The sequence below is a fragment of the Hipposideros armiger genome, unplaced genomic scaffold, assembly GCF_001890085.2.
Source record: "Hipposideros armiger isolate ML-2016 unplaced genomic scaffold, ASM189008v1 scaffold_53, whole genome shotgun sequence".
In the NCBI taxonomy this organism is placed as follows: domain Eukaryota; kingdom Metazoa; phylum Chordata; class Mammalia; order Chiroptera; family Hipposideridae; genus Hipposideros; species Hipposideros armiger.
This window is the reverse complement of record NW_017731403.1, coordinates 231,924-304,012: the sequence shown is the minus strand read 5'-3', so window position 1 is coordinate 304,012 and position 72,089 is coordinate 231,924. Positions and strand designations below refer to the sequence as shown.

Below are 72,089 nucleotides of genomic sequence, written 5' to 3'. Positions count from 1 at the left end.
CAAATAAAGCCCATGCATTGTATAACACCATCCAAAGCCCTCCATCATCTGGTCTCTTGCTCTACCTGTCCTGGATTACCAGGAATTCCCTAAATAAACTGTCACGTTCATCTGATGTTGTTGCCTGCCCATCAACATCCACTTTTCCTTCTTCTGCTAACACCACCTATTTTCCACAGGAAAGAACATCTAGTACACCCTTAGTTTATGTGTTTTGGTTGGGGCTGTCCCACCACATTCATATTCTGGGTTAAGTATATGATTCAAGTCAATCCAGTCAGAAGTTATCTAGAAACTTTAATTGGAACCCTTAGGGAAAACAGCTACCTTTCCACTGAGGCAGCTCAGAAACTAAATTGAAACCACGTGTTCGTGACCATCTGTGCCATCTCATGGGAAGATCCTGCCTAAATGCAGCCAACAGAGAAGAAAGCAGAGCCAGAGAAGGCAAGAATGCCAGGCCTGATGGCATCCACTGAACACCTGGATCCAGCTGATTCTGAAGCTAGCACTGCATGTCCCACCGCCTTAGACTTTTCAATTATGCAAGCCAATAAATCTGCTATTTATGCTCTAGCCCAGGGGTTGGCAAACTGCAGCTAGTGAGCCACACGCGGCTCTTTCAGTACGTTCCGTCTCAAAAGTTTGCCGACCCCTGGAAGAGCCAATCCTGTCCCTCACAACAATTGAAAAATTATTTGAGAGCCATAAATATATTTTTACCATTAGGTGAATAATATCCTTTAAAAATTTTATAAATGAAACTATGATAGTCTTATTTTCATTTTCAATTTTACTTCAGAGCCTGCAGCTTGCGAGCCACAGTTTGCTGAACCCTGGCAGCTCTTCCATCTCAAAATGTTGCCGACCCCTGCTGTAGCCCATTTGAATTGGTCTTCTCTTTTCATACAGCCATGGTTCAGTGTTTTTCTGTGCTTCATTCTGTTTCTCCTCCTCACCGCTTCTCAGTCTGATAAACACCTTCTCACTCTTCAAGATTCAATTCTAGCACCATCTCTATAAACTTTTCTGCACCAGTTCTCACCTCCACTTTAGTCAGAAAAGGCACCTCTGTCCATGAGCACCCACAATGCCCTGTGCTGACTTCCAGCAGAGTATACTATCTATTTTGCATGAACGGATTGATTTTAAAAGTATGTAGATGGGGCAATCTGATTTGGATACTGGGAAACCAACAAATCTCAAGTACTCATGAAACATACTGTTATAGTAGTTAAAAATAAAAAACACCCCCAACATCCAACAACAGGGGAATTGTCAAGTAAATTTGAATATACCCCCATGTTTAACATAATGTCATTAAACACATTAAACCATCAAAACTTAACATTTATAAGGATATGTAATAATATGGGAAATTACTACAATGAAAGGAGAAATAAGGCAGGATAAAAAAAATTGTAAACACAGTATGACCTCAAGTATAAAAAAGACTGGAATAAAAACAATGTCATGACAAAATACTACTATGTATTAAGCACTTACTACATGCCAAGCACTGACATGCATTTTCTCATTTAATCCCCAAGAACCCCATGATGTAAGTATAATTATTATTTCAATTTTATTAATGAGAAGACAGACTTGAGGAGACTAAGCAACTTTCCCAAAGTTTCACAGAACCCAAACTCAGGTATATCCGATAACAAAGGCCACGCTCATTATGCTATGCCACCAGCAAACTTATTCACAAAGTTTTTGATTGATTTTAAAAAATCTTTCTGCTTTTCTTTAGTTTCTAAATCTCCTGAAAATATTATCTTTCTAATTAAAACATACACACAAAATTTTTTTTTTTACAGAAGACATACCCAGACACAAACAAAATGTTTTGCTTTTGCTTAAAATGGAGTGTTACAGTGACACAGCAGAGCCCCTAAGAAGAGCCAGTGGAAGTGAGCTGAGAGCTGAGTGGTGTCAGAATTCTCGTCTCTTCATTCACCTTTCCACAAAGTCCTATCACCAGAAACTCTGTGAGCCTAAAGTACTTAACCTTTGGTGAGTCCTGATTCCCTTGAAAATCCATTGAAAGCCATGGATCGTCTTCCCAGGACAAGGCAAGAAGCACGTGCATGCAACCACACGCGCGCACATTCCACACACAATTTCAGAAGACTGACAGATGCAACCATACCTATGGATGTGTCCAGGTAAAGGATCTCTGATATAAGGTAGCATAAGAAGTCAACTTCTGTCTGATTTGTTGAAACTCAGCTCCATCTCTGGCATCATCATCTACATAATAAACCACAGATGGCAGTTTTTGCCAAGACGCCTTACCGTCAGAATGAATGTGCTCTTAGGTCTTTGTTTGTGGGAAGACAGGTTTCAGCAGATTCTATCAACATTCTTGACTGATTCCCTGATAAGCATCTGAGGATGACACAGAGGAAAACTAACAGGCCTACATAGATATGAACTCATGAGGCAAGTCATGAAAACACAAAGGGAACTCCCAGGAGTATATTACTTTACAGCTGGAAAGTATTGCATACTCTTGATCTCAATTGACACCCCTCACCCCCACCCCGCCAAGAGCCCTATGAAGAAATAGTCATTAGTCCTACTCTACATATAACCCAGGTCTCTCAACTTCATCTACAAAAGTTGACTATATTTTGGCAAAACCCCAAGCTTGATGCAAGATCACCCCCTTCACCATTCCAGTGAGAAATCCAACTGATTTAATTAATTATGTGATAATTTTTTTAGTATTACTGAAGATTCATGGAGCCCCTGGAAGAATCAGCTCACACAGTACACAGCTCTACAAAATCCCAGTTAGACCTCTCCTGTGTCTCTTCCTGCTCCACTCCCCAGATCCTCCCTACACCCCCCATAATCCTCCTTCCCCTCCTGTAAAACACAGAGTAGATTCCTTTTTTTACATGAATAAGGGGCACATTAAAGCATCTTATCAATAAAGCTAATGTATTAGACATTTGTGGGGATTTTTTTCAATTTGTTTTGTTTCTTTATCCTGCCACCCAGCACCCACTTCCCTTTCTTGTGGTAATAGCCCTCATTTTTCTTTAGGGAGACATTCCTCTCCAATTTCCAGTCCATGGAAGAGTTAATACCATGACTCAGGCCAGCCAATCAGAGCCTCACATTGCCCTGGTCACAGTGTTTGTTTTGAGAACAGATGAGTGACTCCTCAGATGCAAGGAAGCCCATGACACTTCCAGCTGAGGCCTCTAGGAGAGGGGATTTGATTTGGGCAGAGATGAAGCTGAGAGGATATCAAATCTAGAGCTGCTGCCACCATCTTGCAATAAATGGAGCCTGAGACCAAAACCACATGCTAAAGACAGCTGAAAGATGGTATGGAACCAAATCCTGATGATATAACTTGGGCCGGATGTCAGCAATTCTGAAGTCAACTGTATAAATGGTGGCCACAAAGATATATCCAAATCCTATTTCCTGGAACGTGTAAATTGTTACTTTATATGGGTTACGCGGAAAAAAAAACGTGTTAAGGATCTTGCAAGGAGGGGCTTATCATGGATTAACCAGCCCTAAATGCAACCAGATGCATCACTATGAGAGAGAGGGAGGTTAGAATCAGACAGAAAACAGACACGCAGAGGAGAAGCCGATACGAAGATGAAGTCACAGTGGCCATAAGCACTCCAATTGTGGTTCCAAGGAGCCAAGACATGCCAGATAGCCACCAGAAACTGGAAGAGGCAAGGTCCCCCAAAGCCTCTGAAGGGATTGCGGCTCTGCCAGCACCCATTTCAGACTTTGGGCCTCCAGACCTGTGAGGGAATAAATTTCTGTTATTTTATGCCACTAAGGTCATAGCAATTAGGAAAGTAATACACCAACCCTTAGGCCATTTTAAGTTGAGCTTTTTTTTGTCACTTGCGGCTGAAAGACTTTTAAATGACACAGCCGGTCTATCCTTTAAAATGAATTTTCATACAGCCTGTAAAATGATAAAATTTTTTCTCCATCAAGTTAAATATAAATGAGGAAACTTTTCAAAGGGATGAAATGATTTTCTCAAGGTGATATCACAAGTACATTCAAGACAAACATCACAAGTATAAAATCCAAGATTTTATAACTTGACTCAAACCTAGTTCTTCTGACTCCGTATGTCACGTTCTGCAGGGTGCCTGTTGTTCATACTTAGTGAGCATAGTATTGATTACACATACGGGTCCATCCTCAAACAGTGTTACAGACAACAGCATTATCACCAGTATAATTACCTTAAACTGTTAGCTCTCCTACTCTTATCATTCAATGTACCAGCCAAAAAGCGAAGTACAGGAGGCCATTTGAAGAGTTCTAGTCCATCCATTCTGTTAGAGCCTCTAAAACTCCAGGCTTTGATTAAGCCAAACCCACAGAATGTTTCTTATTTGGACCACATAACCTTAGGCCCTTTCACAATTGCCTTCACTGTATTATGTTTTAAGGTCATGACCTTGACTTTTATAAAGAAATATCTATTACTACTTTTATCACAAAAATATTGGTAGGGTCATTATGTACTGCCTATTTGAGTATTCCCTATGTAAATCTCATTTGAAGAATTTATTACATGAGTAAGTACTAGAAAACACTTTTCCCCCTTAAAAAATTGGTATGCTCTCACCATTTTGATAATGAGGTATATGTCACTAATAGATGGTATTTCCCATTTCGCTGTGGCTGCCAGAAAGCTCACAAATTTCAAGTCCTACCCCAGCATCTATGTTAATCCTTACAGTAAGTATGCATATTCTTTTCCTTAGATATGATTTTCATTTTCTATTTAGAGTGGAATCCTAAGTGGAATATGTGATGGTTAATTTTATATGTCAACTTGACTGGCCACAAGGTGCCCAGATATTTAGTTAAACATTATTTCTGGGTGTATCTGGGAAGGTGTTTCTGGATGAGATTAATATTTGAATTGGCAGACTGAGTAAAGTGTATTCCTCTGCCTAATGTGATTGGGCCTCATGCAACTCATTCTATATTCAAGGAATAGAATATAGAGCTGAGTGAGAAAGAATTCTCTCTCTCTGCCTCACTGGCTTCAGAGCTGGGACATCAGTTTTCTCCTAACCTTCAGATCTCCTGGGTCTAGACCACTCAGCCTCCATAAGCCAATTCCTTATAACATATCTCTTGATTTTATACACACACACACACACACACACACACATATATATATAATACATATACTATTGGTCCTGTTTCTCTGGAGAAATCTAATATAGGGTATAAAGGATAAATCAGATAAGGTAAAAATTACCTGAAAAATACCTTATATTGCCCTAACGTGCAATATATAATAAAATATATATGCAAAATATAATTTTACAATATAGTTACAATTTAATTCATATCCTTGAATTTCCATATACATATTTATAGTCACTTCCATATATCATATATGTGTATACTCGTATGTACAGATGTTTGTATGTGTATGTGTGTGTCTGTGTGTATATATATATATATATATATATATAGGTATATATATATATATATATATATATATATATATATATGTTGTATATATCTCCATATAGTTTTGAGTATAGGGCAGTCTGCTGCTAACAATATCTCTTTAAAGATATGACTTCTGAGCCAGTTGAGTGGCGCGTTGGTTAAGAGTTGGCTTGGGACGCCAGCTCTGAGCAGCAGGGCCCCACATGATCCCACATGAGGGCCAGTGACACTGCCCTCTACAGCTAAGGTGGTGAACAACAGCTGGACCTGGAGCTGGGCTGCCGTGAGTCGCCAGCGATGGCGTAGGCTGCAGTGGGACTGGCGGGCAGCTGGCATGAGCTTTTGTGAGCTGCTGTGAGCCACAGTGAGTGGCCATCCAATGGCCAGAGAGCGACTGCCTCACCCAGGAAGAGCGCAATGATAATACCAACATGGGCCAATGAAGCGACGTCCTCCACAACTAGACTGAAGAACCAAAGGACAGCTACTTGTCTGTTCCCCTTCCCTGATTCCCCAATGCTGTTCTCCTCCCCCATTCCCCAATAACATCTTTTTTTAAAAAAAAGATATCATTTCTTTCAGAAGAATTAATATTTACATAGCACTGTGCAGTGTACAAAGTGCTGCCATGCTCTCAAACTTTACTTCTCACATTTTCCATTTCCAGGTGAGGAGAATGAGACTCAGAAAAGTGTAAGGAACTCATACAGCCCTCACTACTAGAAAACATCAGTGCTGGCGTCTGAACCAAAATATTCTGGAGCCAGAAGTGTCTTGGACTGGTTGAAAGGAAGCGTCGACCCAAGGGAACAGAATGTGACACTTACTACCTTTTTTAAAGGGTCCCCTTGATAGCACCTCAAGTATAATAACAACCTTCAATGTGAGTGTTACACAGACTTGCATAACTGCCTATAAGAGAAAAAAGTAAGATCCTCTGTGAGTATTTTGGTCACTCTCCGGCTCCACAAAGGAGCTCAGCAGTGAAGCCAAGAATGGTCTGGTTTCAAGGGCCTTCATTGCTCACCCATTTGTACTAGTATAAATGGCACTTTCCTGAGAATTAGAAAAGCTCTCTGGGGATTGAAGTAGCTCTGTGTCTTAATGAGTTAGTGAGTGAAAAACAGGGTGAACTCGGGGCCCATTTGCTAGTGTTAGGCAGTCACTGACATTGAACTTCACCACCGTTAGACCTTTTTTTTTCTTCCTCCTCCCTTTCAGATTACTTCCCCCTTGTCCCCTCTCATTGTTTTTCCCCTTACACCTCCATCTGCTTTAGGGAGGCCCTTCTGAGGCCACGGTTAGGCATGACATCTAGTTGGCTGGCTGACCCTTATCCTACCATGCTGACCCCTAGAATTTAGAGCTCTCTTCTGAGGGCTCGATGAATCCAGCACAAGCGTCTTAGTCTAAAACATTGAGCCCTCCCTTGAGAATATTGCCAAAATTTTTACAGGCAAAATAAGAATCTTCAGCAGCTCTCCCAAAAGCTAGTCACTGTACAACCAACCTACATTCTTGAGGTACTGGTTGGGTCTGCCTCAGCCAGGGAACCACTACTTTTAGCCAATCAAGCCAAAGACATAATGACATTTGTGAACAACAACCAATATTTGGAACTAAGTCTTTATCGTTAAAATAATTCCTGCCAGGAATCACAGGCCCAGCTCATCAAGTAGGGGATTTCAGAAAGCATATATATAATATCTTCCTATATAATACTATAAAACCATCTGTTCTGAAGCAAACCATTTCAATCACCACTTAATGTTGAGTCAATTAAACAAACTGTGGATCAAGAAAGGAAATAAGTAGCAGCCAACAAATAATTTTCACAATAGAACTGAAATGAATCAGACCATTTAATTCTACATTCCTTCTAACAAACTGTGAAAAATGATGCAACCGCATGCATTTATTTAGCCATATAAAGAATATTCTTTTGTGCTTATGAACGAAAAACTCTCTCCAAGAATTTGGTGTGCAGCAAATTTACCAGCCAATTGACTCTCCTTTTGGCTGCCCTGGAGAGTGAGAAGTAAGAAGGTTTCTTTGTCTCCCCAGCTGGCACAATCTAGGAGGTCAGTAAAAGAGCTAGGACACTGGGCAGGCACAGGCTCATATGAAACTCAGAGCCACTGCTCTCCTCCACTCAATCTGGCCCACTCAGCTAGACTTCCTCCAGGCAGCTTGGGCCTCTCCTTAGGCCTATGTTTTCTGACACCAGTTGTGGAGAGGGTTTGAGTTCTTGCCAGTCGGCGTTTGGGCCTTGTGTAAATTAGGGGTGTTCTGAGCATACTGTGAGACAGTTAAGAAGTTACCCTATCATTCCAGGGTAATTTTTTGTTTGGGGGGGATTTGGGGTTTGTTTGTTTCTTTTAATATTAAATTCAAAAAATTTCAGATGTAGCAATTATATTAAGTACTTTAATACAAATATTAAAACTTTCTAGGGCCGGCCGAGTGGCTCAGTTGATTAAGAGCTCGCTCAAGAGTTTGAGCTCTGGGCCGGCCGAGTGGCGCGATGGTTAAGAACTGGCTTGGGATGCCAGAGGGCCCCGGTTCGGATCCCACATATGAGGGCCAGTGACACTGCCCTCCACAGCTAAGATGCTGAACAAAAGCTCAACCTGGAGCTGGGCTGCCGTGAGTCACCTGTGATGGCGTAGGCTGCAGCCCCTGTGGCAGTGGGTTGCCATGGGCTACTGTGTGTAGCCAGCAGCCAGCGTGAGCGGCCAGAAGCCACAGTGAGCGGCCAGAAGCCACAGTGAGCGGCCGTCCAGAAGCCCGTGACTGATCTGCCTCGCCCAGGAAGAGCGCAATGATGGTGCCAACTTGGGCCAGTGAAGCAACGTCCTCCACAACTAGACTGAAGAACAAAACAACAGCAACTTGTCTGTTCCCATCCCCCCAATTCCCCCCCCCCAAAAAAAAATCTTTAAAAAAAAAAAAAAAGAGTTTGAGCTCTGTGCAACAGCAGTTCAATGCCCGGCCTGAGCTGAGTTGCCGCTGAGCTGCCAACAGGTAGCAGGGTGGCTCAGCTAAAAAAAACAAAAAATTTTCTACATGTTTATGCCATCTGCTAATTATAAGACGTGTGCTCTACTCAGGTTAGTTTAAGAGGCTTGTCTACCCCAAGGATACGCAGCACCTCACTGTCTGAGTTTCCATGCAGCCAAGAGAGCCTTATAGATTAATGAGCTTTTAGTAGACATGAGAGAGAAGTGGCCATCTCAGACTAGGTTTAAATGATAAGACAAGTATAAAGATATATTATATTCCAAATGAGCAATGCATGAACACACTCGTAAACAAAATAATAGAGAAAATAAAGAGAAAATGAGCTCTCTGGGTGGCTAAAAAAAATTAGTATAGCAGACATTTGTAAAATCTGGATAGAAGATAAATATGCTTGAATCTGAAAATTAATTTTCTTCAAAACATATTTTCATTTTATTAATAATGGTTGCCTCTAACTGGAGGATAGTTTTCTACTTCAACACTTTTTCAAGTTTTAAATAATGCACATGTACTCTTTTCATATTCAGAAAACATATACATACTATTAAAATTCCACACTGTAGGTCCTCATATTTAAAAGTAATTGACATATTAGGAATAAAACACAACACCTACAATAGGGAAACAAACAAGAGGAAAGTGAGCAGGGGATCATTTACAGCATCCCTGAAGAACTCCTAAACAAGGCCTAATATTGCATAGACAGATAGTGGATTGGGATGCTATGAGAATATCCAATATAGGACCCAGAGCCCTGGAGAGGGAGGTTGCGTGTGGAACTTGGGACCTTATCACTCTTCCAGGCATTTCCTCCAGCCTGTATCTGGGATGCTGTGATGGAGCAGATCGGGAGAAAAAATGCCCCACTGCTTAATGAGGACATAAGAACCCCGCAAGGAGGACATTTCTGCCATCAGAAAAAAATTGGGGTAAAAACACAAATTAAAACAACAGTGAAATGTCATTTCCCCCACTCCACCATACTGGCAAAATGTTTAATGCTTGAAAATAACCAGTGGTGGTGAGGATTTGAGGAAATGGGTTTTCTTGCACTGTGCTGGCTGGGGCGTAAGTTATATAACCAAATCAGAGGGCAATTTGGATTACTACACTATTGATCCATTAACACACATACACACATATATATCTCAATCATATCAAGTGTACCATTGATTATTGCAAGAGTAATGCAAACAATATTTCTCAGTGAATCTTTAATATCACAAAAGCACAAAAATAAAGATCATGAAGATTAATATTGTTCAAAACTGATAACCTACTAGAATGAGAGAATCCCAAGTGATCATGGCAAGAGATCTTTAGCTAACTGCCTTTTGAGAACAGGGGCTAGGTGGAGAATTGAAGCCAATCAACCAATTTAGTTATATACAGACTCACAATACTATAGCATCTTCCCTAGAGAAACACTCACATGTAAGTATAAGATTGCTCATTGCAGCACTGATTGCAATAGAATGGAAACCACCTAAAAGTCCTTCAGCAGGAGAGTGCTTAAATTGCAGAGGCTTCATACTATGAAGCAGTAAAAGAATGAGGCAGATGTGTACGTCCAGCATGGGAATATCTCCAAGATATGTTATTAAATAAAAAATTTAAAAACAAGCTACAGAATGTTAAGTACATCTGATACCACACATGTAATAATTAAATATATTACTTATATCAATAAATGTATATAAATTAAATTTTAAAGTTTTATAAAAACAGTGGCACGAGTTCCTTGATGGGGATACATTTTGAGAAATGCATCGTTTTGTCATTGTGGGAACATCACAGAGTGTACTTACACAAACCTAGATGGTACAGCCCACTGACCACCTAGGCTCTATGGTGTACCTCATTGCTCCTAGGCTACAAGACTATACAGCATGTTACTGTACAAAACAACACAAGACTAAATCAAGCACAAGAGAAAATGATGCAATCCAGAGACCAGGTAAACACGAGATGTATGAGGCTGCTGCCGTCGTAACACAGCATACAGTTTTACAGCAAACTTTTTTATATAAATAGAAAGAGTACCATCTAAAATAACTATAAAAAGTGTAGCAAATACAGAATCCAGTAACATAGTGTTTATTATCATTATCAAGTATCATGTACTACCTAATTGTATGTGCTATACCTTTATACAACTGGCAGAATAGTAGGTTTGTTTATACCAGCATCACCACAAACACGTGAGTAATGCATTGCTTTACAACATTACGACTTTATAAGGCATATGACATCATTAGGCAATAGAAATTTTTCAAGTCCATTATAATGTTATGGGACCACCGTAGTACACGCATGTCCATCATTGACAAAAATGAAGTCGTGCCGCACATGACTGTATACACTAAAATGACAGCAGTGGTTACATCTGAGGTATGGAATGGGATAAAGGGGGTCAAAAGAGACTAAGTTAACTTGTAATGTTCAGTTTTTAGAATTTACAATGAAAATGTATTCATGAACAGCAAGTCCTTAAATAATGTCGTGTCACTTAATGTTGTTTCATTATAATGTTCATAAGAAAAAGAAAATCAATTCCCAGCCAGTGCCACTGTGTGTGTGGAGTTTGCACATTCTCCCATGTTGGTGTGGGTTTTCTCAGGGCTGACTTTTATAGGTCCTGATCTGGATGCATCGGTTTCCAACCCCCTTCCCAGAGATGTGCGCATTAGGTGAATTGCTGTGTCTACATTGTCCCCGTCTGAGTGTGGGTGTGTATGTGAGCCGCCCTGTGGTGGAAGGGCATTCTCTGTCCAGGGTGGGTTCCCACCTTGCACCCTGAACTGCTAGGAGAGGCTCCGGCCACCATAAACCTGAACTGGAATGAACAGGTTCGGAGGATAATTATCTTACTTGTTTTTATTAATCTTTTTTAAATGTATGTATAGCTCACATTTATTTCAATGTTTAATATTAGAAGTGTTTCGGATCTTTATAAAAGTTTGGTGATTGTTTTGGGACCAGAAATATGCCATAGGAACTTAACTCTTGTTTATATCAATTAGTCTATGGTAAAACTGGTTTCATTATATGTCATTTCAATTAGAATCGCAGTTTCCAAGAACCTATAGATGGCATTAGTGAGGCCTTACTGTAGTTCCTGTGCAATTAACATAAACAATATTTTTTTAAAGAAAGAAGCTCTTAGAGAGGCAAGAACAAACCCACAAGGGCTACACCCACCAAGGAATACAACTCCATGTATTCATGGGTCTTGGTGCTTTCCCAGAGGACTCTGAAAGAAGCCACATTTAGCAAAGAGTTCCAACTCTTGCTCACCTGTGTTTTAATTCCTTATACGTTTTCCCTGGTTATTTAGTAAAGAACGCTTCATACCCCAAGAAAAAGAAGAAGGGGGGAAGAGGAAGAGAGGGAGCAGGAGAGAAGAGGATGAGGTGGAGGTGGAGGTGGAGGTGGAGGAGGAGGAGGAGGAGGAGGACCTCAGTGGTAGTGGAGGTGGAGGAGGTGGAGGAGGAGGAGGAGGAGGAGGGGGAGGAGGAGGAAGGTAAGACAGGGAAAGCTAGGCAGAACCATACTCACCCTATATACACCCTGTGAGTAAAAGGGCTCCTGCCTTAGAATCCTGGCCCTCCCACTTAACAGCTCAGTGGACTTGATCAAGTGTCTTCATTTTGGGACCCTCAGTTTTCTCTTCTGCCGATGAGAGTGTTAGTCAGAAAGCCTAGGGAAGCTGTCTAGCTTGGCATCTGGTGCATAGCAGGGAGTGAGGAGATGCTGCTTCTGACAGGGCTATGGGGAGTTGAGGCCACCGAAGGGCAAGGTGCTGGCACTTCTGCTTTAAAATACGATTAATTCCATCTGATGGAGGCTGACCAAGTCCTCCCATCTGTTAATCGACGAAGAGGAGGGAAGAAGATGGCATCAGCGAACCTGAACCTTAGATCTGCAGAAATTCAGACATAAGATTCATCCGCTCCTTAGGTGATCATTATCATTGGACTTTACATTTGCAGCGCTCTCTTGCGCTTGATTTAATCTCGATCATTTACAATGCACTTTCCTTTCCATTACCTAATGTGATTTTTCACAACTTGGTTAGGTTATCAGGGCAGATAATATTTGCATTTCCAGAGGAGGAAATTAAGGCTCAGAGAAGCTAAGTGACTTGCCAGGGTCACTTAGGAGATAGAGCAGGGATTTAAACTCAGTTTCATGTGGTTACAAAACCTGCACTATTGTACAACACCCATGATGGAGGAGGAGGCTGTCTCTTATAATGATAAGTCATAATGTGTTTAAAACAAGGTCAGAGAGCCAAAAGCTCAGGTACCTTTGGTCTGAGTTCTCATTTGGCTAGTGATGTCCTAAGCCAAGTAAACTAAACTCCATTTTATATATCTATAAAACATAGGGAAAAGAGAATCTTTCATGGATGCATAGATTAAATTCATGACATGATTTCATGACAATTCACATCACAAATATAAATTCCTCGCACATAACCATTGTAAAAGTATACTCATTATATTGCATCACACATGGGTTTCCCGGCAAGTGCTCCCTTTTGGATGCATACAATACAAAATGGTGTGTGTGTGTGTGTGTGTGTGTGTGTGTGTGTGTGTGTGTGTGTTAGAAATGAGTGCATATCCTTTTTGTACCACCACTGGCTCTATTATTTTGGGCAGTTTAGTAAATCTCTCTTGGAACAGAGTTTTCTCAAATGAAAATAAGGGTAATTTTTTTTTCCTGATGGTGTCATGAGAATTAAATCAGATAATGTATGTAAAGTCTCTAGTATATAGTTAATACTCTGTTTTGTAGAACAATGAACTAGAAATATCAGTAAGCTACATCCCTACCTACTTATACTTTACTTTGTAAAGGAACTTGATATCCAGTGACAAATGGAACAGAAAAGTGAGGCTACTCCCCAGGCAAAGAAAGTCTATTTCTCCCAACTCCCCAAATTCTCAATTTTTTTATGAAAATGGTCCAAGTTTATCTAATTTATGCAGCAAACTGCTTTAGTTCTTTGCCTTGGCAGTGAAAACCAGTCTCTTAAGTAATCTTGTTGAAGGGCTTATGAAGACATTATGGTATTTGGCTCTCTTGTCCAAGTCTCCTGGATGAAAAATTTGTCTTTCCTTCCCCTCTTTCAGACAAAGGATTTATAACTACTTTAGCATATTATTGAAGCAAAAAGACATTACGGAAACGTGACTCTGGGCTGACTTTTATAGGTCTTGATTTGGATGCGTTGTTCTGGCGGAAAAAATACATTGTTTTTAAAATGTCAACATTTCCTAATTTAAAAGGGATTCTTTCCTTTTTCTTTTTTTTTCCTTTCCTTTTCCTTTCTTTTCTGTCTTCTCTTTCTCTCTTCCCTTCACCTTCCTCCTCCTCCTTTTCATCTTCAATGGCGTGCGACTGCATCTAAAAACATACAAATCTTGAAACTTTTCACCAGAGTCTTGAAAACCAGCCCAAATGATTTTTGCTCAGCACATTCCCACTTTTGTTGCTGGCCAAGAACAAAGCCACCTAAGCCAAGTGGTCACAGTTCACTTCACACATAGGGAGAAGGAAACTATTTTAATCCCCCAAAGATTAAGGAACAATCTGCTTCTGACACTAGAAGGGGATCGTGGATAAAACGATTCATGGATAGAACACAGTCTCAGAATAATCTCCAGGGACTCAGAAGGCGTCCACACAAATATGGAATATAAAAACTTCCCTGTGTCATGTGTTTGGAAAAGAAGGGAAGAGTTGCAGAAAGAGGGAAAACCATATCAAGGAGAAAGACAGACAATGCCCTGACATGAATTATATCTCAAAGCAGATAAGGGATTCAAGCATGATGGGCTTTGTATTATACACAAGGTTGAATTGAGAGGGAAGTTTCCTACAAAGGAAGCTGGTATCAACTGTCCTTTCTATGCAGTAGCTACAAACTAGATAGTGATGTGTGGTAAACTGCTAGGAGACAATCCAGAAATGATTGTGCTTTGGCCCCCTCCCCGACAGCCTCATGCTCTTCCTTGCCCATTCCACTTGCATTCATTGCTCATATTATGGAGTGACAAGAGGTGAGGTACAGAGGTGCGGTGGAAATATTGTAGACTTGGATATTGTAGATTGTAGTTTTTGTTAACTATTCTGTCCACTGATCAGCAAATTCAACGTAAGACAGAGAAAGAGAGCTTCCTCAATGTAGTAGTTAAGGGAGTGAACTTAAGAGTCCAACAGACTGGATGTGAATTCACACTCTACCTCTTAATGACGGTGTGCCCAGGACAAGTTATTTAATTTCTAGAGCATCCGTTTCCTCACTTGAAATGTTAGGATAATAAAAGTATCTACCTCATTGGTTTCAATGTGAGGATAAGTGAACACATTTAAACCACTCAATCATGACACCTGACATAAGTTAGTTATCATTAGAGGCACATTCTGACAAAAGAAATAATATCAACCTTTTTTAAAAAATTGGTCATTGCACATACCTTCTTAAAAATAAGCTTGAGTATTAAAATTATTCTTTCAGAAAACACAATCTCTCAGGAATAGTATGCCTGGAGTAGAGACAAAATTACAGAGTTGAAACAGGTTAATTTTTATATTCATCATTTCCCTTTCAAAGAATTCAACACATCAACTACAGATATAAAGTACCAGTCATAAAGAAATTGTGTCACAAAGTTATTATTTAAATCTGATATATACTGGTCAGCAATTTTCCTGTTTCTACTTTTGCTCTATTAAATAGCTGGTCCGGTGTCTATAAATATAATATAATCAGAAATTAATCTTATATAGCTCCCCTGTCCAAGAATGGATAATAATTTTATTCCTTCTATAATTTACTTTGACATAATAATTGGGGGAGGGGGGCCTTAGTTATTGGACAAAGCTACAGAAAATGTAATATCCCAGGGGTGCCAACAAATGTATACTCATGACTTATATTCATCTTTTGTTATCGATATATATTGAGTATTACAATTTTAATACAGTTTTTTCCTTTCTTAAAATGTGTATACACTTTTTGGCACCCTCTGTATTTATCATTAATACATCCTGTATAAAAATTATGGAAGGAATGAGTTAAAATAAGGGACTAAACGAGTTAAAAATTGTGTTAAGTGGCCTTTTGTAGGGCTCTCACCCAAGGAAAAACAAAATTTCAAGGACGAAACAAAGAACATTAGCGCCACCTGGAGGCAGGAGTTTATGAATTGTGGGAGAAGGTTAGCCCTGAAATGAGCTGCAGAGATAGTCCAAAATGGCAGGTAGCACACATGTGGCTGGCTATCCAGCACTTGAAATGTGGCTAGTCCAAATTGAAATGTGATGTAAGTGTAAAATAGAAACCAGATTTCAAACACTTAATATGGAAAAAATAAGGTAAACTATCTCATTCATAATTTTTATATTGATGCCATGTTAAAATATTTCTATCATGCAGTTAAATAAAATATTTTATTACAATTAATTTTACCTTTTTAGTTTTACCTTTTTAATGTGGCTTCTAGAAATTTAAAATTACATGTGCAGCTCACAGAATCTTTCTATTTGACAATGCTGATCTCCCCACTACCACTCAGAATGTGGGCTTCGGACCAGCAGGTTGCCTGAGAGCTTGTTTGAAATGAGAATCTCATGCCCCATCCCCAACCTGCTGAATAAGAATCTGCATTTTATCAAAATCCCCAGGTGACTGGTATGTATGTTGTTTGAGACTTGCTGATGTAATTTAACCACCTTGTTTAACAAATGGGAAAACTGAGACCCAGAGTGGTATCATGGCTTGTTCATGGTTATCTAGCTAGTTGCCCTACAGCCTGGTTCCCCAGTGGTCTTGAAAATGCCAAATACCCACCCTACACTGCTTCATCCTGCAGACCCTTCCATTCTCTTAGAGTAAAAATAAAACAGACTGCTGCTTCACCAACAAAAAACAAAACATTATTGTAAATATCTAAGAAAACCCTGTGTCCTCAGGGGTATTCTTTAGCACTGTGGAAGTAAGTCACTCCATGGGAATGTAGAATGCTTGTGCTTTCTAAATTATTCCTACGAATAACAACCTTTGACCATTAAAAAATGTCAAGGAGTTTGGAATCAATAATGTGCATTGCAACCACTGAGTCACTAAAAACAACTTTAAAAGAGGCTGATTCCTTTAGGATAAGTAATAAGTTGAAAGAAGGAATTTCAGTTTTGTAATTCAGCTCCTTGAGGAAGAGTCTTATTCATGCTTTGAATGTCCAGCTCCTCACAATGTGTTTGGCACATAGAAGGTTTTGAATAAATATGTGTTGAATGAACAGATCAGCTTCCATTGATTAGGTTGTATGCCTTAGGAAATGGTCCCTTCTTTACATTGTAAAGAAATTCAGGAAAACACTTAAGTAGGAACCATAGCTAAAACTAGTACTGCTTTTATATTAAAATCCCTTTGTTATTAAGCAGCATATAATTAAGAGAAAATTCAAATAGAAACTAACTTTGGCCATGAAAATACAATCATTACATAGCAAAAGGAGATTCCAGGTTAAAAAAAAAAAACTGGCAAGTAATTCCAAGGAGCAAAAGTTAAAATACTTTCACCCATTTTTGTAAATATTTTTACTAAGATTAATCAAGCCTAATCAATACTGTGTGTATGGCCCAAACATTTTCTCTCATAAAAAATCACTTTTTTGTATGCCAACTGGAAAATGTAGATTTAACTTAGGAAATGAATTTCTGTGTTATATGACCTGAATATACTAAGTAGACTAGGAAGGACATCAATGAAATAATTTTTTTTAAATGATGTAAGTCATATAGGAAGGAAAGTTTAACTCCCACTCTCTTCCTTTCAATTGTCCTATTTCCTCATGTTTTATCCATTACTCATGTCAGGTTTTGTTATTAACCTAAATAAAATAATAAGACATCAGTCCTGCTTGTTACATATAATAATGAACAGATGGTTGCTGCATATAACTGTTTGAATGGCAATAATAATAAAAATAATATGCCAAAATATTAATTTATATATCATTAATTTGGCTATTTTGCTATTGGGTTGTCATTTTTGTTTTATTTATTAACTTGCAAGATATTATACTTTATTGGCTATATGTGTAGCAAATACCTTTACTATTCTACGTCTTGTATTTCACTCTATGGTGTCTTTTGATGAAGAAAAGTTTTGAATTTTAATGTTACCTTTTATATCTTCACAAAGAAAATCTTCCCTACCCTGAAGTCAGACGGCTTCCTATGTTACCTACTAGAAGATTATAGTTCTGCCTCTCACATTGGGGCTTTAATCTACCTGGAATTGACTTTTATGAAGGGAGTAAAGAAAGGGTCCCATTTCTTTCCACCTTTTCCCCTCCCCAACTCCATCTCTGTCTCTCAGGTTTACTCAGTTGTCCTTGTCCCATTTATGGTAAAGTTCATCCTTTCCCCACTGATGTATCACGTAACCTCAACCATATATCAAGTGGTTGTTTACACGGGGGTCTCTTTCTAGACTCTCCATTATATTCCATTGTTCATTTGTCTATCACTGCTTCTGTACCACACTGACATAATTACTACAGTTCTGTATTAGTCCTTCATTCCATTTTTTAAATGTATTTTTAATTGTAGTCAACATACATTACATTAGTTTCAGGTGTACAGTCTAACACCTCATGAAGTGATCACCACATTAAGTCTAGTACTATGTGTCTTGAAATCTCATAGAGCAAGTCCTCCAACCTTTTTTTCATCTTCAGGATTGCTTTGAATGTCAACTATAATTGGAAAATTTAAAAAAAAATTTTTAAGAGTGTCTTGGCCCTCTTTAGCCCTTCCTACTTCCATACAAATTTTAGAATACGCTTAAGTTTCACAAAAGGTTTGGGTTTGATTGGAATTTTATTTATTCCATAAATCAGTTTGGGGAGAATTGTCACCTTAACCATATTAAGTCTTCCTATCTGTGAGCTTAGTATCTCTCTCCTTTAAAATACGTCTTGTTTAGTATCAGTAATATTTTCTTTTCTTTGAAGAAGACTTATATATCTTATATTATATTTATTCTTACACACATAATATCTTATGCAACTGAAAATGGTATCTTTAAAACATTTACTTTCTGTGTTCCTGGGAAATAGAAATAATCACCATTTATAAATTGATTTTTGTATCCAGCAACCTTACCAATTTTCCTATTAGTTCTAATAACTTATCTATACTCTATTCAAGTTTCATATCATCTTCAAATAATGAGTTTGTTTCTTGCTTTGCAGTCCTTAGGTGTTTTATTTCTTTTTCTTATTTATTGAACTGGCTAGTGCTTTCAGTAAAGCGCTGACTCTAGAGGTGACTGTATTTGGGATTCATATTTTAAAGGTAGAGCCAAAAGGATTTGCTGACAATTGTATTTAGGCTGTGAGAGGAATTAAGGTTGAGTTTGAGGTTTTTAGCCTGAACAACTGAAGAGCAGTATTGTCATTTACTTCAGACAAGGCCAGAGGTCTGCTGATCATATAGTATAGGTAATTAAATTAAGAAAGACAAAGTGATACTTATTAGCAATGAATGCTCTCTCTAGCAGATTTTAGCCTGGTTTTCCGCTTTTGAAATAACTCACTGCAGGAAGGATTTAACATTTACCAGTGACCTCAGTTGGGTTTGGCTTGTGAGGGCAGTAGCTGAACAGGAAGTCACAAGCCAAACCCTCTATAGGGGTCTTGTCTGAGTATAAGCTGTGAACTCTGATTAAAATGCAACCAAAAAATATGGGATAATTTTTCCCTCCAGCCTCAAGCTTTCCTGTTTCCACTACACACACACACACACACACACACACACACACACACACACACACACACACACACACACACACACACCTATTTATCTTGTTTAGCAATCTTTCCCCAGGTCAGATATTTAGACTCTCCCACTCAGGAAACTTGATCCCTGCAATGCACTGACAAGCAGCTCGTCTGAAAGGATGTCCTAGAGAGCCCAGCTGCATTTCTGTGGGGTTAACATAAAAACAATGAAAAAACAATGAAGGGTGATCCCTACAGAAGAGATCCTTGATCATATAAAAAGGCCTCATTTTCCTAACTGGAACTCAATTTGACCATCCTTTATCACATGTCTCACAAGGCATTGGTAAGCCTTAGGAGTCGTCCTTGTACAAAGAAGCAAGACTAAAAAGCTGGCACATTCAACAATCCAAACCACTCACTTCTCTGGTGTTTATTCAATACACCTGTATGTTATCTCATTGGGGTAAGGGTGATAGTCCACTACCTTTCACCTTTTCCACCCCTTACCTGCCAACCAATTTCAAAAACATAAGCTCCAGAGAAGAAACTGAAGACAGGTCCAAGATGGCAGATTACGTAAACACTATGCCTGCTACATCCCAAGATCGCACCGAAATTACAAATAAATTATAGATCAATTAACCTCAAGAACACCTGAAAACTATCTGAGCAGAACTCCTATAACTAAGGATATAAAGAAGAAGCCACATTGAGACTTGTAGGAGGGGTGGAAATGCTAAATGGGCTGGCCCCAAAACCACAGATAGTGGTTGAACACCGGGAGGGACACCTCAGTGGTGGAGGTCCCCATGGAAGAGGAGGGGGTCCCAGCCTCATGCTGTTCTGGGAAGAGGAGATCCTACAACACCTGGCAGTGAAAATCAGTGAGGACTCTATCTGCCTGTCTCAGTGAGATGGAAGGTGGCTGGGTTTCTGCCAACCTCTTAAAGGGCTTGCACACAGACTCACTGGCTTGAAAACTCACCTGGACACCAGTGGAGGGGAGACAACTCAAGAGGTGCCAGAGGCATACGGGGAGATACTGACTTGTGTGGCTTGAGGATAAGGGCTTAAGGGACAGCAGCCATTATCCCTGTGCGGAGCCTGCCTCGTGTGTGGCCTACAGGAAGGTGCCATCTTTTCTACATTGAACCCTCCCACAAAGGACCAAATATGAGACTGCATTGGTCTGGTAAAATCTGCACATGTGCACCACTTTGGTGACACCTTGGGTCCCTGCCCTGCACAGCTAGTACTGCATCGCCTGGGACACTCTGGCTACTGAATGGCCATCCCCACCTTACAAGCTGGGGAGCCTTTTACAGCAGTGGATGGCCCTAACTAATGCTGCATTACTGAGGGCACTCTTAACACCGGGTCAACCAACCTGGCCTGTGCACCGAAGGAGGCTCTTTCAATGGTTGGGCCTTACGGGCAACCAGCATGTGGCAACGGGCCTCCGGAGCCCTGGGCCTTTTGCTAAGCTTCCCCAGGCCCAATACTGGTGGCAGCCAGCTTCAGTTCACAGCAAGGCCACCCACATATGCCTCCAGGTCCAGCCCAGGCAGCAAGTCACCACATATAGCTTTGTGGCTCCTACCAGGTAGCTGTGGGCCGGTAAGAGGAAAGGCTGAAATTGGCATGTATGGGAGACCCTCCAAAGAGACAACAGAAACCACACACCCAGAGGCCAGCTTCAGACCACACCAGAGCATTACCTAGCTGGCCCCACAAGTGGCACACCCGACGGGGGTTTCAACAGGTATAAGAGTCAAGGGGGCAAATCCCCCTCTGAGGGGCCAGCCCCCCACATAGTAGCTCATACACTGTGAGTGTAGTCAATCCTCACAGTCAGTCAGTCTGGGAGTCAGTCCTGGCCACTGATGCACCGAAAACAATCAAGGGTCAATCAACTATAATATGAGAACACACACAACACGCTCAAAGGACACTTCTAGAGCACATGCACAGGAGATCAGGGAGACTGCACCACTAGACCACACGGGACACACACTACATAAGGCCACCCAGCAAAGACTGAGAGATATAGGAGATCTATCTAATACATAGAAGTAAACACAGAGAGACAGCCAGAATGAGGAAACAAAAAAATTTGTCCCAAATAAAAGAACAAGAGAAACTTCCAGAAATAGAACTAAATGAAATGGAAGCAACCAACCTGCCAGAGACAGAGTTTAAAACATTGGTTGTGGAGTGGCTGAGTAACTCAGTTGGTTAGAGTGTGAGCTCTGAGCAACAGGGTTGCTGGTTCGATTCCCACATGGGCCAGTGAGCTGCACCCTCTGCAACTAGATTGAAGACATCGACTTGAGCTGAGCTGCCACTGAACTGCCAGTGGGTGGCCGGATGGCTCAGTGGTTAGGGTGTATGCTCATAACAACAAGGTTGCTGGTTCAACTCCCACATGGGGTGGTGGGCTGCACCCTCCTCCCACCCAACTAGATTGAAAACGGCAACTGGACTTGGAGCTGAGCTGTGCCCTCCACAACTAAGATTGAAGGGCAACAACTTGACTTGAAGCTGATGGGTCCTGGGAAAAACATACTGTTCCCCAATAAAGTTAAAAAAAAAACACTGGTTGTAAGAATGCTTAAAGAACTTAGTGAGAATTTCAACAGAGAGATAGTAAGCATAAAGAAGGACATATAAACCATAAAAAAGAACCAGTCAGAAATAAAGAATACAACTAAAATGAAAAATACACTAGAAGGAATCAACAGCAGATTAGATAAGGCAGAGGATCAAATCAGCAATTTAGAAGGCAAGGTAGCAGAAAATACCCAATTGGAGCAACAACAACAAAAAGAATTAAAAAAAAAAAAAGGTAGTTTAAGGGACCTGTGGGACAACATCAAACATAACAACATTCACATCCTAGGGGTACCAAAAGGAGAAGAGAGGGAGCAAGAGATTGAGAACATATTTGAAGAAATAATTATAAAAAAGTTTCGTAATCTGGCAAAGTATTGGGTTGTGGGAAAAGTCATGACATATTTTTCTATGTTTTTCATTGCAAAAATGCGTCATGACTTTTCTGACAACCCAATAAATAGACACACAAGTGCAGGGAGCACAGAGAGTCCCAAACAAGAGGAACCCAAACAGGCCCACACCAAGACACATTATAATTAAAATGGCAAAGATTAAAGACAAAGAGAGAATCCTAAAAGCAGCAAGAAAAAGACAACTAGTTACCTACAGGGGGGCTTCCATAAGACTGTCAGCCGATTCCTCAACAGAAAATTTGCAGGCCAGAGGGTGTGGCAGGGAATATTCAAAGTAATAGAAAACAAGGGCCTATAACCAAAAATTACCCAGCAAGGCTATCATTTAAAATTGAAGGAGAGATAAAGAGCTTCTCAGACAAGAAAAAACTAAAGGAATTCATTACCACTAAGCCAGTATTATAAGAAATCTTAAAAGGACTTCTTTAAGCAGAAGAAGAAATCAAACAAAAATTAAAAATATGAATCATAAAATGGCAATAATTATGTACCTATCAATAACCACTTTAAATGTAAATGGATTAAATGCTCCAATCAAAAGACACAGGGTAGCTGAATGGATGAGAAAACAAGACTTATGCATACGCTAACTACAAAAGACCCATCTCGGGTAATGGGATGGAAAAAGATATTTCACACAAATGAAAACGAGAAAAAAGCTGGAGTAGCAATACATACATCAGACGAAATAGACTTTAAAACAAAGACTATAATAAGAGACAAAGAAAAATATTACATAATAATAAAGAGATCAATCCAACAAGAGGACATAACCTTAGTAAACATTTATGCACCCAACATAAGAGCACCTAAATATATAAAACAAATATTGACTGACATAAAGACAGAGATCAACAGTAACACAATCATAGTAGGGAACTTTAACACCACATTGACATCAATGGACAGATCTTCTACACAGAAAATCAACACAGAAACAGCAGCCTTAAACAACACACTAGACCAGATGGATTTATTTGGATATTTTTAGAGCACTTTCCCCCAAAGCAATAGAATATACATCCTTTTCAAGTACACATGGAACATTTTCCAAAATAGACCACATGTTAGGCCACAAAACAAGTCTCAACAAATTTAAGAAGATTGAAGTCATATCAAGCGTCTTTTCTGACCACAATAGTACAAAACCAGAAATCAATTACAAGAAAAAAACTAAAAAACACACAAACACGTAGACGCTAAATAACACGTTACTAAATAGTGAGTGGGTCAACAATAAGATCAAGGAGAAAGAAATCAAAAGATACCTTGAGACAAACAAAAATGAAAAAACACAATGACCCAAAATCTATGGGACATAGCAAAAGCAGTCCTAAAAGAGAAATTCATAGCAATGCAAGCCTATGTAAAGTACAGAAAACTCTCAAAAAAAAAGTCTTACTTTACACTTAAAGGAACTGAAAAAAAGAAAGCAAACAACACCCAAAGTGAGTACAAGAAAGGAAATAATAAAGATCAGAGTGGAAATAAACAAAATAGAGGCTAAAAAAAACCCCAAAAGATCAATGAAACCAAGAGCTATTTTTTTGAAAAGATAAACAAAATTGGCAAACCTTTAAACAGACTCATCAAGTAAAAAAGAGAGAACACTCAAATAAAATCAGAAATAAAAGAGAAGTGACCATAAACACCACAGAAACACAAAAACTTTTTAAAGAAAATACTGCGAGCAATAACACGCCAATAAATTGGACAATCTGGAAGAACTGGATAAATTCCTAGAAACATACAATCTTCCAAGGCCGAATCAAGAAGAAACAGAAAATCTGAACAGACTGATTACTACCAATGAAATTGAATCAGTAATCAACAAGCTCCCAAAAAACAAAAGTCCTGGACCAGATGGCCTCACAGGTGAATTTTACCAAACATTCAAAAAAGAATTAACACCTATGTTGCCTTACAGCTTCATCCTCGACTGCCCCTGACCTAATGAGGTCACGAGGAAGTGTCTCGGAATGCTGAGACCCAGTGAATGATATTGGTAAAGCTTCCTCAAGGGAGTGTCTCGGAACGCTGAGACCCAACGAAATGATGTCGGTTATCTCCCTTATTTTCATAGCTGTACCACCCTGGGGGTTGTGTGTGTGGGAGTATGAAGGCACAGCAGTTGATGGCATACAGTGGGGCTGGTTGATAGAAATTAGCCATAAGGCACTTACTACATGGACTTTAGAAAAAACAAGTTTCACTTCTTTGAAGTTTCTTAATAAAAGCTACGCATTGGCCCGATTCGGAGCTCAGTTCCAGAGACAGACTGCAGCCCCCTGGCCTCACTTTAACTCTATAATTGACTCTTGTGTTTCTTTAACCCTGTGTCGCCCTTCTCATTCCCCATCACTTCTGCTGCACAGGATACAGCACACCTATTCTCCTCAAACGATTCCAAAAAATCCAAGAGGAGCAAAGGCTCCCAAGCCCATTTTACAAGGCGTCATTACACTGACTACAAAACCAATGACATTACAAAAAAAGACAACTATGGGCCAATATCCCTAATGAACATAAATGTAAAAATCCTTAACAAAATATGAGCAAACTGAATTCAGCTATACATTAAATAGATCAGGGGCCGGCCAAGTGGCTCAGTTGGTTAAGAGCTCGCTCAAGAGTTTGAGCTCTGAGCAACAGCGGTTCAAGTCCTGGCCCGAGCTGAGATGTCGCTGAGCTGCCAACAGGTGGCAGGATGGCTCAGCTAAAAAAAGAAAAAACAAAAAACAACAACAACAAAAAGATCATACACCACAATCAAGTGGGATTCATTCCTGGTATGCAAGGTCGGTTCAGTAACCCCAAATCAATTCATGGGATACATCACATAAACAAAATGAAAGGTAAAAATCATATGGTCATAGCAATAGATGCAGAAAAGGCATTTGACAAAATCCAGTATCCATTTAGGATAAAAACTCTCAGCAAAGTGAGAATAGAGGGAACATAACCCAACATAAAAAAGGCCATATATGACAAACCCACAGCTATTATCATACTCAATGGGGAAAAACTAAAAGCATTCCTCCTTAAGATCATGAACAAGACAAGGACGTTCACTTTCACCACTTTTATTTCAACATAGTACTGGATGTTCTAGCCACAGCAATCAGACAAGAAAATAAATAAAAGGCATCCAAATGGGAAAGGAAGAAGAAAAATTATCATTATTTGCAGATGACATGATACTGTATATAGGGAACACCAAATATTTCACCAAAAAACTATTAGAACTGATAAATAAATTTACTAAAGTAACCAGGTACAAAATTAATACAGAAATTGGTTGCATTTTTATATACCAATAACAATCTATCAGAAAAAGAAAATAAGAAAACAGTTCCATCTACAATTGCATCAAAAAAATAAAAAATACTTAGGGATAAATTTAACCTAGGAAGTAAAAGACAAGAAATGCAGGAGGTTCAAAGTTCTAGAAGTGGAAGAGGAGGCAACTTTGGTTTTGGAGATTCTCAAGGTGGTGGTGGAAATTTTGGGCCAGGACCAGGAAGTTTTAGAGGAGGATCAGATGGCTATGGAAGTGGTCGCGGATTTGGGAATGGCTATAATGGGTAGGGAAGAGGACCTGGAGGTGGCAATTTTAGAGGTAGCTCTGCTTATGGAGCAGGAAGAGGAGGCTCTGGTGGTGGAGGAGGACCTGGTTATGGCAACCAGGGTGGGGGCTACGGAGGTGGTTATGACAACTACGGAGTAGGAAATTATGGAAGTGTAAATGAAGATGATTTTGGAAATTATAACCAGCAACCTTCTAACTATGGTCCAATGAAGAGTGGAAATTTTGGTGGTAGCAGGAGCATGGGGGGACCATATGGTGGAGAAAACTATGATCCTGGAGGAAGTGGAGAAAGTGGGGGTTATAGAAGGGGAAGCCAATATTGAGCTTCTTCCTATTTGCCATGGGCTTCACTGTATACATAGGAGAGGATGAGAGCCCAGAGGTAACAGAACAGCTTCAGGTTATCGAAATAACAATGTTAAGGAAACTCTTATCTCAGTCATGCATAAGTATGCAGTGATATGGCAGAAGACACCACAGCAGATGCAGAGAGCCATTTTGTGAATGGATTGGATTATTTAATAACACTACCTTACTGTGGAGAAAGGATTGTAAAAAAAAAATTCCTTTGAGACAGTTTCTTAACTTTTTAATTGTTTCTTTCTAGTGGTCTTTGTGAGTGTAGAAGCTTTCCTTCTTTGATAATGTTAAATTTGTAAGTTTCAGGTGACACGTGAAACCTCTTTTAAGATTTTTCTCAAAGTTTTGAAAAGCTATTAGCCAGGATCATGGTGTAATAAGACATAAAGTTTTTCCTTTAAAAAATTTAAGTGCTGGTGTAGAGTTAAGAAGCTGTTGTACATTTATGAATTAATAAAATAATTTTAAAGGAAAAAAAAAGCTCCAAAAAGATTGTGACATTGTCCTGTAAACCTCTCTCTCCTCAGTGTCCAAAAGAGTGCCTCTCATGTAATAGGTATACAACAATAGTTTTGAGAATTACCTGGAGTTACATTTTTATTTATTGTAAGTGAAAATCAATATTATTCCAAGTAGATGAGTCAAGAAATAGCACTGAGGTAAATAACAGAAAAAACAGCTCATGGTGTTAAAAAACTTTGCTCTAGGGAATGGAACTCTAGTAAGGAGAGGACTGATGTTTTTTTAAATACAATTTTTACCACTTTCATTTTTGTTGTTTGAAATTGTCTCGATGATTTTCTACTTTACAAGTTATACATATTCGCAACATCATATTCATTTTGGGTATGCCCTGCTTTTGTTATCCATATATACACACATGTAGTAATATAGTTGCTTGCCATTATAGCTATGTATTTTATAATGGGCTTTCTTTTCCCCACTAAACTTGTTTCAGTTATTATAAACAGCTTTCCGTGTTTCTACAGTCTTCATATTTAATGTGTTAATAGCTGCATGCTATTGCAACGTTTTATTGTACCATAATTTAAATAGCTAACGTGGAACATTCAGGATTGTTACCATTTTTACATTGAAAATAGGCGGCAATGAAGACTTGCAGGCACGCTGTCTTTGAATCATATCGCTTCTTTGAATCATATCGTCGAATCATATTCTGGGGTCCTATCTAAGAACCTCTAAATCAGGGACTAGGGACAGACAGCCTCCAGCGATGGGCAGCGTGACCGCTTCCCGGGATCTGGCGCGGCCAGCCGGGCCGCTCCTGGGCGGGGCGGAGCCCGTCCCCGCCCAGTGTCGCGTCACCTACGTGCCGTCCTCCTAAGCGGCGCGCATTGCACTAGAGGCCGCTCCAGCGCCTGCTCGCAGTGCGGATCCTGGTAATGCGGAAGCGGGCAAGCTGGCCATGGGGCTCCGGGCGAGTTCCGAGCTTGTGGCGCTGAGCCCGCTGAACGCTTGGTGGCTCACGCTGGCCGCCGCCTTCCTGCTGAGCCTGATGCTGCAGCTTCTGCCGCCTGGCTTGCTCCCCAGCAACGCGCTCTTCCAGGACCTGATCCGCTATGGGAAAACCAAGCTTGAGGCCCCTCTGCGCCCGGCCTACTTCCAGAGTTTTGATGTTCCCAAGAGGTAACCGCGCCGGGGCGCGAGTCCCGGTTTGCTAAGGCGCGCAGAGCCCGGGATCCCCGGCTCGGGCAGCCGGCAGCAGAGGCGGGCGCCAGCAGGGCCGCTGCCCCGGCGGGGCCGCCAAGCACTGTCCTCAACCGCTTCGTGGCCCTGGGGGCGGAATGTCCCGAGTGTCCGCCGACACCGACGTGCATTAAAAGGACCGTCAACTTGTGGCCCCACGGAGTCCTTCCCCCGGGGAAAGTGGCAGCGCTTCCGAATTTAGGGCTGGTCAGCAGGCGGCAAATTAGTCTCCTTTATCACCCAATTCTCTTTCCCCTTCCCTGCACACTAGGGGCTCACAATCTAATTTGAGGTGGCCAGAACTCACTAGAAATGAAGGCACTCCTGTCCTTCGCTGTATTTCCCCTATTCGTCTCCCCGACCCTCCCAGCCAGAGGGCGATATGCTGGTCCCCACACTTGGCTACACCTCCTTCCGCTGCACTGACCCTCCTAACCCGCACCTCAGCAGGTGCCCCTGAGAGAATTGCCCGTGATGGCACGGCTTGAGACTTTGACTTCTAACAGATTTCATAACCAAAATCAACAAAAGAGGAAATCGTTAGGGCTTAAATAGAACTTTTTCAAAAATTGTAAGATTTGTTATAGTTTGGTTTTTTGGGTTTTTTTACTTTGAATTTAGAAGATAGCTGGTAAGAGTCAATCAAACACTTCTAGATGGTAAGAATATAGCCGTGGCCTTTCTCTTTTAATTTGTCTATGAAAAAACATCCAGCCTAAGAGAAAGCTTGTAAGAGTTTATTTGAGCCAAACTCACGACAGTTGCCAGGAAGCAACATCTCAACGGATTGAGAAAATGCTCCAGGAAATGGCCGTTTTGCAATTTATTTTATACATTAGAATCAAAGGAGGAGGGTTAACAAGGAATCCATTGGCTGTAGATTAAGCGGGTGGGAGAAATCCCTGGGGAATAAAAGCCAGGAAATCTCTGGAACTGGATAAAAAGTAAAATGGAGAGACACACACTTCTTTTACATTGGTGGGTACAGGATAGTTAATAGCGTTTTACAGCACATAGAAGATGGTATTTCAGGAACAAGATAACAATGAGGGATTTTGTAGATGGTGCTCTGGTGTAGTGGGTTTTGTCTGGAAGAAGAGATGACTCTGATATTGCAAGTGTATGTTGTCTTAGATGCAAAAAGATGCCATAAGCTCACTTAAGGTAAAGATTGACCTTTGTCAAGGAAGCTACAGGCCAAGAATGTGACTACTGGCCATAACTCACTTTTAGTTAGGAATTTTTATGTTCAGACCACCTTATGTGGTTATTTTTCAGTCTCCTGAGCTTGTCAGGTTTAATATGTGGCCCCTTTTCCGTCCACAAAGATGAACCTTAAGTTGGCATTTAGGCAGGAAGCTGGAATAATGTTTTGCAGTTTCTGATGTATTGAAACACCTGAGTTATCCCTTAAACCTCACATAGGCAGAGTGCCCAGGCCCACAGACGAAAAAAGGGGCTAAGTATAACTTGGCTTCTGAAATGTGGATAATCCCCCAATTTTGAGTGTTGGAGCAAGATTCATCAGGTGTTACACTGAGAACAGAGAACTAAAGCCTCATTTCATTTAGCATTCTGAGGAAAGGTAAATGGAATGAGGCCCTGGGGGAAAAAGTGGAAGTATTCAAGACTAATTGGTTAAAAACCTAGTCTTTAGAGGCTCTTTTTAAGTGAAAATTATCTGACCTATTTTTTTATCAAGTTTCATTGCAGCATGTCCTTTTCTATTTTATAGCAGGGGCATTCCAAGGTTGTCACTTTTTAATGTTATCAAGTGAAGGAAAAAAAATGTTTCTTAGAGAGTGAATTATAACATTTCTTTTATGAATTTTGAAAAACGTATTAGTGTCCGTTGATTAAAGGACACATTTTAAGTCATTCTGTGCACTTACCTAGTTCTCTGGCTTCCATATTCCAGCTGTTACTACTTAAGTCTGTCATATGACAGCCAAGAAACGGACTTGCTACTTTTCCCTTATTTATTACAACAATTGGTATTCTTTGTGCTTCTTTTAATTTCTATTATACTATGAAATAATTTATGCCTTTTTCTTCTTCCAGAATTCTAGAGTGGAAACACCCATGGTATTTTGTTTTGCTTTTTTTCTAAACTTAAATATTTCTTTTTCTTTTTTTTTTTTTTTTTTTTTTTAAGCTGAGCCATCCTGCTACCTGTTGGCAGCTCAGGGGCTGCTCAGCTCGGGCTGGACTCGAACCGCTGTTGCTCAGAGCTTAAACTCTTGAGCGAGCTCTTAACCAACTGAGCCACTTGGCCAGCCCTCTAAACTTAAATATTTCTTTTAACACTGGAGATGGTACAGCAAATCCAGGACAATAATGAAAGGCAAAAATGCCTCGATGTTTATTTAAATATTTTTCCTTGTGCAAAATTCAGTAGTACTATTGAAAGTGAAAATAAACCTAGAATTTTTTAATATTATACGAGGTCTTACAACTAAGTTCAATTAAGTTCGCAAACTTGTTGCAAAATATTGCTAACCGTTTTTTGATATCAGAGGGATTATTTATGAATTTGTACCAATTGGGCAAACATTTAACCAACTTTACTATTTGGAAGTGCTGAAAAGGCTGCATGAAAAAGGTAAGATGACCTGAACTTTTCACCAATAATTGATGGCTCTTGCATCATAACAATGCACCAGCTCACACAGCACTGTCTGTGAGGGAGTTTTTAGCCAGTAAACAAAGAACTGTATTGGAACACACTCCCAACTCACCTGATCTGGCCCCCAATGACTTCTTTCTTTACCCGAAGTTAAAGGAAATATTGAAATGAAGACATTTTGATGACATTCAGGACATCAAGAGTAATATGATGACAGCTCTGATGGCCATTCTAGAAAAAGAGTTACAGAATTGCTTTGAAGGGTGGGGTAGACATTGGCATTGGTGCATAGCTTCCCAAGGGGAGTGCTTCGAAGGTGACTGTAGTGATATTCAGCAATGAGGTATGTAGCACTTTTTCTAGGATGAGTTCGTGAACTTATTTGTCCAACCTCGTACACTTAGAAGTAGGCAGCTATAAATCCTGTTTCTGCACCTAAAAACAGTGCTTAATTTTGTTTGGGATTTTTTTTTTCCTAAGGAGGCAAGAATAAAACCTTAGTTCGTGGAGTGTATGTTTGATTCCATTATCCCTATCTGGTAGATTTTTTTTTTTAATTAAGATGATGGTTGGTTTTCTTGTTTCTTTTTGTTTCCCAGAGTTTTAATATCCCAGAAAGTCTGAATAAATATATGACTTCCAACAAGAGTCACAATGGTCTTGACTTGCATAGTGTATATGGAAGTACTTCTCCTGTTTCTAAAATTTCAAAATGGTATGGAAACATTGCAACTGAATGGAGCTCTACAGGCAAAGAGAGCAGCCGTCCAGAGTTTCCCCCCTGGGGTCCAGGGGTCCTAACTAGAGGTGTAGGAGATCCATGGATAGCATCCTGGGCAAACTTTGATTGGAAAAAAAATTACATCTCTCTTTCACAAACCTCTGGCTGAATTCAGCATTTCCTTAATGATGAGTGTAATCAACAAACCACAGTAGAATTAGCAATGCCTACAATTTTGTGACAGTTTTTTTATATTACATTAAAAATACTGAAGAGACCTCAAAACATTTTCATCACTAGAAGAATACTGTAGTTATTCCCCCACTAGATCCTGTAATTTGACATTAAGCACACATATTAATATATTACAGATTTGTTAGTAGTTGTGTTATCTATATTTCAATACAGTTGGTTTCCTTTGAAACCCTATGTATTTTATGCTTGTAGTAACATTTTGAGAAGAGGCCTATAGCCTTAACCATACAAGGAATCCATGGAAGATAAATATTAAGAACCTCTGCTCTAGACTATACAATTTCCATACATTTACATTTGTCTTGTTTGTTACCATATCCCTGGCTCAATGCCTAACAAATAGTAAGGTCTTTGATTAATATGTTTTGAAAGAATTTTTTAATCGGTTTCTGGGTTAACTTGACGCTTACTCTGAGAGTAACTTTAGGTAAAATACCTTCTCTTTCATTCATTTTTAACTAGTGTTTATAGAGTAGTACTGACTAGGTTTCAGGAGCTATTCTAGACTCCTTGGAGCTTTTGTTCTTGTAAAACAGTAAATGTGTAAACAAATCTTGTAAAACAAGTAAAATAATTTCAGGTGTAATAAGTGCTTCAGAGGAAATCCATTAGGGTCACTTGATCAAGAGCAAAACTGGTGGGGGTGGCAGTGGCAGTGACAAAGCTAGAAAGGATGGTCAGGTTGGGGTAGGGCAGCAGATGAGTTCACTGCTCATCCGGGCCTTACAGATCATGGTGGAGATCGGATTTTATTCTGAGTGTATGGAAAGCCATTGATGGCTTTTGGCTGGAATGGAACATAGCATTGTATGATTTATGTTTTGCAAGGATGACTAGCCATTGTGTGGAGAAGGCGGGATTAAAAGGCTGTTATGGGGCCGGCCAAGTGTCGCGTTGGTTAAGAGCTGGCTTGGGACGTCAGCTCTGAGCAGCAGGGCCCTGGTTCAGATCTCACATTAGGGCCAGTGACCCTGCGCCCTCTACAGCTAAGATGGTGAACAACAGCTCAACCTGGAGCTGGGCTGCTCTGACTCACCGGCGTCGGCATAGGCTGCAGTGAGGCTGCAGTGGGCTGCCATGAGCCACGGTGAGTGACTGGCAGCCAGCGTGAGTGGCCAGCAGCTGGAGTGAGCTGCCAATAGCTGCCGTGAGTAGCCGTCCAGAAGCCAGTGACTGATCTGCCTCACCGGGGAAGAGCGCAATGATGGTGCCAACTTGGGCCAGTGAAGCCACGTCCTCCACAACTAGACTAAAGAACAAAAGGACAGCAACTTGTCTGTTCCCCTTCCCCAATTCCCCAATAAAAATCTTTAAAAGAAAAAGAAAAATAGCCTTCCCATGAATCAAAAACACTTTGGCACAAGTTGGGCACAGCAGGATGTGGCTTATGCCAACATACTTGAGTGATTTAGTGGGCTTTAGGCTTGGTATAAATGGGTACATGTAACATAGGGCCAGAAAAGCAGGTTCGGGCCGTCTAGGTTGTGTGAACAGTAGGAGCGCAGCTGTGTGATCTTAACTTCAAAGTCATCAGGGCTGAGTCTGGAGCCAAACACGGCCACTTAGTACATGACCTTGAGTAATTTAACCTTTCTGAGCTTTAGTTTTCTCATCTGCCACGTGAATATAACCACATAAACTTTATGGGATTGTGAAGATGAAACGAATGAATCTTTCAGTAACTGGATTCCCCACAACTAGACTATTCTCTACCTAGTTACCAGGGGGATTGTTTTTTTAACTTAAAAAATAGTAAAATGAATGAGCAATGCTCTTTTTTTGTGTGTGGTAAAATATACATGACATGACATTTACCATTTTAACCCATTTTGAGTGCACAGCCCAGTGGCTTTAAGTACACTGACATTTTTGTGCAACCATCACCACCATCAGTTTCCACAACTTTCCTATCAGGCAGAAGGAGTTCTAAAACATAAATTGTTACTCTGCTCACATGGCTTTCCTTCACACTTAATAAAAGTCAATGTCCTTACGTGACCCTAAAGCATCTGCCCCTCCCGCCTTACTACCTAGCCCTCTCCACAGAGCTGTTCTTTATTGATCCTCCAGGCCTCTGTGGTTGTCCTTTTCTCTGCCTAGGAAATTCTTCCCTGCAAATTCACAAGGGTTTCTAGCCAAATATCACTTGGAGAGAGGCCATTCTTGACCACCCATCCAGAATGGCCTCCCCTGTGCACCCCCTTTGCCCCTTCACCCAGCATTAGCTAGAGGTCTACAGGTTCATTTGCTGTCTGCAGAAAGATAAACATCAAGGCAGGGACCTGGTCTGTTTGCTCCCTGCTGAGTCCCTGGCTTCAAGAATGTTGTCTGGCATGTTTTAAGTGCTCAATAAATATTTGTGCAAAAATGAAATAGGTAAAGTGACTGGCTCAGAAGCTGCTCTTTGGAAGCTGGCCCCTTCCCTTTCTGTGGGAGCCGGCAGAGCAGTTGCTACTGATGTTCAGCTCTGCTCCTGCTACTCAGACCAGACCTGGGCTCAGTTCTCAGAAGTGTGTCTTAAGACCCTGGAAGGCAACCGAAGACCAAAGGAGGGTGGATGGGGGGGCCATGGAATTGACACTGACATGAATTTTTGAGGAAACTAAGCTCTTGAGCCTGAGGAAGATCAGAATCAGGAATAACAGGATGGCTCAGAGAGGGCAGATCCAGTGATAGAATTTGTAACTGTAGTTGGGAGAATTAAGTGGGTTACTATGGAATGATCAGATTAGATCAGTGTTTGTCAGATTGGGTTGTGGGCATGGTCTTGTGGGGAGGGGGAGCGGTGAGTTCTGATACAAGAATATTCTGGGTTATCTGGAAAGGGAGTCCCTGAGTTTCTGTTTACTTCTCCTGACTCCAGGTCATCTTACTTTGTCACAGTCTAATGAGACAAGAGGGAGAGGTCTTAATTTATTCAGGATGTACTGAAGACCAAGGAAGGCCAAATGACCTCCAGGTACCCTGCAGAGTGAGAATGGTTTTGAACTGGTTTGAATGGGGAAAAATAGTAAACGGGCCTCAAAAAAACCCGTTCGGCTCTAGTGCCATATTAGGTAATCTCAGCAAAACGTCATCTTTTACATCAAATTAACATTGCTAGTTGAAATTTTTTTTTTTTTTAAGATTTTTATTGGGAAATTGGGGGAAGGGGAACAGACAAGTTGCTGTCGTTTTGTTCTTCAGTCTAGTTGTGGAGGACGTTGCTTTACTGGCCCAAGTTGGCACCAACATTGCACTCTTTCCGGGTGAGGCAGATCAGTTGCCGGCTTCGGCCGCTCACCCTGGCTGCTGGTTACATACAGTAGCCCATGGCAACCCACCTGCAGTCACCGTGGACTCACGGCAGCCCAGCTCCAGGTTGAGCTGTTGTTCACCATCTTAGCTGTAGAGGGCAGTGTCACTGGCCCTCATATGTGGGATCCAAACCAGGGCCCTCTGGCGTCCCAAGCCAGCTCTTAACCAGTGCGCCACTTGGCCGGCCCGCTAATTGAAATTTTTATTGGTTTGGTGGTTTTATTTGTATTTCATTTGTAACGGTTGATTGCAGAATAGGCATTGTAGTTGTAACTATGAGAGCTGTAACTATCAGGAGTTGATACCTAGTTTTATGAGTTAATATTTGTCATCTAAGCCATTTAGATTAGCACAATTTAGAAAATCACTGAATCGGAAGAACTCTAAAGTTTCTTACAGACCTGAGAGCCTATAATTGTGCAAATGTTGTGTAACAGATGTATGGCTATTGCAGCAGTATTGCTTGGGATTTAGAAATCTTTCACAGATTTGGCTTGTGTTAGCACAATCTAGGGGTTCTCTGTCCCAGGGTCTGGGCTCCCCCTATTTTGGAACTTGAGCCCAATCCAGTTACCCAGCGATAAGAGCAATTGTTAATTGACCCTCAATCTAAGTTTAACAGAGTCCACTGTATTCTTGTTAACCTCAGGAGTCCTCTTTTTTTCCTGTGAGTTAACCGGTCCCATCATTTGAAAGGAAATTTTAAAAATCTGAACACCTGTAGGATTCAGGATCTATTAAAAAGCAAAAGTATACTTTGGGAATGGGGGAAAGAAGAAAAAGAACCTAAAAATAGTCTTCCTGCATATAAAGTGGCTCTACTTCGATTACTGCCTAACCTGTTTTCCCTTTGCAGGTATTTTGTTCACTTCTATGTCATCTCAGTGCTGTGGAATGGCTTCCTGCTTTGGTGCCTTACTCAATCTCTGTTCCTGGGAGCACCTTTTCCATACTGGCTTCACACTGTACTCAGAATTCTTGGGGCTGCGCACTTCCAAGGTAATCAGTGCCTTGGCTAATCACAGCCAGCCATCGCGTCCTGTTCGTGTCCTTCCTGCCTGCAGGAAGCTGTTCTGGGTATTTCATAGCCACTCTCAGGCTCCACCTCAGCAGGAACTGAGAAGTGGAAAGTGAGGGCAAAAGAGTTCTGCATGGTTCACAGCCATCTCAAGACGATGTCCCCACATCCTTCGTTGAGATCATGACAGAGTTAAGAGTTAGCTCTTCGTCCCTGACTTCCCAGCGAGTGTTGGCTAAGTACAGGACTGGCTGTTCTCCCTCTGATATTTCTCGAACTGTTGATAAATTTACACAGAAGTCTTTATAGACTTAGGGGAAAAGCTTTTAGGATCCCTTGGGTTTGCCTTGAAACACTCATCACTTATGTAGTCCAACCAAAATCGTGTCTCAGAACTCCAGAAATTTGTTAGAAAATTTTCAATCATTGGTTAAAAATGTTCGTTATGCTATAAAACTTTGGTTATATAATAAAATTGCCTAAATAGTTGTTGACCAGATGATTATAAAGTAGCCATTACATTTTCCTCAGATAAAGAACAATTTTAAAATAAGGTATTGAAGGTGAAAACAATAAAGTGGCTTCAATTAATGTCAGGCAGCGGGTGAGGGGCAGAATTAGAAATAGAGCATTCTGATGACTATCTCTGTCCTGTTCCAGCAGCCACACCACTAGCTCCCTAGGAACAATCCTTTTCTTTGTAACCAGAGAAACTTGTTGCAAAAGATCAGAGTCAGAAGGGAAACTGTATGCAAATCCTATTTGGGAGGGGAGGATACCTCAGTGAATCCCACTTCAGGCATTGAAACCATCTCTTCATTTGGATTCATGTGGGACTGGGTTTTCAGGGTTGGTTGTGAGGACTTTTATTTGGATATTTGTTCTAACCTATTCCTAAAGAGTGTAAATTAGGTTTTACTATATTTAAAATACAAATACAGGCTAAACTAATTTACAGCTGACAAAAGTCAGGGCAGGGCTTACCCTTTGGAGAGTGGGTTGGGAGGGGGCAGGTACCTATAAAGGAAACAGGGGTGCTGGTCATGTTCTGTTTCTGGATGGGGTGCTGGTTAAACGGATGGGGTGGGTTGATTTAGTTTGTAAAAATCCATTAAATTGTTTACTTATTGTGTGTGTGTGTGTGTGTGTGTGTGTGTGTGTGTGTGCGCGCGCGATATTCACTTTTAAAAATGTAGGTTTTATGTCATTTTAAAAAGCATTTCTTCTAACTTCCATTTGGGCAGAGGGGTGAAAGGCAAGTAGGAAGATAGATCGATCTCAAGGCTCACAGTCCCCTAAATGTATAATTTCTTTTTTTTTTAATATGGAAAGGAATGAATAATTCTCCCTGTCTGTTCCTATCCCCCTTTCTGCCTCTGTGTGTGTGTGTGTGTGTCTTTTCTCCCCTGACCTCAGGGATCCTACCAGGTGGGGTTGCTCAGAGGTCATCTGGGAACTCTTCCTGACCATCTTCATTATTATTAGCGCCATGGACCAGAGACCCACAGACCCTGGGTTCTGAGTGCACAGACCCCTCACAATGATGTCCATGCAACCTGGAAGGCTCTCACATGGCGAACAAGAGTCAACAGACCTGAGCTTGTCCTAGCTCTGTCACTAGCTTACTGTGTAACCTGGAGCAAACTTCCTTGACTTACTTGGCCTACTTCCTCATTGCTAAAAAAAGGAAGGTGTTAGACTGGATGATTTCTAGGGCTCTTTCCTAGCTCTAACTTTGTTTAATACTATGTGTAGCAGTGGGGGGAAAATATAACTTTGGATTAATCACCAAAAGAGAAATGCTGAACGTGTTGCTTTCTGAATTGTAGGGGGTGAACTGGCGCTGTCTGCATTCTTAGTATTAGTGTTTCTGTGGCTACACAGTTTGCGAAGACTCTTCGAGTGCCTCTATGTCAGTGTCTTCTCCAATGCCATGATTCACGTCGTGCATTACTGTTTTGGAATCATCTACTATATCCTTATCGGCTTAACTGTGCTGAGCCAATTGCCAATGGACGGCAGGAATGGTGAGTGGTCCTTGGGGTCTGTTGGCTGAGTCACTGGATGCATGAGGTATTCATGCTCCGCCAAGCATTATGGAAGTTTCAAAATAGGAGACCTGCCGAATCCACTTTGCATTTGAGGAGTCTGGACTCTAATAGTATCTTTAAAACATCAACATGACCAGAGGTATATATTATACATTAACCGTAACTGCTAAAACCTGAAAGACACCAACATAAGCAGTAATGCCTTCAGTAAAGATAGTAAAGTGAAAAGTATTCAGGAGGTTCAATTTAAGGATGACGAAATGGGATATGAGGTTTTCCTCAGTGGGAGTGAAATCAATGAACTCATGTGGAGTAAGTCTGAAGAGAAAGAGGAAGTGTGGTCAAGAGTTGAGCAGGAAGCAGGTGACACCCAAGAACAGGAGAAAGAGTCAGCAAAGAAAGTTGCTTCACCAAAGCCTCAGTCATCCTGGGGTGGTTGTGTAAAAGGGTGAGGGGTGAGGCTGGGAAAGGGGAAATTGTGGTGCAGGATTTAATCATAGAAAACTAGAGAAGGAGCAGGTAGCTTGGACTCGTGATGAATAGTTGTAATTTGAAGAGGGCGTAGGAAGCCATTTTGTTGCCATTACAACAAAACGTTTCTTCAAGTCAGGCAGCCTGAGAGGAGAGGCCGAGTACTGTGCTAAATCAAAATTGTGTCTTGACGTTTCTGAGCTCTTACTAACCAGGAAGAGGGAACCAAAATCATGACCTTTGTTTATAAGGAGGACATGAAGGGGGTTTTTTTGGGGGGTGGAGGGATATCTAACATACATGACTAGCATTTAGGTAAAAACACATGCTTATGAAAAAGAATCAAGCCTTTGGGGTGACTGAAATGAATTTTTAGTGCTGAGGTTAACTTCACCTAGCAGTCGTGGTATCTCTCTGCCCTGACACTGTAGGGTAGATTTTTTTATTGGTATCTCTCTGCTCTGACACTGTAGGGTAGATTTTTTTATTGGTATCTCTCTGCTCTGACACTGTAGGGTAGATTTTTTATTTCTCTTAAGTCCAAGGCCTCCGTGCTTCCTGAAGCTGCCCTATCCATCCTCATAAACTGAGACCAAGATCTGGATAATTCCAATCCTCAGTGAGTGAGCTTTCTCCTCAGGTTCGATTTCAGTATCAGAGTGCCCCTTGAACGTCCTTTCACTCTCTTGTTGTAGTGCAACCCAAGGCCGCGATGGCTTGAGGAATGATTTTCAAGACATCTTATTGATGATCTTTCTCAATTCATGAATTATTTATTGGCTCTAGCCACTCAGCTAGCATCTCTCCATCTAATTCCTCTGTACTTAAGTCAGTTTTTCTTTCCTGCACTTTCTGCTGTGGCATTCATGCGCAGCCCAATACCATTGTTTAGCTGTCATAGTAGAGGTTTTCCACCCCGAGGAACTTTCCTAAGTACTTGGGTAACCCACCAGCTTTCAGTCTGTTAGTTTCTGTTGCAATCACATATCTCTTCTGGAGTTTTCTCTGCTGGCTGGACCCCACCTTCTACTCTCCCTCCTATATAATTAGTGAACGAAAGCCAGCCAAGTCACCCACAAAAATAGCTTTCTAGACACTCCTTTCTGAAACTGTCTTTTGTTTCACCAGTTTGTCCTTCCAGAGGTCATCTGTGGTCAGTTGGAACAATATGGGGAGAACTGGTTTCAGGCATTCATTGAGAAAGAATAGACTGGGGCATTTACCAGCTGCAGGGTCTGATAGAAATGGGCTTGGGAATCAGGTGGGCCTCAGTCTGAATTCTGGCTTAATTAATCTTCTCTGCGCTTCAGATCCTTCATCTGTAAGTAGGAACATACACTGATTTCAGAGGGTTCTTGTGAAAGTGAAAAGAAAAAATATCTGTAAACTACCCAGATCTTCACATCTCCTTGTCTTCAAAGCCTAGAGCGAGTCACTCTCCATTACACTGTTCTATTTTCTTTTCACGTAGGGTACCATCTCTACCCAAAATTCTCTGGGTTATTGATTTGTTTACCCATTTCTGTCTGTCTCTTGCCTCTAGAATGCGAGTTTATGAGGACTGGATCTTGCCTGATGTAGTCACTGCTTTATGCCTCATGCCTTCAATAGCGCTAGGTTCAATAGACACCCATCAAGTAATTAATGAATAATTAAGTACTACAGAGATTAGACTCTCAGTAAATATGAGCCTTCTACCTGCCTGTCCTTTCCTGCATCATAATTCCAACTTACTCTTACAGATCTTTTTTCCCTCATAGGTAACTTTTCCGCATTTAGAGTAGGTGACTCAGTAATGATGTGAACTCCCAGATACTTGCTTTAACTTTTAATCCTATAGTGACTTGTTCTTATTTAAAGCCATTTTGATTTAAAACTGTATTTTTCATATTTTGCTTTTTTTTGACTTACAAAAGTTTTTATATTAAAAATTATTTTTAAATTATAATTATTTAAAAATTATATTAAAAACTTTTAAATGGCTAAGCCTAGTTAATATTAAGAGACTATAGTTGATTGTTTATATAAAGCAAGTTTTTAAAGAAATTAACACAGGTAGACTTTGCTGGATTCTCATTAGTCATAAGCTGTCATCAGCTGAGCCCTACTTCCAAGTACCCATATGGAGTAGTGTGACCCTCGCTTTTACCTGAATCAGCTTTGTAGGGTCTCCCTCCTGGCTCCAGAGCCTCAGGGCTCTTCCCTGTTGTCAGTGGACAACTTTGTTTCTTCAGCCAAGTCCCTAACCAACCTGACTGCTTCCTGCTGATCATAGGGAGGTCCTTAATTTGGTTTTCTGATACCCGTTCTTAAAAGATCTACATTCTTCTCTTCTTCCTTATAGCTGGAGAAGAAAGAGGAAGATAATAGTTTGAGTGTTTCTTTTCCTAAAACTAAATCTCTGTGACTAGGTTCTCTCTATCATAAAGGGGTACTGTGTTGTCTTTCATCTTGGAATTTACATTTCTCCTTTTTGAGAAGCCCCATTCTGAGCCTTTACTTCCAATGGTTTTCTTCATTGGCTGGAGCCAAGCAAGTCAGCGTTTGGCCTTCCGGGCCTCCCTAACAATGGCTTAGGCTAGTAGCTCAGGGAGAGATTTCAGACAGTGTTTTCCTAACAGTAGTGTAAGAAAGAAGACATAAAACCAGACTTAGAAATAGAAGTGCAGAGTTGTCTCACCACACAAGAGTAGGAAACAGAGATAAACTCTGTGCTTAAAGCATTTGAAGAAGAAACAAGAGAAAGTATCATTATGGAAATCTCTGCAGGGGGCCATTGAAGTTGCCCCTGGCTAAGGAGCAAATCTCCTGGACCCAGTTCTCCCCTCTGCACTTGCAAAATTCTACCAGGACAATTTTCTAGTCATGAGGAACAGAAAAAGTGGGTAATCATATGTGTTCTACTGACTGTATGATTTTTTAATTCCCCAAGCCTCTGAAATTTTGCAGCATTAGCTAATAATCCTTCTTTCTGTAGTCTATGTGAGAGGGAAGAATCTCTTCATGCAAGCGCGATGGTTCCATATCCTCGGAATGATGATGTTCATCTGGTCATCTGCTCATCAGTATAAGTGCCACGTCATTCTTGGCAGTCTCAGGAAAAATAAAGCAGGTGAGGCATCTTTTAGAGCCACTGAGTGTGGATTTTTTTTTTTAAAGATTTTTATTGGGGAATTGGGGGGATGAGAATAGCACTGGGGAATTGGGGGAAGGGGAACAGACAAGTTGCTGTCATTTTGTTCTTCAGTCTAGTTGTGGAGGACGTTGCTTCACTGGCCTAAGTTGGCACCATCATTGCGCTCTTCCCAGGTGAGGCAGATCAGTCGTAGGCTTCTGGATGGCCACTCACTGCGTCTGCTGGCCGCTCATGCTGGCTGCTGGCTACACACGGTAGCCCAATGCAACCCACTGCAGCAGGGGCTGCAGCCTATGCCGTCGCCGGCGACTCACGGCAGCCCAGCTCCAGGTTGAGCTGCTGTTCAGATCTTAGCTGTGGAGGGCAATGTCACTGGCCCTCATATGTGGGATCCGAACCGGGGCCCTCTGGCGTCCCAAGGCAGTTCTTAACCATCGTGCCACTCGGCCGGCCCTGAATAAGCATTTATTGAATGCTTATTTTGTGCTGGGCTCCATTCTGAGTACTTTACATAGAGCTTCACAATACTCACTTGAGGTTGGTACAGTCTTATCCTCATTTTACAGATGAGGAAGCTGAGGGACAGAGAGGGGAAACAACTTACCTAAAGTTGCAGAGATGGTAAGTGGCAGAGCCAGGATTTGAACTTGAGCAGTCTCACTCAAGAGTCTGAGCTCCATATTTCTAGCTTGGTGGATTATTAGAGAAATGGGCTTTCCTTTTGTGGTTATTTACAGTTGATAGTATAACCTTACCATGCAATTTTTAAAATACATAGATTGCCAATGGAAGTGGGATAGGATGGTGGTTTGCACACAGGTCTGTCATACTCTTTTCTAAATAAGAGTTTTTGTAAGTGATTTTGGGAATGATGTGATAAAACTTTTCCTTTTGTAGCTTTAAATGTTCAGGAAGTTTTCTTTTTCCATTTCAGGAGTGGTCATTCACTGTAAGCACCGAATCCCTTTTGGAGACTGGTTTGAATATGTTTCTTCCCCTAACTACTTAGCAGAACTGATGATCTACATTTCCATGTCTGTCACCTTTGGATTTCACAACTTCACTTGGTGGCTAGTGGTGACATATGTCTTCTTCAGCCAGGCCCTGTCTGCTCTCCTCACCCACAGATTTTACAAAAGCAAGTTTGTCTCCTATCCAAAGCACAGGAAAGCTTTCCTACCGTTTCTGTTTTAAGATAACCTCAGCCATAAAGAATGCAAGCCAAGTGACAGGTTCAATTACTAAGGACAATGAAGCCCAGAGACCAAAGTGAAGTTTCTGCAGAACTGTTTGAAAGTCTCTGTTCCATTTTTATACCCAAGCCTTCACCCACTGAGCAAAGTAGTACCCCTCAAGAAAATGAATCTTCAAAGAACTATTTCTGGCAGATCTGGGAGTGCTATGTTTGCCTTCTGAGATCCTTTATAAAACCAACCAACTGCTAAAAAGTAGATGAGACCTCTCCAAGCAGCTTCAAAAAGCAAATTAAACAAAAGTATGCAAACAGCTTCAAACATACACATATATACACAAAAGAAGAGATAAGGTCATCTGTGGCCTTATCTCTTTTGTTAGGGACAAATTAACTGAACTACATAATAAGCAATATAGTAGGTGCTCATTAACTGTTTGTTGCATTTCAATAAAAGCAGAATAGCCTTTGAAAATAACACTGTAATTTCACAGCAAAGGATTCAGGGAATAATGAGGGTTGGAGTTAATTTATACTTTCACATATTACCACAAAGGTGTCTACTTATGTAACCATCAGTTGTCATTTCCACTCATCTCCCTCAAATCATAGTCCAACAGAAAGTTTGAAACCTTTTTTATTTAATACTTTTTTGACATCCCTTTCAAGGGAATACCTTAAAAGTGAAAGCATCTGAACATAAAGTATTTGTATATTCATGTATAAAAAGCCTTCTTGAATGGAATTGACACTCCAGATTAGATAGTGCTGTAGTCTCATTTATATGTAGTTATTCAAATTGGATTAATGTCTGCCTGAGTTTATTTTAACTAATAGAATGAATCTGAAGCTATTTAGGAATAATGTTTACACTTAAAATAGCTTATATTAAAGAAAATACTTGTGATTAAATCAAAGGGAAATAAATGCATAATGTGAAAGAAAAACAAAAACTTGAAAAATAATACTATAGCCTGAGAAATGCAGTAAAATCTGCACATTTATGCAACCTAAGATTTACTGGCTTATTGACTGATATTATTAACTATTACTGTTATAGAGATGTTATATAGCCTACTAGGTACTAAAATTTTGCACTAATATGTACTTTGCAATGGGTGAAAGAACCTCATTATTAACTAGGCACATATCAAACACACCGTCTAAGAGTATCCTCCCCTTCCTCTCCCCTGAAATAGTAAACCGAAGCTGTTAAACTGAGATTCTTTTTAATCTAACTTTTAATATATGCATATCAAAGCATATTCTAAAGTTCTTAACATAATTCAGCTGTAGCATTTTCCCTCCTATCGATCAAATACCACTTCAATCAGTTGCTCAGTTTATTCAAATAAATGACATATTTATTTCATTTGTCATTTAGATTTGCCATCCTCAGGACCAGCACTCAGGAACCAAACTTTCTACACTAAACTTGTAAAGCATATTGCAGTTTGGTCTTTATTTCCACACAAATGGTATGAATAATTTTTAATAGGAAATTACTTGGGGGAAAACATGTATTTTGCTTTAGCGTGTCATTGTATACATAGGTAAGACTAGGAATTTGGCTGTTCTGGAATTTCATTGTACGTACTTTATTTTTCAAAGATTTTTATTGGGGGATTGAGGGATGGGAACAGCGCTGGGGAATTGGGGGGAAGGGGAACAGACAAGTTGCTGTCGTTTTGTTCTTCAGTCTAGTTGTGGAGGACGTTGCTTCACTGGCCCAAGTTGGCACCATCATTGTGCTCTTCCCGGGTGAGGCAGATCAGTCGCTGGCTTCTGGACGGCCGCTCACTGTGGCTGCTGGCCGCTCACGCTGGCTGCTGGCTACATACGGTAGCCCATGGCAACCCACTGCCACAGGGGCTGCAGCCTACGTCGTCGCCAGTGACTCATGGCAGCCCAGCTCCAGGTTGAGCAGCTGTTCAGCATCTTAGCTGTGGAGGGCAGTGTCACTGGCCCTCATATGTGGGACCTGAACTGGGGCCCTCTGGCGTCCCAAGCCAGCTCTTAACCAATGCGCCACTCGACCGGCCCCATTGTATGTACTTTTAAGTAAAATAATGAGTATCCCTGTGGAGAGCCATCATCAGGGCCTGCGAGAGAGCATTTCAGTTCCCACTATCCTTGCTGTCCCCTGCATACTCTTCCATGTTTCCTACTTTCCCTTTCCTGCCCAAAGATTGCAGTGCTAGGTGAAGATAAAAGAGAAAGTTGCATTGTCTTCAAAGGGGCTCAGAAGAGAGGAGCGTGGTCTTTGATGAAAGCCTAGCTATGGAGAATAATTGAGAATGGTGCTGAGCTTGCAAAATCACAATCAGCATTGCTGTGTGTGTCAGTGAAAATGTTCCGTGTGCCTAAAGGAAGAGCACCAGAGTTGGCAAAGCGGTCACATGGGTAATCCACAAATCTCTTGGGGGTGGAGATTCTTGATTTTCCTGCGAACTTAGTTGGATTGCCTCATTTCACTCTCTGTTACTATTAAATTAGGGAAAACGATCCTGAGCTACCTCATAACAGCATTCCCTGGGTTAACTACTGACTATAAAAGTGCAAAAATAGCCTTTGTTAAGTCTCCAGGTTGTGGCTTATCCCTTATGCTAATATTTGCTTTTCAGCCAGCTTGGATGATTTCGTCTCCACAAAACTGTTCTGTATTATGTGTTTAATTCAATGAGTGGTTGCCAGAATTCTTATCCCCAGAAAACAACCTTTGCAGATGTTTTTATGTAAAGCTTAATAGTTTAAGGAGACTAAACATTTGCATATCTAAAGGTACCTGAAAACTCATGGACCATTGATAAGTAATGTATCTCAAAATGAACTGATACATTAAACAAGAACTTCAAATAGTAAATGAGCACCTATGTAAATAATTTCTGCCCGCTCTTTCACATTGCTTATCAAAAAAAAAAAATCAACTGGTTTTTATAAATATCTTATGTTAGTCTAACCTAACATTTTTCTGATAAATGGACAAGAAACAGTGGAGGCAGCAGTGATCCATTAATAATTCATGTGAGTCATACTTCATCATTTTTTCAAATACCAGTGATCTAGAAAGCCATGTATTGGTTTGAGGTAAAGCAAAATTTAATTATCCAAATAAAAACTATTATAAAGAGCTACTCTATGCATTTAATTGAGAAAGTATAATACTGGGTTTTTTCCTTTAAAAGGACTGATAACTTGTTCTATTTTTGAGGGATTTCTCAGCAGAAAAACAAATCTGCCTGCTGAGTCTAGCCCTCTGGGTAAAACCTTATAGCACATGTGCAGTTTTTATTAGGGTTCTCTGGTCTACATAGCTCCTTTCTGTGAATTAGAAAAGACATCACTAGGAACATCCTCATAGCAGGGCATGAACCTTAGTGAGCACAAAAGGCAGCTGGTGAAGGGGCTGCAGCTCAATGAGCAGAGCTCAGGCTGGATCTCAGCCCCACTCAAGCCTTCAACCTGGAGTCCTTTGTGCAGTGCACAACCCTGCACCACCTTCCATTGAGACCCTGCTCATGCTTCCTATCCATCTGCAGGTTCTGTTCACACTTTAAAAAAACAAGACTTGATTTCATGGAATCGTTTCATTGAGAAATACCATAGGAATAAAACTAGGAGAAGGGGGAAGTAAGTACTCCATGCAAAACATTTTTGCTTCCGTATACAAAAAGAGGAGTTTGGTAGTTAACAGGTAAGTGACTCTCAAACAATGTCTGTTCAGATGCTAGAATGCTAGCCCCAAATAGAGACAATATTTTGCTTCCTTGGTTACTATGTCTTTCCAGTTCATTGTTCTAGCACTGCAACTCCCATAATCTTTCCACCCTATTGGGACCTCCAATTTATTGATCTCATAGCATTTTTATTGTCCCTTGCCTCTCATAAGTCTTACCTCCTTACCCTGCTTAAATTCCAGGTAAATCACTATAATCATTCCTTTGTATATAACCTCAACTTTTTCTTCCCTAGATTGCTTTTTCCGACTGATTTAGCAAAGCCACAGTCCTGATAAAATTCAACTCTCCCTCCTTTGTGTGTGCACCTCTGCAACTGAACTTTGGCTGGAGAAAAACAATCCACGGACAGCCCACTTCAAATTAATGATCACTAACCTTAAGTGGTCTTTAATGCTGCAGTCATAGTAAGATTCCCTGATCCATCCACTCTCCCTCTCTGCTGACTCTGCATCTTCTTGTCCTCAAGAAAATGAAGCTATTGGAAAAGAACTTCCACAGACTACCACCACCACCTCCACCCGCCTAAGCATCTGTGCCCATATACACTATCTTCCCTCATTACTATTGTTGAAGGACACTTTTTTAAGTTTATTGGGGTAACACTGGTGAAGAAATATCAGGCATACAACTTTATAATATAACATGTCTATACTCTATGCTCACCACCTGAAGTCTAGTCTTCCATCACCATATATTTGACCCCCTTTAGCCTCTTCATCCTCCCTCCTGCCCCTGCCCCTGCCCCTCTGGTAACTACCATTCTGTTGTCTGCATCTATGAGTTTATTTTTTGTTTGTTGCTTTTTGTTTTATATCCCACACATGAGTGACATCAGTTCTTGTCATTTTCCATCTGACTTAATTTCACTTAGCATAATACTCTCAAAATCCATCCATGTTGTTGCAAATGGCAATATTTCATCTTTTATGATTGAGTATTCCACTGTACATATCTTCTTTATCCAATCGTCTGTTGAAGGACACTTAGGTTGTTTCCATGTCTTGGCTATTGTAAATACCCAAATACCCAGAAGAGGGATTGCTGGGTCATATGGTGATTCTATTCTTAATTTTTTGAGGAGCCTCAATACTGTTTTCCATAGTGGCTGTACCAATTTACATTCCTACCAGCAGTGTACAAGGGTTCCCTTTTCTCCACATCATCTCCAACACGTATTTCTTGTCTTATCGATAATAACTATTCTAATAGGTGTGAGGTTGTATGTCATTGTGGCTTTGATTTGATTTCCTTTATAGCTAGTGATGTTGAGCGTTTTTTCATATATCTGTTGACCTCCTATATGTCTTCCTGAGAAAAGGAGGCATTCAAATCCTCCACCCATTTTTTTTATTGGATTGTTTGTTTTTTGTTGAGTTGGCTGAGTTCTTTATATATTTTGGATATTAGCCCCTTAACAGAGGTATCATTTGCAAATACGTTCTTCCATTTGATTGGTTGCCTTTTTGTTTTGTTGATGGTTTCTTGTGCTGTGCAGAAGCTCTTTAGTTTGATGTAGTCCCATTCATTTATTTTTGCTCTTACTTCCCCTGCCTTTGGGTCAAGTTTACAAAAACCCCTCTGAGACCAAGGTCGTAAGTTTAATGCCTATGTTTTCTTTGTATTTTATTGTTTCAGGTCTTATATTCAAGTTTTTATGTTGAGCTAATTTTTGTGTATGGTATCAGATAGCAGTCTAGCTTCCTTTGCATGTGGCTCTCCAGTTTTCCCAACACCATTTACTGAAGAGATATTCCTTTCTCCATTGTATGTTTTTGACTCCTCCATTGAAAATTAGTTGCCCATGTCTGTGTGGGTTTATTTCTTCACTCTCAATTCGGTTCCATTGATCTGTGTGTCTATTTTTCTGCCAATATTATACTGTTTTGATTACTGTAGCTTTGTAGTCTAGTTTGAAGCAGGGAGTAATACCTCTGGCTTTGTTCTTTTTTCTCAGGATTGCTCTGGCCATTCAGGGTCTTTTGTGATTCCATAAATATTTGAAGATTTTTTTTATCTATTTCTGTGAAAAAATGCCATTGGGATTTTGATAGGGGATTTGATAGGGAAAAAATATTAAATCTGTACATTGCTTTAGGTGACATGGTCATTTTAACAATGTTAATTTTTCCAATCCATGAACACAGCATACCTTTCCATTTCTTTATGTCTTCTTCAATTTCTTTCAACAATGTCTTGTAGCTTTTGGCCCTTCACCTCCTTTGTTAAGTTTATTCCTAGGTATTTTATTCTTTTTGTTGTGATTGTAATGGAGATTGTTTTCTTCATTTCTCTTTCTGTTATTTTGTTGTTAGTATATAGGAATGCAACATATTTTTTTTTCAGATTTTTGTATATTGATTTTTTTGTTCTGGAATTTTACTGAATTTGTTTATTGTTTATAAAAGTTGTTTTTATGGAGTCTCTAGGTTTTTCTATATATAGAATCCTCTTATCCACAGAGACTGACAGTTTTATTTCTTCATTCCTAATTTGGGTAGGACAAATAGGTTTGGGAAATTCTTTTTTTTTTTTTTTTTGAGTGGGTTCTCTTCCCTCTCCTCCCTCTGGAATACTTATTATCCTTATGTTGCTATTTCTAAATGATTCAGATAGCTCATATAGAGTTCTTTCCTATCTTTTTTAACTCTTAGTTCTTTCTGTTCTTCCTCCAGGGTCATTTCTAGGTTTCTTTCTTTGAGCTAATTCTTTCTTCCATCTAGTCCATTCTATTTCCAGTGCTCTCTAATGCATTTCTCATCTCATTTATTGAGTTCTTTAGCTCCAGGTTTTCTGTTTGATTCTTTTTTATAGTTTCAGTCTCTTTGTAAAGTACTCCTTTTTTTCATTAATTTTATTTCTGACCTCATTGAACTGCCTTTCTGAGTTCTCTTGTATCATGCTGAGCTTCCTAACTGCAATCTTGAATTCTCTGTCATTTAAATAACAGTATTCCATGACTTTGAGTTTGCTTTCTGGAGACTTTTCACTTTATTTCTGTGCTCCCAAGTTACCTTGCTTGTTCATGGTTATTTGATGGATTGTTTCTCTGCCTTCACATTTGAGATAGTAAATTATTTTCTTGTTTAGATACTGTTTTGTTCTCAATAATGCAGTAGATTGCTAGGTTGGGTACTTTTTGTTTTCCAGTAGATGGTATTATAAAATAATACAGTCTTCCCATTTTTTACTTACTCAAACCAAAAACGATTCAGTTTTTCTTGACTTTTCTCTTTCTCTCACACTCCACACTAACTTGTGGTTCTTCCTTCAAAATACATTCAGAATCCATCACTGTAACTCTGACATCTTGATTTGAGCCACCATCATTTCTTGCCTAATTTACTGCAATAGATTCCTAATTGGTCTCCCTCCTTTCTCCCTTATTTCCTACAGCTGATTCTCAACATAACACACACTGACCTTTGAAAATATAAATGAAATCATGTCACTACTGTCTCAGAATCTTGCAACAGCTTCCAGTTTCTCTCAGGTTAAGGCCAAAGTTCCTACAATAAGCTATTAGACCCTAGATGATCTGGCCCCCAGTCACCTCTCTTACCTCACCTGCTAGTCTTACCCTCTTTCAGTCTTTTTACACACTGGCCTCCTTTTCTCTGCCTGGAATGCTGTTCCGCCAGACAGCTAGCCACATGGCTAACTCCCACACCTCCTTCAAATCACTGGATTAGTTATCTATTGTTGTGTAACAAAGTACTATTACGTCCCGCGTGACAAGAGCTGGGGAGCTCAAGGAGGGGCAGCGAAGGGTTAATAAATACAAGAGTCAAGTATTGAGTTACTGGGGCCAGGGGTCTCAAGTCTCTGTGGACTGAGCCCCCGATTCTGGCAGGTGGAAAGCTTTTATTCTCAAGTGCCACAAAGAAGTAAATTTGAATATCTTAACCCAGTATGATGATTCGGTGTCTTGTCGCTGTGTTCAAACACAAGTTGTGTTTTCACACATACGTAGGATCCCTATGGATGGACTCAGCATTCCGAGACCATCAGATAAGGAAGCTTTACGAGATTATTCCCTTGGGTCTCAGCATTCTGAGACACTCCCTTATGACTTCAAAGGATCAGTTGCACAGAGCACTCAGAGCTGGCAGCTGCAAGGTGACAAAGTACTTCAAATCTTAGCAGTTTAAGGAGGGTTCCCAAAGTCTGGTCATTTGGGTGACCAAAATATAAGAAACTGTGGGGGAGGAAGAAACTTCCCTCTATCCTCAAGATTCTTTCAGCTGGTCTAATAATCAAATAGACATGAGACAGATTAGCAAGAGAAAATGACCAAACTTAATACATACATACGTATGGGGAAGCTACATAGATGAAAGGGTCAGAGATCCCACATACATGAACGTTCAGGGAAAGAAAGGGAAATTTAAGTAGATATGACATTTTGAGCACGGGATGAGGTAAGGCCCTTTTTGGAGCTTCAGAAAGTAATTGCAGAGAGTGCACACGTTCAGTAAGTAGTAGTTTGTCCTGCCAACAACTTTATTTTGTTAATTTTTATTAAATTTGTTGGGGTGACCTTGGTTGGCAGGATTATGTAGGTTTCAAGTGTTCATTTCCATAATACATCATCTATATATATCATTGTATGTTCACCACCCAGAGTCAGTTCTCCTTCCATCACCATATATTTGATCCTGTTTACCCTCATCTACCACCACTCTTCTCCCTTACCCTCTGGTAACCACTAAACTATAGTCTGTGGGGAAAAAAAAAAAGTCTTAGCAGCTTAAAACAGCAAACATCTATTATCTCATAGTTTCTGTGCATCAGGATTTCAGGTGCAACTTAGCTGGGTGCCGCTGCCTCAAGGATTCACTACAATCAAGGTGTCACTAGAGCTGAGGTCTCATCTGTAAGCTCTGCTGAGAGGTACCCAACTCTAAACTCCCTCACATGTACGTTAGCATGATTCAATTCCTCATCGGCTATTGAACTGAGGGCCAGGAGCCTCCCTCAGTTAGTTAGTTCTCTGCCAGATGGGTCTCTCCTTGGAGCAGCTCATAGCACAGTATCCAGGTTCCATCTAAGCAAGCAAGGGTGTGCAAGACAGAAGACACAATCTCTTTGTAACCTAATCTCAGAAGTAATCTCAGAAGAATATGGCCATCACTTTGGCCATATTCTGTTTGTTATAAGGGAGTCAGTATGTCCAGCCCACATTCAAAGGTGATTACACAGGACAGGATTATCAGGAGGTGTGGATCATTGGGGACCATCCAAGAGGCTGCCTACCACAGTCACATTCTCAATAAGGTCACCTCCTTATTTAAAGTTGCAACCTAACCCTCTCTCATTTCCACCTCCCTTTGCTCTTGTGAGCAATAATAAATACCTATTTTTTTGAGTCACCTAGTTTTGAGGTGGTTTATTCTGTAGCAATAGCCAACTGATGATCTAAAAAAAACTCTACAATGTGCTTTCTCACTTATGCTTATTTTATTGTCTGTCTGCCCTCACTGGAATGTAAGATACATGAGGGCAGGTTTTGTTGTTGTGGGGTATTTTTTATTGTTTTGTTCACAAATGTGTCCCCAGCACTAGAAGAGTGTCTGGTACATAATAGACACTCAATAAATATTTATTAAATGAATGCTTATGTTGTCACTGTAGTCTGAATAAATACTAATCTCCTTTACTTTGTTGGAGAATTGTAGTAATATCTATCTTACAAAGATCAAGTGCTGATCCAATTGTTATTTATACACCAAAAAACCAGTAACAATCACAATAAGGAGGAAATAAAATGAAATTCAGTCAAAAGAAATGCTTAAGAACCTATAAATTGTTACAATTCCACCCACATATGTTTTATCAGGTTTTATAAGAAAAGCGCAGCATTTGTGGGAAATAGGAATAAATACATTTTGTCTTCAAAATATTAAGATTAAAACCTTTTAGTGGATAGTGATTACTCTTCAACTTGAAGCCCATATCTTTAATTCTTATTTCTCTCCTAAATTAAAAAAAAAATCAACACTTTGAGTTCCTTGCTTCTTGACCTCTGGACCTATTACCACGTGGACTGCTTATTATCTAACGCTGACCATAATTTTTTGTCACGTGGATTGTATAGTCTTTGAGATTAAAAAAAAAAAAACTGTCAGAGGAACAACGTAATCCCATAAATTGGAAAGAAACTGTTCCTCTAAAATACTCCTCCTTCAACTCTGTGCTTGTGAAATGGTGAGTGTAAGTCATTTTCAGTGCAAAATGTGGCCCATAGTAATGAACAGAAAAGGGTGGACTTTAGTTTATCAGGATTATTCAGTATGCCACCTCTCCTTCCCACCTAGCTGTTGTAGCCCAACTGTATTTCCAATTCATCTTCCTCCTTTTCCACCTCCAATTGTCTATGGAGTGTCCTTACATGATTTTGCTTTCAAGACATACAAGCAAACTAGATTTCAGGATTATGCAACTCAGGAGGTCCAATGAAATGGGAACGGATTCACTTTCTTCTCTCCCATACTCCAGTGTCTACAATTCTGGGTGCAAAATTTGTTAGGGGATAACTGCACTCCATGAAATCAAGCTCAAAAATTTATAGATGGAAAAGACATCAAAAAATCCTGATGTTGCTAAATAATTTATTAATCTATTATAAATTTACCTAAATCCATTTTGAGCCTCTCATTAAAAATCTCAGTAATAAAAAAAAATCTCAGTAATATCTTTGGTGATCTTGACTTGTATCTTCTAAGTTTATTACACAACTTTTGTCTTTTATAAAACTCCCTCTTTCAGGGACTCGATCTCTCAGTTCACACACACTTCCTTCTCAAGTGTGTACTTTTGCTTTAATAAACTCTGTATGCTTTCAGAAACAAAAATCCTTCTTTCATTCAATAGTTTTGTTTTCTCATTCCAGAATTCCAGAATGTGTAGAATAAGTTCTATCTACAATCATGATTTTATATGCTTTAATATTTTTCCCTTCTCAGAACAACTTTCCAGGTTGTCAATTTGTTAAGTTTTGTTGTTGTTCTCATTGTCGTTTTATATAAGAGGGACATAGATTCTTACCACAGATGAATTTTATTTGCATTCTCTGAAGTGTCTTTATCAGGTTGTGTTTATTTAGATGCTGAAGCATCTGATACTATTAAGGCGTATCAGAAGGAATACGTAAGATCTGAGTATGCTACTTTTAGCATGCCTACTAATAAATTTTACTTATTCATAGGGTACGGACTTATCATCAAGATCAAAAGGCATTTTGGGATATGGATAGACCCTAAACCTGGTTAGTAGAGGTTCACAAAGGACATGGCTACCTACAGACTGAGCACTCACAGTAACTTGCCTTACAATATCCAGGCTTAGCTTTCATCTCCATGACTCGACAAGGTCTGTCTCCTTTATCGTAACATTCAAACTTTTATACAGTAAGTGAAGCAAGAAAGACCCCAGGGCAAGTACTTGATGGAGTGATAGCACCATGACTTGCCTACTAAAGGAGACAGTTTTTAATTAAGCGTTATATGCCCCATTAAAAAACTTGCTCCTTCCTGTCATCATCTCCCACTTGCACACTGTATTCTGGTGAGATTTCCCTAGTCTGCAGTCTTTCCTAGTGTGGTCTAAGGCAGTATTTAGAAAATTACCTTTGGAAACTCTTGGTAAAGAATAATGCCATCCTAATCTTGGATCTGGAAAAGAAGTAAGTCCTCTTAGGAAACAAAGGGAAAAATACCAGAAACTGATCATAACATTCTCTGTTGTACAAGCAAAGGCAGAAAGACTCCTACCAAACTCGGAAAGTTGACACACGCATGTTTGTAGGGTGGGTACAGGAAACACAATGCTCATTAATGATATTCCTCTTCCTGGATCAGACAATCAGATCAAACTTTTTTGCACCGACTTTGATCAGTTCAGTGCCTTATATAAAAAGAGATCCCTTCATTATGTTCTTTTGTACACCTGAAACTAATAAAAAAAATTATTCAAAAAAAAAAAGGACCCACCAATTTCTATCTTATTACATGTTACTCCTCTGAAAATAAGAATAGCAATTTATCTACTTAACCAAATTTATTTAACATCTATAAGCAAGGCGCAGAGGTAGGCTCTGTGGTGAATACAGAGTTATAAAAGACAAGATTCCTGCTCTCAAGGAGCACACATTCCAGTATGAAGATGATGCAGATTTACCAAAAACCATTGCTTTAAGTTAATGAGATCATGGGGGAAATCCGTCAGTGCCATCATTTCCCCATCACCTCACATTCTATATACAGCTCAAACCCTGATGCCTGATAGACTGTAGCCATCTCCAGGGCTAGCTTCAGGGCATGCAACGCACCCTGTGCAGCTGCACAGGGCCCCACCCTCAGAAGGGCCCCATGCTTGGTTTAATCCTCTGCTATTGCTGTCTGGAAAGTCTTAATAATCTTATTTTTGAATCTGTGTTTGGTAAGTGAAGTTCTGTGGGACAACGGAGCACGCACGTGAGCAGTGGACACACAACGGGAGGTAATGCATATGTGTGTGCAAAGGGCTCGGGCAATGCAGGCATACACAACCCCAGCATACACGCACATGCCTCAGAGCAGTTCAGGGTGCAGCTGGGTGGGTGCCTGGGCCCCCACACTGCAGGGATGATGGTAGCAGCAGCAGTAGAAGCAGAGGCAACCGCCATGGCCCCAGAGATGGGAAGGGGACCTGCATGGGGATCGCGCCCAGCCCCACAGTGGTGGGCCAGTTTGCCAATCCCTGTGTCATCTGCACAAATATCATCCCTACAGCCTAACATGGGGACTGGAATTGCTGGCACCCGGGCAGCAAACTGTCAGTAAATTAGCACAAAATAAGAATGTATACATGAACATCAAAATAGAACATTTGGGGGAATTTTTAGAATCTTAAAAGATTTAGAATCTAATTTTGAAAACTGCTGCAACATTGCAAAGCAAATAACCACAGGTGTAGAAACAGACATTAAATATAAAGATCATCACAGTCTATAGAAAATAACACTATTTTCATATGAAGGTTTGAATGAAACAATTGTTAATGAGGAAGACAATTAAAAAAGTTTCCCTTGTAATTGAAGATACAATGACACAAGGCCGGAACAGGACTTTTGAATTACACTCAAATCATGTAGACACTTTCAGTTTGTATGACCTCCACAAGCTTCAGAAAACATTTCCTCAAGTCTGAGGAAACATTAAAATGCCATTGTATAAATTTATACTTAAAATTTAATTCAGACTTACATAAAACTAATTTATATGAAAAAATAAACATTTTGAAAAATTGTTCCATAAGACTCAATACTCCAGAAGTACTAAAGTTTATATTTTAAAATAATTTATTAGAAATTTATCTTAGTGTTGTCACAGCCTATAAAATATTCTTAACAGTTGCATCAGCAGAGAGATCCTTTTTTAAATGCACTATCTTCTTAAAAAACCCTATAATGTGATTTTTCACTTATGCTTATTATTTTATTGTCTTTCTGCCCTCACTGGAATGTAAGGTACATGAGGGCAAGTTTTGTTATTTTGGGGTATTTTTTATTGTTTTGTTCAGATTTGCTGTACAGTTTCCAAGAGTGATGGATGTTGCTTTTAGTCATATCTATTGAAAAAAACTGCATGAAATGAATGTCTTATCTATTGAAAATGAAAATAAAATGGCTAGTATAAATTTTGATGAATTTGCAGACAAGTGAGCCAGAAATTTTTCATAATCAATCAAGGTATCACATTAATAATCTACTATTGTTTATTATATTATATAGCATTGACACCAAAAATAGTACATTTGTAATTTTTAAGTTCATTGAGTTACTCATGTATCACTGCTATCCCCATTTCATTAGTACCTTTAACTGCACTTTTTCCTGCTTTTTGAACATGGGTCCCACATTTTCATTTTGTAAATGGCCCTGCAAATTATATACAGGTAAGAGCATGACAAATTTTTGTCATAAGCCATTACTGAAGACAGTTCATCATTATGAATGCTTAAGAAGTAAGCATTACCCTCAATGTGGGTGGGCCTCATCTAATAAGTTGAAGGCCATGAGAGCAAAATCTGAGGTTTCCTGGTGAAGAACGAATTCTACCCCAGAAAAGAGCAAGAAATGCAAAAAAAAAAAAAAAATGCATGTTCTTGATAAAGATCTACATAAAGCTAAAAAGGATCCACTGAATTATAATTATTTTTTCATTTTTGTATGCTGATTGTTATATAAAAAAATTATTTCAGGAATTAAGAAACAAAGAAGCAGCATATTTATTCATGTTCGAAACAAGATCTATCAACTAGTAGGCGTTTGATCTATGTTAAGAGTAAAACAACATATGTAATAGTATGAGCTGGAGAGCAGAATCTGGCATAAGGAAAAATCTGTATTTTATCCAAAACGGATGTCACGAAAAAGCAATTTGAGACAATGCTTCCAATAGGTTAGCATCCTGCTTAAAATTATGGTTTTTGCTATCCAAAGCATGAGTTTTACAGAGTTAAACATCTATTCAAATGAGGGTCAAACTCAGGTACTTGATAAGCACTAAGTCTGTCAGATTGTCCTATCAGCATTCTGTGATTTTCAAATACCGAGAACTATTTTTCAATGATTAGAAAAATGGCACCACAATATGGACCCCATTCTATGCTTGGTTTCTTTGGAACTGACGATTGTCAGTGGACTTGACATAGACACAAAATCACAATAGAGATAACTTACATGTGAAATTGAAATATCAGGGAAAAGCACTTAAACCAGATAAACCAAATTTGCTTCCCATAAAACTAAAAAAGATCCACTTAATTATAATTGTTTTTTATTTTTGTATGATTGTTATATTTTAAAAAATATTGCAGGAACTAAGAAACATAAAGATGCATATTTATGAAAAAACAATTTTAGCTCTATTTTCTTAATTTTAATGAAATTACAGATTTCTAAGTGACATAATTTTGTTTCAGTGCTTTTAATGGGCCCACTTTAGCCACATTTCTAGTGCTAAATTGTTAAAATAGACTGAGATAAGCTACACATGTACAGAAGCACACTGAGAAACATCATAAACAATATTTTAAAAATTAGGAAAAAATAATTGCAATACATGTAAGAATAGAATTAGAAAACAAATATTCATAATATATAAAACCCTCTTACAAATTAGTGACAGAACAACTTTGCTGCATGCCTCTGTTTTCTAGGATGACTATATGAAAGTTAACTTTGAAAAAAGAAAAGCAAGTGAAAAGGAACTTTCTGAGGAGAGAGTAGAAAGGCATTCCTCTGTCTGGCTGGTGCTGGGTGAACCGAATGACTGGTGATTCTAGGCTGAAAGAGCCACGGGGCTTCTGTTAGCCCCAGCTCCCGACCTTCCCACTCATCCTTCCCCCCTGTGCCTCTCTAAATCACTACCTAGTACCAGAAGCTCGGATTTTAAATTGAAAATAATTTCATGAGTTAAGACAAAGAGTAAGTGTGTTGGTTAATCAGATTGCATCCCATCAACAAAGTGGTTAAAAAACAAAACGAGACTAGCTATTTATCTAGGTATAGTCTCCCAGAAAGGGCAGGACTTTGGCATGTTCACTGCAGGCCTCTTGTTACCATGAATATGTGATTCCAGTCACATGGAGGGTGTATGGTTAGGATATTCTTATATTGTAGGTCTATAAATTACTATGTATAGATGAGAAAGTTGGACAGTGAAGAAGGCTGATAGGAAAAAAACTGATTCATTGAAAATATGTTGGGACATATGAGGACCAGTGACACTGCCCTCTACAGCTAAGATGCTGAACAACAGCTCAACCTGGAGCTGGGCAGCCATGAGTTGCCACGGCGTAGGCTGTAGCCCCTGCTGTAGTGGGTTGCCATGGGCTACCGTGTGTAGCCAGTAGCCAGGGTGAGTGGCCAGCATGAGCGGCCGTCCAGAAGCTGGTGACTGATCTGCCTCGCCCGGGAAGAGCGCAATGATGGTGCCAACTGGGGCCAGTGAAGCAACGTCCTCCACAACTAGACTGAAGAACAAAAGGACAGCAACTTGTCTGTTCCCCTTCCCCCAATTCCCCAATAAAAATCTTTAAAAAAAAAAAAAAAAAAAGAAAATATGTTGGGACGAGAACTCTACGGATACCCCAGACCACCAGAAAGATGAACCAGTGAGTTAAGCTTGAAACATCGCTGGAGGCAAAAATAACAAAATTGAAGTTGTCCTACTTTGAGCACATGATAAGAGACAAGATTCTTTGGAAAATAGGCAGCAGGAAAAGAGGAAGACCCAATAGGAGATGGATTCACTCCATAAAAGAAGCCATGGGCTTGAGTCTACAGGAGCAGAGCAGAGCTGTTGAGAACAGGACACTGTGGACATCATTCATTCATGGGGTGGCCAGGAGTCAGAAGCAACTCAATGGTATGTAACACACACACAAGAACGCGCGCGCGCACACACACACACGTCTAGAAAGGACCAAGCTCTTTGCTCCAGCACGTAGAGAAAGGATTGCAAACTGGCAGGCAGGCCAGGCCCAACTCAGACAGGTGTTGTTTTGCCTGCACAGTTTTATAAAATTTTAAATTAGAGAGTGTGATGGTTAATTTTATATGCCAAATGGGCTAGGCTATGATGCTCAATTGTTTGTTCAAAAACTAATCTAGATGTTGCTGTGAAGATATTTGTAGACGTGATTAATATCTATGATTAGTTTAAGTAGGTTACCCTCAATGTGGGTAGGCCTTATCTAATAAGTTGAAGGCCATGAGAGCAAAATCTGAGGTTTCCTGATAAAGAAGGAATTCTACCCCAGGGCTGTAATATACAGATTGCCAAAGTTTCCAGCCTGCTGGCCTGCCCTAAGCATTTCAGACTTGCCAGCCCCCACAATCACCTGAGCCAGTTCCTAAAAATAACTCCATATATGTATACGCACACACATATATACATTTATATGTACATATGTAAGAGTGTATGTGTGTGTGTGTGTGTGTGTGTGTGTGTGTGTGTGTGTATCTGCAAGGGAAGTTGGGAAATGTTTCATTTTCCAACTTCCCTTGCAGATAGCTGTGGTCCCATGCAGCTAAGTTCTAGCCAATTAGATATAAATAGGTGTGCTTTGTGGCAACTTCCTTAAAAGACACATGCCTGTGTCCCCTTCTTTTTCCAGCCAGTCCTCCATCCTGCTGTTTGGACCAAGCTGTTGCAGCTCCAGCAGCCATACTGGGTCATGAAGATCAAGGTCACACCCTAGAAATGACAGAGTGGAAAGTTGGAAGGAACCTGAATCCCTGATCACTGTGGAGCTGCTGGATTTGTTCTGAAATGCCTCGCGACAGAGAAAAACATTCCTATCTAATTTATGCTAGATGTTGTTTTGGATTTTCTGTTATATTTAGTGGAATGTAAACCTAATCTTAAAATTAGGAAATTTCACATAAAAATTCCTGTCTCTTGCTTATCCCTTAACCATTTGGACTATCTGGTAAACTTGGTTTCATGCTCCCCATCTTGGCAATTGCCTAGGGCAGGATAATGGGTACTCACTTGCTTTAGATGTGGCTGGAGACCCAGCAGGTTCTTTTTCTTTGTTTAAGTTCCTAGAGGTATTTGAGTTTGCCACCCCTGAAATGGATGTTGGGTTTTTATTTCTACAGTGTGATAGGCCTTTGTACAAACTTATTTTGTCCTCTTAGGCTGTTTTCCCAGCTACTTTTTGCGGGGAGTGGGGCAAGATGGAAAAATCTGTTTGCTTCATTTTCAGCAAGAACATTCCCAAACTGGCATAGTCTGCAAAGGGAGATATTTCAGATGCTGGTGGAAGCAGGGCCGGCCCTCTACCCTTTGAGATACCATGTCAGTCTGTCTTACATGCCTGCCTGTGGGAGGAGGGAGCGCAGGTCTCAGTGTCCACAGACTTTTCATGGTGAGGAAGTTCCACTCTCAAGGCATGGGAGGAGGGAAACAGAGGGTCTTCCACTCCATGGCTGCAACTTTTCTCATTTTAAAGACCTTCATCTAGTCTAATGAATTTGTATTCCTCTAGTCCATATAATTTTGACCCAATTTCTCACTAATACGCAAACCTTACTTTAGTGAAAGAGCATCACCCTCACCCAATTTCCAACCACTTCTCTGCCCTGGATCACATCAGCAAACATCCCCTGTACTGACTTGAGAATGGAGAGAATGGCCTGAGAGGGTTTCCCCTAACCTGGGGGAGGGGCTTAGAAGATGGAGGTTGGAGTCCAGTTGCTGTCAGACCTAAATGGACCTGACAATCGTTTGGGGAGGAGAGACATTCTAGGTTGAAGGGTTCTTGGTGAGTTAAAGACCGATTCTTGTCTTTGGCTATGAATGAACTCAAGGCCACTAGGGTGTGAGCAGGAAGTAAGATGAACTCTATCTCTCAGAATCAGGCTAAGGACAAAGAAGGCATAGAAAACTCTTCCAAGCTGCTCAGGCCTTTTGGGAGGAATCTATGGGTGTGGGATGAGACTGACTTTTAAAGGGGAAGGTATGACAAGATCAGAAACCTGTGTTTTTGAGCCAGACTATTTCAATGTCTAGATTTGTTTTTTCTGTCTTTTCATTCTCAGAATTTTATTAAACTAATGATTCATTCATATCTGAATATCTTCTATGGCCAGGCATTGTTTTAGACCTTGGGAATACAGTGAATAAACCGGTAAGATTTCTGCCCTGGTGGAGCTTACATTTTAGTTGAAGGATACAGATAATAAATATAAGAAGTTAACTATTAGATTATCAAGATAATTTCTGGTAGTGATAAGTGCTATGAAAAAACAAAACAAAAAAAGGGTGAGGGGAGGGGTCTACTTTAAATGGATGAGTAGGAAGATCTCTCTTGAGGTGATATTTACCCTAAATGACTAGAAGAACACCTGAAAAAGAAGTGTTCTAAGAAGAGAAACAGTAAGTACAAAGGTCCTGAGGTAGAAACAAGCTTGGATGGGCATGGCACATGAGGTAGAGAAAATCCAGAGATGAAGTCACACAGAAGGCAGGGGTTAGATCACATAGAACTTTAATTCAGAGATAAGGACTTTGGACTTCAATCTAAGGGCATCTAGAAGTCATTAGATAATGCTAAGCAGGAAAATGAAATCATTTATTTTAATTTTGAAAGCTCACCCTGCTGTTGGTTAGATTATAGAAGTGGAAGCAGGGAGGCCAGTTAGGAGCCTATTTTAATAGTCCAGGTGAGAAATGACACCTAGTTTAGATAAGGTGGTAACCTTGGAGACAGGGAGAGGTGAACAGATTTAGGATCTATTTTAAAGGTAGAGCCAACAGAACTTGCTGGTGGATTGGATGTGGGGGGAGGAGGAAATGAAGAGGAATCTAATAGGAGGTTGCTGGTTCCATTTACTGAGATGGGAAGCCTGAGGAAGAAACAGGTGTTTGGAGAGAAATCAGACACCTGCTTTGTGTGAAATGCCCATGAGACATCCAGATGGAGATGGCAAGCAAACTGTTGGACAAATGAGAATTCTTGGAGAATGTACTCGTATTTAGCATCTTTTTAAAATTTTTGGCCCACTTGTGGAAACCTAGGCGAGTCTGAGAATGGGTCTGAAAGGGCAGTTCTCTTATTCTCCTGGACCCCTACTAGGGCCAGGTCCCCATTATCTAAAGGTTTTAGCATGTCTACAGGTAGCACTATGCTTCACTGAACATAGCAGAAGTGCTTTCGAGTTAGTTAAGAAGGTCAAGCAAGTTGTAAATTACTATTTGTCATTAACTCACATTTCAATTTGCCAAGTGCCTTCTCTTTAATTTTGAATGATTCAGTTAACTCTTAGCATGAAATTTCTGGTTTCTGCTTAACCCCTCTTCTTTCTCATCACTCCCTGCTCTGGCTTTTCTAACCAGCCTTTACTCTGCAGACTGCTTAAAGTAAAAAGATTTCCGCTGGCCAAGTGGTTCAGTTGGTCAAGAGCTCGCTCAAGAGTGCAATAGAGTTGCCGGTTGGATTCCCGGCACGAGCTGAGTTGCTTTAACCCACCTTTTGATGATGGGGGCGGGGAGCAGTGTAGGGAGAGCTCAGGAAATAGTTTGCCTCTTCTCTCCTGAAAAGTGGAGAAAGAAAGAGTGAAACAGACAGCCAGCCAGGTTGGAAGGAGTGACTTCAGGTCTGGTAGCCAGGAGTGCTGGGCTAATACTGAATTCTGAAATCGAGAGCTGTCACCACCCAGTTGCAAGTGGCACTGGGCTGGGAGCAGACAGCCCCCCAGGGAGAGCAACAGACTTTTTCCTGTGGGCTGCACCTCCCGAGAGGAAAAAGGTGGTAGAGCTGAGCCCAGTATGCTCAGTTACTTTGCCCAAATTGACATCATCAGAAGTAAAAAGGTTAAGGCTCTGAGAGAGGCCAGGAAACAATCTTTCTCCTCATATAAAAATGAATGGAGAAAGGGCATTCTCCTCTAACAGATAATGAAAATGTTCACCATTATTTGGTTGGTTTTCTGTTTGAATTTTCAGTAAGTAGGGCACAGTTAAGTTCAACAAACAGGTATCAAGCACAATTCTGCCACTTACTAGTTGCGTAATTTTGGGAAAGTTATTTGACCTAAGTCTCAAGTTTCTCATTTGTAAAGATGAAGATAATTGTAGCTACCCTGTGAGATCATTCGTATAACACATTCAATGCACTGCCTGAATCAGGACAAGCACTCAACAGAGATTTACTGTTACTATTACTTCTGTAATGATGGCTATTACTATTACCATGTTAGGAAATCTGCTAGGTGTTGGGGATATAAATATAACAGACAATCTTACCATCTGAGCTTAAGGCTCAGTCAGGAGGTAGAAATAAAACATATTAAAATATAGTGTAATGCACATACAATAGGATTTCTTACCAGAAGGGTGCCTGCCAGTGATTACATTTAGAAAGATGACATCAACATAGGCCAGGACCAAAAAAAAACAAAACAAATCATTTTGGAATTGTAGAGTTGCCCACATCCTTATTGGGTAGGGGTCAAGTAAGTAGCTCCTATGCTTGTTGTTTTTCTTTGGTTGTTGTTGTTTTTCAAAAAGGAGTTAGTCACTAGTGAGGAACAGGTAGCTTTAAATCCTCAAGATGGTAAAGCTAGAACTAGCCCTGATTTAGCACTTACGAGCACAGAAAGAGCTGGTCACTTTGGAATCTGACACCTGGAGCCCAGACTGGCAGAGCCTGCGGGCCCTTGGATCTGTTTGACACTGGAGCAGGCCAGAAAGGCCCCACTCGGTGCCCACTCTTGACCTAGCATCGACCCCACTGTGTGCGTTCCCCAAGGGGGCAATGCTTTATCTTTTTACTTTACATCTAGTAAACAGCTTTAGCTGCCTTGTCCCTGAGCTACCTCACACTCAGCTGGCCAGGGCTTGGGCATCCAATTATTGTGGAAGTAACCAGGATGCCTCATACAGGGTTTGGGGTACAACTATTGTGTCTCCCACTTCCTCTCCAGAGTGCAAATGTTTGGGCCCCAAAGTCCAGACTATCCTCCCTCCAACTCCCACTCTGTAACCCATAAGTCCTAGCTGCCTCATCTGCTGAGGTGGCTGGGAGATGGCCAGGAGCACTTCCTGTGAGAGAGCTCAGGTGTGGGTGGCTCACCCCAGAAAATATGCCAAGAACCTTCCAGGAATCAGGGACACGTGGCCAGTTTTGTTACATTTACCCTTCTGCCTCAGCCATGAGAATGAGACACTAGACTCCCTTTCAGGTTCCTCTTATGCATAGCTAAGAGGAGAGGCAGATGGAGGGAGGACAGTCTGCACTTCTGGGTTTTCTATTACTGGTAGGTGAGGGTTCAAACATTTGCACCCTAGATGAATTGGGAGGTACAACAGTTGTACCCCAAACTGTGTAGGAGCTATCTTGGTTACTTTCACAATAATAGAACCATGAGTAAGCTACAGTAGCAGGAAGCAAGGAGAGATGAGTTATGTAAGGAGGTATTTGGGGAATATTTCTAAGAGGTTAGGCCTGAACAGGTTTTGGAGGTAGGAATAGTTTACAGCAATAGAATGGTGTAAGTTAATTACAGACAGGAAGAACAGCATGGACAAAACCTTTACTAACTCATGACATAACATGGTTTCTTTAGTGAACCCAAAGTAGCTTTGTCCACTTTGCCAGATTGTTTTAGTGGATTCATTTCTTGTTCCAGCATTTAGTGATAACCTTCCTTAGCTCTTCACAAAATACAAGTTTAATATACACAAATATAGGTAAAGTATGTAAGAGTGCCTGGCACATGGTTAGCCAAACTTCTGATAACTAAATAGCTCAAGTTTTTAGGAACATAAAATGGAAAAATATTCTCAAGCCCAACCATCCACGCTTTCCTGTTTTCTACTCTTGCCCAGCCCCAATACCCATCCTTCAAAAATCCTAAACTCAATTTCAAATGCCATACATTTTAAGAAACCAGTCTAATATATTATAGATGCTGCACAAAACACCCAAAACCAGAAAGGTGTTGCAGGATAAGGGCAATATTACATGTTTTGGGTCTGGGGGTAAACACACAGTATCTAAAACAAAACTTGAAACTTTTCGTGTTTTTTCCTAAGTCTTGTGATGGAGGTTTGTTTTAAATAATCGCATCTTGACCCTCTAAGAACCTAGTCCTCAGTGTCGTGGGAGGCGACACGGAGAATCTGTGAGGGGGTGAGGATCCGGGCCAGGTGTGGCGGTTCCCACCACAAGTGCCACGTAACCAGGGCGCTCGAACTAATTGACATCTAAGAAAGGTTAAGAGAAAACAAAGACCGGCCTGGATATAGGGCAGAGGACTCAGAAAGGAGGAGAAGTAACGTGCCGTGCCATCCTGGGACCGCGGTCAGACAGAGGAAGAGGGTCCCACGTGGAGCGCGAAAAGGATGCGAAGAGAGGAAGGTAACGTGGCGCCGGTACCTGCCGGGTCCAATGGGAAGAGGGCGCGAGCCGCACCTCAACCTGCCCGATGACGTCACGACGCCGAGGCACGGACGCTGGGCCAATGGGAGGCCGTCACGAGCAGAGGCGGGGCCCGGAGGAATCAGGGCTGGGCCGCCCGGAGACAGTTGGCGGAGTCTTGGGGCCGTCGCGGGAGACCGGGAAGCCGAGCCGGCGGCCGCGGACCCCGGCCTCCCCGAAGCCTCGCTCACGCCTGCCCGAAGCCTCACGCCCGCCACAGCCACTGCCTGTATGGTGCCGATTTTTAACTAAGCGGCGGCAGCGGCGAGGCCTGAGGGCCGGCGCCGCAGAGGCGGCTTGGGATTGAGGCTTCCCGTAGCCCACACTTCCTCCTGCGGCGGCCGTCTCGGCGGGCGGGATGGCGGCGGCGGCGGCCCGGGATAGCGGCCGCACATCTGCGCCCCGGCTGCTTCTGCTCCTGCTCGTTCCGCTGTTGTGGGCCTCGGCTGGGGTCCGCGCGGTCCCCGATGAAGACCTCCGGAACAAGGAACCGCTGGCGCCTGTCCAGCAGCTGCAGCCGCAGCCTGCGGCCGCGCAGGTCCCCGAACCGGCCCGGGCCGAGGTGAGCCGCACGGGCCGCGGTGGGCGAGGCTGCGGCGCCCGCTGCGCCGGGTACCAAGCTCTCGGCCGCCTAGAGCGCCGCCCTCGGCCCTGGGCGGCCGGCGGGGGGAGGGGAGCCCTGCCCGGCTGCTGGAGATGAAAGACAGTGGAGGGCGCTTTTTCCGGGGTCAGGCCCGGTCTCGCCTGGTTCTTTCCTTATAGGGGAGGGGAAGGGAAGCCCAGGCTGGGAGCCCACTGGAATCCTTTAAGTTCGGGAGGACGAAGATGGGAGTCTTGTTGATCAGATGTACCCTGTAGAGCTGGAAATAACTCATCCCAAGTAGGAAGTTGAACAGGGCAGCTGGCTTTTCCTATTCCCCGATGATAATAACAACATCGGCCTTTGCATTGTTGAAAAACCTTATCCCAAACTGTTTACCCAAATTCAGCTTTGCACGACCTGTGACTTTTTTTGCCAAATATATATGGATTATGAAACGTGACTCTCACTTTTTAAAAGCGTGCTCTGGCTTGTAGGAAGTAGCCCTTAGGAGCGCAGAGGAATCATGAGTCTTTGGCAGTACTGAGTACTGCAGCGGTGTGGGATGCCAAAACTAAATGTATAAGTATACCAGAACTCTGTTCTTTGGCCTAAAAAGATATTAATTAACGTCTTCATCCATGTCAATAAAATCCCTTCTTTACTTGCATTCAGAATCTCGGCAGCGTTTTCCAATTTCTGCCTCTACCAGTCCTGGGCTTGCTCATTTCCAGTTTGGACTCCTGAGTTCAGACCCTCTGTCCTAGTGGAGGACGGTTTGGCGCTCAACACCCCTCCCCCTCCAGTCTCACCCCAGGCTGCATTCAGCCTGTCGCCACCTAATGAATCTTCCTCAACATTGATTCCTATTTTACTTCTCAGAACTCTTCACTGAGTTCCCGTGCATACTGATTTCAGTCCAGCTTCTTCAGCAGGATGTTCAGGTTTCTTCCTGATCTGGCTCCCATCAGCCTCCATGCTTTTTAGTCACCACTCCCTTGCTCATGTGCTGGACTCAAACCAGAGACTTGCCATGTGCTCCGTTGCTAGTCTCTCCAACAAAAGGCCTCCTTAAAAAAAATAGGGCTTCAGTAAGCTTGACTCGCACTGGTTGAAACATTTCCATCTTTCAAGAACCAAGAGATACCTCTCTCTGTGAAGACTTCCCTACTATTTCCTGGTTAAAAGTGGTTTCTCCTGCATGTCACTCCTGGGCTCAGCTGATCCTGTTCACCATTTCCATTTCTGAAATTGAACTGAAATGCTGATTCATGAAATTTATTCTTAAGAGTTTATCATTTAACCTCCTGTCATTTAACTCGTCAGAAGCTTTTTTCCAAACAGTAACTATTCTGCATTAAGTAACTTTGTGAGTGAGAGATACATTTTGAATGTAACTTTCCAGGGCTTGTATCAAAGTTTTAGTCATATAGTGATTTTTGAGATACAAATAGTGGTCGGTATGGCTATTAATAATGCCCCTTAGACAACTAGGAAAAATACCTAGCTATGCAAAATAAAGTCAGCAATGTCCAGTGACCATATTTAAGTGGCCTTAAATATGGTCTTTAAAATTGGGAATGTGGAGGGAAAGGGCAGACACAATATAATGAGTTTTGTTTTTGATATTTTGATATATTCTTGATGGTTCTTTTCAGATAGGAATTTATTCTAATTTCTTCTATGTTGTAATAGAATCCAGTTGTTTTAATTATACTTTCTTGTAACTTTGATATGGCTCAGCTGTTTCTCTACTTACAGTACAGCAGCATGCTGAAAGAAATTTTTCTTTCAGATGTTTTCTAAACTATGTAATACAAGTATCATTTGGTTTTTTGTCCACTTGGTGGAGGTAAGATGGTCAGAGTTCAATGTAATCATTTAAGCAAGGGTTCAGCATTGCTGAATATCTCAAAGCTTCAACTGTTTTGCTTTGCAAGTACATGCAGTAGATCTTTTTAAAGAGCAAGGTATTTAAACTTAACCTTTTTCATGCTACTGTGAGAGTGGACTTATGAAAATGGAGGGGGGAAAAATCTCTCCATTGGTAGGCATTCAAGTGTAAGATGTATTATAAAAATGTAGTTGTGTCTTGTAGGGTGCTCTGAAGCAAGATAACTGAATTTCTAAGAGATATTTCTACTTTGGGTATTTTTTTTTCTCTATAATCAGATTAAAAAAGTTGGGGGAGTTCACTCTGAACTTACAATTAAACATCAATTTACAAACCCATGAAAAAAAGTACTGTAGATCACTTGGATCCTTTCAATTATGTAGTTTATGCTCTTTTAGTGACTTAGTTTTTTTCTTATTCCTTCCCTGAGCAGAGTATGTAATACCCTTTAGTTGAGGGAGATCACATAGATTTAATAAAGGTGATTTATAATTTGCTGTGTATTCTGGAAGTTCAAAGAAGAACTGCTTTGGTTACATAGCACAGTTGATAAAGCCACAAAAATCTATTATTATATTACCTGACCCAGTACAAATTCTTGCTATTGTATTTCTGCTTTACTTTTTCCTGGCATTTCTTTTATTTATTATCTTTTAACTATGAGAAGGCCTTCCACAATATTTTAAACTTTTTTCTATTTTCATTAAGTTCCATTCCTGCTCCATCTAGTCAAACCTCCCAGTTTTAGCCTCTTTATAGCTAAGATCAAGGCCATCAGGTATGAGGGCTCTAGCCTTGCTCATGATTTGGGTCAGAATTAAATGATCATTATGTTACTGAATTTATTTGTTGGTATTCTACCATTAAAGTAATTCATTAAAATAAAATTAGTGAAATAATTAATACATTTCAAATGTTAGAATTTATAAATACATTAAAAACAATAACATTCACAAAAATACAGTTAAACATTCATAAAAATAAAAAATGTGTTTGTTAGTATGTATTCTAATAGGAATTAACAGGTAACATAAAAAATAAAATATTAAAAAACAAACTAAACTATCCACAAATAAAGACAACACAATAGTGAAAAATTTTAATAGAATATAATTTTATCTTTCAGTGCAATATTTTTTTTTTTAAAGATTTTATTGGGGAATTGGGGGAAGGGAACAGCGCTGGGGAATTGGGGGAAGGGGAACAGACAAGTTGCTGTCCTTTTGTTCTTCAGTCTAGTTGTGGAGGACGTTGCTTCACTGGCCCATGTTGGTGTTATCATTGCGCTCTTCCCGGGTGAGGCAGTCATTTGCTGACCATTGGACAGCCGCTCACGGAGGCTCACAAAAGCTCATGCCAGCTGCTGGCCAGCCCCACTGGCAGCCTACGCTGTCGCACTCAAAGCAGCCCAGCTCCAGGATGAGCTGTTGTTCACCATCTTAGCTGTAGAGGGCGCAGCATCACTGGCCCTCCTGTGGGATCCGAATCCGGACCCTGCTGCTCAGAGCTGGCGTCCCAAGCCAACTCCTAACCAACGCGCCACTCAGCTGGCCCTCAGTGCAATCTTTTAAAACCAGACTTATCCATGGTATCATTAGGTTGCACGTATATTTTTGTGCACATTTTTCCAACTTCTGTAAAAGGTTTTTCTGACTTCATACAATACAGCAACTAATGGCGAGAAGACAGTTATAAGCCAATTCTAAGCTTTTTCTTCTGACTGCATTACCTTAAAATAATCTCACCTCTTGTGTGATAAGTTGTTGAACAACTTTGGTTTTGTGTTTTTGCAGGGCCCTCAATCTTTTTCTTGGTGTAGCAGACTGTAGATTTTGTTTTAAAGAAAGCATCTTCATCTTTTCTAGTATCATCATGCTTGATAGAGGTTCCCATGCCAGTACCTATGTCAATTTCAAAACAGTCAAATGTGTTTATTTGAACTCTGGAACTAAAATAAGAATTAGTTTTTCATTGTTGACTATCATTTTCCTCCTCTTGAAGATCGTGAAAGCATGAAAGAATACTTTCTATATGAAGGTACTTTATTTTATTTATTTTAATTTGGAACTAATTTTAACTTTGAATAAAGAAGAGATTCATTCAGCAAGTTTTTTTAATTATAAGTTGTTGACCCTGCTCTCAAGATATAAATAAATTTGGGTTTAAAACCCAAGTTAAAACACTGAAATAGTGGCATTTATACCGAGTAATTTCATTACTGTGGTATAACACTGTAACTGAATAGTGGAATACAGAAATTCAGTTAGAGTCACTGCATCTGACCCTACTGTACACATCTAAATATTTGCTTCTCTGCCCATACTTTGAGCTTTTCTTCGTGTATTGGTCAAAACTGTCAGGCTTTCTATACCTCTTCTCTGTGTCCATGTGCCTATTCTCCTCTGACCTCCAATATTTTCCTTCTTTCAAAGCTTTATTGTCTACTTTTCATTGTTCTCTATCTGCGTACACATGTCCACAGGTGTTTTTCCTATTTGGGGAAAGAAAAAAAAAAGCTATTAATTTAACTCTACTTGACTGCATTACCAAGGCATACTTCAGTTCATTGCGCTTTGCTTTATTGTGCTTCATAGACCCTGTGTTTTTTAACAAATTGAAGGTAAGACCCTCCACCAGCAAAAAAAGATTACAACTCGCTTTATTGAGAGACTCACTTTATGGTGGTGGTCTGGAACTGAACCCACAATAACTATGAGGTATGCCAGTAGTTTCTCTTCTTCAGTTTTATAAACCACATTTCTATTTAGAGAATTAGCTGCTTTTTCACTTTGCTTTAGTCTTCTATTATCTGGCTTTAGCCCCTGTCTTTTGATTGAAATTCTATTTTTGAAGGATACCAGTAACCCACGTAGTCCAGGGTGTTTTTTCAGTTCTCATTTGACACTGTTGACTTCTCTTTTGATGAGTCCTAACCTATCTTGGCTGCACGAACTTGGGAAAATTATTTAATGCTATTGGTCCTCAGTTTCTCTTGTGTTAAGTTGGAATAACAGCTCTTAGGGTTTTTGAGTATCAAACTATATGAAAATACCTGGCATCTATATAGTTAGTAGCTCAGTGAATGGTGATAGGGATCTTGACCATCTGTGATTTTCTACCTGGCTTTGTAAATATCTAAGACAATTTTTGTTTTTTCTTTTTTCCTCCTCCACCCCTTTCTCTAAATATAGACACTCCCTAAGGCTCATTTTTTCAATTCAATCTCTGCCTTTTCCCTTGGAAATGCTGTCTACTCGCAAAGCTCTAGCTAATACATTTAGGCTGCCAGAAACCAGATATATACCTTGAGGCTGTGCTGGCCTAAACTCAGGTGTCCTGTTTGTGTGACTTCTTGGAAACCGTCATTTGAAAAGCTTTTTATCACCTCAAGTTGAACATGTCTGAAACAAACCCCTTATTTTTATTCCTCTTTCCCATACTCCCTTGTAGAAATACTAATATTTCTCTTAGTCAACCAGGCAGAAAACCTTACCATCATCTTTGACTGCCCCCCTCACCCCTTTTTAAGGTTCTATTGATTTTCCTTTCTATCATGAACAGAATTTTTTCCTTCTCTATGTTGTCTTCAAAATTGGTCTTGTGCAGCTGACCTCCTAAATAATTGATCCAGTGGCTGGTAATCCTCTACTTTTTATCCAGATCTATTAGTCACCACAGTGCCTTAATTATGCTTGTGCCTTCTCAAAAACTTTTAAGGGCTTCTTGCTTGTCTCTGAGCTGGTCCATAAACATACAGGATTTTTTTAAGATAAATGGGCCCCATTTATCTTATGTTACACCAACCATTCTTCTGATGGCTTATTCCTTATTCTCAGAACATGCCAATATTCTTTCAAATTGTCAGTCCATGGAAGGAGGTACATGCGTGTATCGTATCCAAATGCATTTTCAAGTTAGCCATTGCATGAGTCACCAGTACTGAATCCCACTGAGACTTTGAAGGAGCCTTAAGAAATGAACCTCAGAATCGACTTCCCCATTGGTCAAAGGTTGACCCAGTTAGTTCCTCTATACTTCTGGGTAATGAATGAGTACGTGCAGAGCACTACTTTCCCATTGGACCTGCCTGAAGCCATTTACAGCCACAGGGAATTGGTCCTTCATAGCTGGAGTAAGATTGGGCTGAGAT

General features: G+C 40.5%; 2 protein-coding genes and 1 long non-coding RNA gene across 3 annotated transcripts in view; all 3 read left to right on the top strand.

The window, feature by feature from the left end:
* The first annotated feature begins 27,641 nt into the window (after window positions 1–27,641).
* SRD5A3 (steroid 5 alpha-reductase 3) lies at window positions 27,642–43,767 on the top strand. Its single transcript, XM_019640909.1, has 5 exons — window positions 27,642–27,926; window positions 35,742–35,884; window positions 37,733–37,930; window positions 41,403–41,537; window positions 42,496–43,767. Exons 1-5 carry the CDS (start codon window positions 27,706–27,708, stop codon window positions 42,753–42,755), a joined length of 957 nt encoding a protein of 318 aa, XP_019496454.1. The 5' UTR covers window positions 27,642–27,705; the 3' UTR covers window positions 42,756–43,767.
* A 14,818-nt stretch (window positions 43,768–58,585) lies between these two features.
* LOC109381821 (uncharacterized) lies at window positions 58,586–61,110 on the top strand. Its single transcript, XR_002123819.1, has 2 exons — window positions 58,586–58,903; window positions 59,655–61,110. It is a non-coding gene; the product is annotated as an uncharacterized LOC109381821 (long non-coding RNA).
* A 4,415-nt stretch (window positions 61,111–65,525) lies between these two features.
* The window catches only part of TMEM165 (transmembrane protein 165), a 22,324-nt gene continuing 15,760 nt past the window's right edge, over window positions 65,526–72,089 (top strand). The window contains exon 1 of the mRNA XM_019640905.1: window positions 65,526–66,027. Coding sequence (XP_019496450.1) covers window positions 65,824–66,027 — 204 coding nt within the window. The 5' untranslated portion in view covers window positions 65,526–65,823. The remainder of the gene's footprint in view (window positions 66,028–72,089) is intronic.

Excerpts from the sequence above, each read along its gene's own strand:
- SRD5A3 (XM_019640909.1), top strand. The coding sequence starts at position 27,706 with ATGGGGCTCCGGGCGAGTTCCGAGCTTGTGGCGCTGAGCCCGCTGAAC. Across the intron at positions 27,927-35,741 it reads AGTTTTGATGTTCCCAAGAG|GTATTTTGTTCACTTCTATG; the intron begins GTAACCGCGCCG and ends TTCCCTTTGCAG. Across the intron at positions 37,931-41,402 it reads GCCAATGGACGGCAGGAATG|TCTATGTGAGAGGGAAGAAT; the intron begins GTGAGTGGTCCT and ends TTCTTTCTGTAG.